A 71139-nucleotide genomic window follows, 5' to 3' on the forward strand; every position below is an offset into this window, starting at 1 on the left:
AACCCTGCAATGGCACCATATAGCCAAAATCCTTCCTGTGTTGTACAGGACACTAAATGATTTGGCCCCACCATTACCTTTCTGATCCCTTCTCTTATCATTCTCAACCCTGACCATTCCACTCTAGCCCACAGTGCCCTTGTTGTTATGCTGCAAACATGTTAGGCATGGCCCCTCTTCAGAGCCTCTGGACCTGCTATTCCCTCTGTCTGGAACACTCTTCTCCCAGAGGCCCACACAATTCCTGTCAGCTTCTGCCCTTCTTTGCTCAATATCACATTGTCAGTGGAGGCCAACACTGATCATCATATTTGTAATTGTAATCAGACTTCTCCTCACTGGCACTCCTAGTCTTCCCACACTGCTCGGCTTTGCTTATCACTTTCCAACATACAATTCAAGCTCTCAATGTATATTTGCATCATCTGTTTTCTCCACAAGAATTCCTTAAGGTTAGATATTTATCAGATTTGTTTATATACATATATCCCAAGTACCTAAAACAGTACCTGACAATTAGTAGTCACCAAATAAATATTTGTTGAATGAATTTAGACTCATAGGTACAGGAAACAAATTGATGACAGGAGGGTGGGTGGGCAACAAAATAGGTGAAAGGGATTAAGAGGGACAGACTTTTAGTTATAAAATAAATGTCATGGAGATATAACGTACAGCATAGGAAATATAGTCAATAATATTGTAATAACTTTGTAAGGTGACAGATGGAAACTAGACTTATCATGGGGATCATTTCATAGTGTATAAAAATATCAGTATACATCTGAAAAAGGATATTGTATGTCAATTATACTTCAATAAAAAATATTTGCTGAGGGGCGCCTGGGTGGCTCAGTCATCGGGTGTCTGCCTTCGGCTCAGGTCATGATCCCGGGATCCCGGGATCGAGCCCCGCATCGGGCTCCCTGCTCTGCAGGAAACTTGCTTCTCCTTCTCCCCCTCTCCCTGCTTATGTTCCCTCTCTCGCTGTGTGTCTCTCTGTCAAATAAATAAATAAAATCTTTAAAAAAATATATTTGTTGAATGAAGGAGTGAATGAATGAAGAGTGAAGACAAGGCTGAGTAAGAAGTCACAAGAGGATTCTTATTTGCAGACTCAATCTATCAGTGAGGCTGGGGAGGATGAGGGGATGAAGAGATATTCCTGATTGTGAGCAGAATTGGTTTTGGTTGGTTGAGGAGAGGTAAAGACTAAAACAATTCACTAACCATGAACCTTAGGTCGTGAGTAGAATTCTTTTTTCCCCCATGAGTAGAATTCTTGATGTCTTATCTTATGTCCTGACCCTTCTTCCATACATTTCTCCTGCAAATAGCACCAGAGAGAACTCACTTCCTTCAAAGATTAAATGATGATAATAATAATTATAGAAGAAGAAGAAGAAATGTTAAAGGATATATACAGATACCCACAAGAAAACAAAGGAGAGGGGTGCCTGGGTGGCTCAGTCGGTTGAGCATCTGACTCTTGCTTTCAGGTCAAGTCATGATCTCATGGGTTGTAAGATTGAGCCCTATGGCAGGCTCCTCAGCGGGAAGTCTGCTTGAAAGTTTCTCTGCCTCTGCCCCTCCCCCTGCTCATGCTTGTGCTCTGTCTCTCTCTCTCTCAAAATAAATAAATAAATCTTAAAAAAAAAAGGAGAAAAATAACAGAAAAAAATGGTAGATGAAGAACTCTCGCCAGAAAAATGTCACCTAGGAGTAGACAAAAATTTGACCATACATATTGCCATGACTTACAACACTCAACAAAGGAAGCTCAAGAACACAAATTAGAGCTCCACAAGATTAAATAAGCTATAATGAGACAACAAAAGGAAACGAAGCGAGTGACATGGGTAAAATGGTGGACTAGAAAGCCCTACCTCAGGAATTTCGCTTCTTACTCAGGAACTCATTTACCCACAGAAACATTGAGAAAACAACAAAAAGCTGTCTGAATAAACATGGTAGGAGCTCTAGAAACCAACAAAAGGTTTTCAGCAACCAAGCAAACACTCAATCAAGAAAAAACCACTTTCTCAATGGTGAGAAAGTTTTGTGGTAAAGGTAAGTACATGACTAAACATAAAATCCATATCATATGATAATATTTCATATTTTATTATATTAAACTTCAACATTTTACACTTTTATAATTGCAATACTGTTGTTTTTTTTAAAGATTTTATTTATTTGACAGAGAGAGACACAGTGAGAAAGGGAACACAAGCAAGGGGAGTTGGAGAGGGAGAGGGAGAAGCAGGCTTCCCACCGAGCAGGGAGCCCGATGCGGGGCTCGATCCCAGGACCCCAGGATCATGACCTGAGCTGAAGGCAGATGCTTAATAACTGAGCCACCCAGGCACCCCTATTGCAATACTGTTTGTAATTCCACTTTTTAGTTGCTGCAGGATTTAAAAGACAAATGCACAAAAATAATTATGTTAGTATGTACAAAACTACATAAATATGTAGTTTGTGACATCAAGACATAAGAACATAAAGAAGAGGGATAGAGTTTTTAGGAGTAGAATTTTTGTGCGTAATTGAGTTAAGTGGTATCAATTCAAATTAGACAGTAATAACTGTAAGAATTTATATGTAATCCCCAGGGTACCACAAAAAAAATCTAGAGAATATACATCAAAGTAAATGAGAAGGATATAAAAGTATGTCATTGCCAAAAAATCAGCTAAACACAAAAGAAGGTAGTAATGGAAGAAATGAAGGACAAAAAAGTTACAAGACCTACAGAAAATGAATAGCAAAATGGCAGAAGTAAGTCCTTCTTTATCAGTAATTACTTTACTTTTTTAAAAGATTTTATTTGGGGGCGCCTGGGTGGCTCAGTTGGTTGGGCGATTGCCTTCGGCTCAGGTCGTGATCCTGGAGTCCCGGGATCGAGTCCCACGTCGGGCTCCCTGCTCAGCGGGGAGTCTGCTTCTCCCTCTGACCCCCCCCATGCGCTCATTCTCTCTCATTCTCTCTCAAATAAATAAATAAATAAAATCTAAAAAAAAGATTTTATTTTTATTTTTATTTATTTTTTAAAAGATTTTATTTATTTATTTTGAGGGAGAGAATGAGAGAGAGAGAGAGCACATGAGAGGGGGGAGGGTCGGAGGGAGAAGCAGACTCCCCACCGCGCAGGGAGCCCGATGCGGGACTCGATCCCGGGACTCCAGGATCATGACCTGAGCCAAAGGCAGTCGCTTAACCAACTGAGCCACCCAGGCGTCCCAAAAGATTTTATTTTTAAGTAATCCCCACACCCAACATGAGGCTCGAGCTTACAACGCCAAGATCAAAAGTCACATGTTCTACCGACTAAGCCAGACAGGTGTCCCCTATCAGTAATTACTTTAAATGAAACAGATTAAACTCTTCAATCAAAAGGCATAGATTGGCAGAATGAATTAAAAAACATGATCAAACTATATGCTGTCTACAACAGACTCACTTTAGATTTAAAGATGCAGAATAATTTGAAAGTGAAATAACGGGAAAAAACATTCCATGCAAACAGCAACCAAAAGAGAGCAGAGGTGCCTACATTAATATCAAACAAGACAGATTTTAAGTAAAAAACTGTTATAAGAGATAAAGAAGCATAAAATATATTGATAAAAAGGTCAGTTCACCAAGAAGATGTAACAGTTATAAACATATGTACAACAAACCTTAGAACATCAAAATATAAGAAGGCAACATTGGCAGAATTGCAGGGAGAAATAGACATTTCTATAATAATAGTAGAAGACTTCCACATACTACTTCCAACAATGATAGACAATCAATAAGGAACTAGAGGACTTTAACAACACCATTAACCAGACATATACAGAACACTCCTCCCAACAGCAGTGTATACATTTTTCTCAACTGATTTCCTGAACATTTTCCAGAAAGACCATATGTTAGGCTAAAAAACAAGTCTTAATGAATTTTAAAGGATTAAAATCAAATTATATTTCTGATCGTGATGGAATGAAGCAAGAAATCAATGACAGAAGGAAAACTGGAAAAGTCACAAATACGTGTAAATTAATCAGCATGCTTTTACACTAAATTCCACACCAGAAACTAATATCACATTGTATGTTAATTAACTGGAATTTAAATAAAAACTTGAAAAAAGAAAAAATAAACAGCATGCTTTTATTTTTTTTAAAGATTTTATTTATTTATTTGAGAGAAACAGAGAGCGCATGAGCAGAGGGGAGGGGCAGGAGAGGAGGGAGAAGCAGACTCCCTGCCCCCCAGGGAGCCTGATGCAGGGCTCCATCCCAGGACCCTGAGATCATGACCTGAGCCAAAGGCAGATGCTTAACTGACTGAACCACCCAAGCACCCAACAGCATGCTTTTAAATAAAAAATGGGTCAAAGGAGAAATCACAAGGGAAATTAGAAAATACCTTGAGACAAATGAAAACAAAGACACAACATACCAAAATGTATGGGATTCAGTGAAAACAGTGCTAAGAGGGAAATTTATAGCAGTAAATGCATACATTGAAAAAGAAGACATATCTCAGATCAATAACCTAACCTTACACTGAAAAGGAGAGCAAACCAAACCCAAATCCAGCAGAAAGAAAGAAATAATAGAGATTAAAGCAGAGATAGAAATGAAATAGAGGATAGAAAAAACAATAGAAAAAAAGCAACAGAAAAAAATCAATAAAACTAAAAGTTAATTCTTCAAAAAGATCAATGAAATAAGCTTTTTTTTATTTTTTAAAAGATTTTATTTTAAGTAATCTCCATACCCAACGTGGGGCTTGCACTTACAACCCTGGGATAAGAATTGCTTGCTCCACCAACTGAGCCAGGCAGGTGGCCCTAGACAAACTTTAAGTTCAATTGACTGGGGAAAAAAAGATATAAAAGACTCAAATCATCAAAATCAGAAATGAAAGTGTGGACATTATTATAAATTTTGTGGAAATAAAAATATGAAAGTTTATATGCCAATGGACAGGATAACCTAGATGAAATGGACAAATTTCTAGAAACAATCTAACAAAACTAAATCATGAAGAAATAGAAAATCCAAATATACCTACATTGTTGAGATTGAATAAGTAACCAAAAACCTCCCAACAAAGTAATGTTCTGGGTCAGATGACTTCACTGGTGAATCCTACCAGCTATTTAAAGAATGAACACCAATCCTTCCCCAATTCTTTAAAAAACTGAAGAAGAGGGAATACTATGCTATGAGACCCTGGTACGAAAAACAGACAAATATGCTATAAGAAAAGAAATTTACACACCAATATCCCTGATGAATTTTGATGGGAAAATTCCCAATAAAATACTAGCAAACTGAGTACAAACGATAACTGGCCCTGCAAATAAAAATTTGGATTTGTTAAAAAAAATACCAGCAAACCAAATTCAGCAGCATATTAAAAAAGATTATCTGTCTTGACCAAGTAAGATTTATTCCTGGAATGCAAGCCTGGGTCAACATACAAAAATCAATCAGTGTAATACATCACATTAACAGAATGAAAGAGAAACCCACATAATCATCTTGGCTGATAAAAAGCATTTGACAAAATTCAACACCTAACTTTTTAAGAAAAAAAACTCCCCACACTTAATAAACTAGGAATGGAAGGATGCTTCTTCAATATGATAAAGGCCATATATGAAAAACCAATAGCTAACATCATCCCCAATGGTGAAAGCCTGAAAGTTTTTCCCCTAAGATCCAGGACAAGGCAAGGATGCCCATTTTTACCACTTCTGCACAACATAGTACTGAAGTCCTAGCCGGGGCAACCAGGCAAGAAAAAGAAAAGGCACCTACATTGGAAAGGAAGAAGTGAAATTATCTCTATTTACAGGTAATACACTTTTATATGCAGACACCCCTGAAGAGTCTATACACAATAAAACAGAGCTAATAAATACAGTAAAGTTGTGGGATGCAAGATCAATGTACACAAATCACCTGTGTTTTTTTAAGGATTTTATTTATTTATTTATTTGTCAGAGAGAGAGAGAGCACAGCAGGGGGAGTGGCAGGCAGAGGGAGAAGTAGGCTCCCCACTGAGCAGGGAACCCCACGTGGGACTCGATCCCAGTACCCTGGGATCATGACCTGAGCTGAAGGCAGACGCTTAATGACTGAGCCAGCCAGGCACCCCTCACCTGCAATTTTTTAAAGATTTATTTATTTTAAAGAGAGAGAGAAAGAAAGAGCACAAGGGAGGGAGAGGGGCAGAGGGAGAGGAAGGCACAGAATCTCAATCAGACTCCCCACTGAGCATGGACCCCCCCCCCCGCGGGGCTTGCTCTCAGGACCCCAAGATCATGACCTGAGCCGAAATCGAGAGTCAGGCGCTTAACAGACTGAGTCACGTCAGCACCCCCAGCTGCATTTCTATACATGAACAATGAACAGTCCATGAAAGGAATTAAGAAAACAATTCTGTTTAAAACAACATCAAAAATAATTAAATACTTAGGAATGAATTTAACAAAGGAGGAGAAAGACTTGTACGCTGGAAACTCAAAATACTACCCCCCAAATTAAAGAAAGATATAAATAAATGGAAAAACATTTCCTGATGAATTGAAAGACTTAGCACTGGACAATATTCCCCTAAGTGATCTACAGACCCTGTGCAATCCCTATCAAAATCCAAGTGGTATTCCTTGCAGAACTAGAAACACCAATCTTAACATTCATATGCAATCTCAAGTGACCCCAAATTGCCAAAGCAATCTTGAAAAATATCAAAGTTGGAGGACTCAGATTTGATTTCAAAACTTATTATAAACCTGCAGTAATCAAAATAGTGTTGTTCTGCCTGGCATAAGGACAGACATACAGACCAATGGGATAGAACAGAGAGCCCAGAAGTAACCCCTCACGTATATGGCCAATAATTTTTAACAAGGGTGTCAAGTTCACACCAAATGATGCTGGAGTATCTTGTAGTGCCAGAGAGTAAGCAAGTATGAGAAAAAAAAAAAAGACCCGTTGGTGGGGATGTGTCAAAGGGTACAGGAGCCTGCTGAAAGAGCTCCCAGTGGCCAAAACGGCCACAATTTGAGCCACAAGATAAAGAAATGCTGTGTTATAAACCAAAGTATAAAATAAGTACGTGTAAGTCCACACTGATATAAATGATTGAATACATTACTAAATGGAAGAGAAGAGACAAATCTCCTACACAGAATTCCAAGTAAATTAAATAGATCCTCCACTGAATTCACAGCGATCAATTTCAGTGCCAGAGGAAAAACAGTGTTGGACTTACTGAAATGAAGTCTATTGATTCCAACACATCACCTTCCTCCGGGATTTTCAAGGGCAGTTTCAACTGTGATTTTTGCTTTACATGCTGAGGGCTGACTTCAGATTTAAACCTGGAGATGATGGGGCCCTGTTAAATTCCCTGCCTGTTAAAGCCCACTACAGGGCCATACACGAGGCAGAGCTCCATGTTTGCTTTTTAAGAAGTCTTAAGGGTGCTTTACAGGCTACCATGTGATGTGATGTTTCCGCACTCATTTGGTGTTGAGATTGGAACATTTACGAAAAGGTCAGATGCTGGTGCCAATGCAGCTGACACCCTCCACCTTCTTCCTAAACAAATCGGCCCCCTCGCTGCCTCCTCTTTCTATCAGAGACCTGCCCCGTATAGCCTTCTCATCCACTGCCTTAGGCGCCCGCCCTCACCCGCTACATTCGCGCCCACCATCTATTCCACTTTAAACCTATGCCTTCCTATTAATATCTCCTACTAGAGTACTGATGATTAATATTCCCTAAAACAGAAGTGACTTGGAAACCCAGCTTTCCCATAATAGCTGCAAAGACCTGGCCCCGATTCAAGCCCACAAAACACAAGCCAAATTACACACTGGGTGGTGAAGGCATTTTTTTTTTTTTTTTCAAATCCTGCCCTTGTATGAGTTAAAGTGGAAGAAGTATTGTGTGACCACATTGTTCAAACATAGGGAGATGATTGTACTCCTCCGATTTGGTTTTCATTTCTTGGTTCTTCCCCAAGCCCCTGATTTCCACCTGTACTTCTTTTTGATATTTCCTTTTCCTTAGAAAAGGCTGGAGGGGAGGGCAGAGGGCAGTATGGGACTTCATCCCCTAGGAGTGCAGAGCCATAGAGGTTTTTAAGAAGGTCAGATTTCTATTTTTGTCTTAGAAATTAAGCTCAGGCTGATGGCAGAGGTGGTGTCTCCCAGTGCTTTTACATAGGAAGAATGATCATGCAAGCAATCAATTTCAAAGGGACTTCAAGGGTTGAAAACAACTCAGCAAGGGTGGGGTATCCTCAAAGCCCACAGGCGTCCAGCACACCTGAGTTTGAGCAGATATGCTTCTGAGGCTTCCTGTTTCAATGTCACCACTGGCCCCGTTTCCAATGCCCAACAGAACCGACACTGAAGGGACAGGAGTTGTGAATGGAGCACTATTGTCCCTCTATGGGGAGAGCAGTGGTTATTCTTGGCACATCTAGGTCAGTCCAAAGTTGAGAGGGGTGGGAGCTCATATGATCTCAGGATACCAGGACACTAGGAGAAAGGCAGAGACATGAGGTTCAGAAGTTCTGGCCCACAGGGCGCCTGGGTGGCTCAGTCGGTTAAGTGACTGCCTTCGGCTCAGGTCATGATCCTGGAGTCCCGGGATCGAGTCCCGCATCGGGCTCCCTGCTCGGCGGGGAGTCTGCTTCTCCCTCCGACCCTCCCCCCTCTCATGCTCTCTCTCTCTCTCTCTCTCTCTCTCTCTGATTCTCTCTCTCAAATAAATAAATAAAATCTTTAAAAAAAAAAAAAAAGAAGTTCTGGCCCACAAAACAAATTGTCTTTAACCAGCCATGTTTCCAAATCTTTGTCCAATCCTGATATACATAAAAAAGGGGTATTTGTATAGCTCAATGGGATCAGCTTGAGGGAGCTTGGATAATTCTAAATGGAGCTTCATGGAAGGGCGCCTGGCTAGCTCTGTTTGTAGAGCATGAGACTCTTAAATGCAACCTCATGGATAATCATTATTTACACTGTCTTTATATATATTCTTAAAAAAAATAAAGATAAAAACAAAAAAATCTATGATACTCTATAATTACGAGAAGAGCAACAAAAACAAAGTGTGGGGGCAGATTTAAATATTGAATCCATGTAAAATTTCCTGGTAACAACTCTGTGATTTTTTTTTAAATGAAAAACTACAGCTTGTTTCTCTGTGTCTTTTTTATACCAAGTTTTATGTTTAAATCTGCACAGAGGAGCACCTGGCTGACTCAGTCCGAAGAAGGTATGACTCTTGATCTCAGGTTCGTGAGTTCAAGCCCCACACTGGGTATAGAGATTACTAAAAAATAAACTTAAGAAAAACAAAAATGAAAAAAATGAAAAATAAAAGGTCTGCACATAAATCCTGATCAAGACTTTTTTTAAAGATTTTTTAAGATTTGTGATTTAAGATTTTTTACTTTATTTGAGAAAGAGAGAGAGCACAAGCAGGGGGAGGGGCAGAGGGAGAGGGAGAAGCAGACTCCATGCTGAGCCAGGAGCCCGATGCAGTGCTGGATCCCAGGACCCTGGGATCATGACCTGGGCCGAAGGCAGACGCTTAACCGACTGAGCCACCCAGGTGCCCCGAGCAGTCGAAATTATATTTAAAGTCTCTAATAGCTATTTTCTTCCATTAACAATGGTAATGTTGACATTTTTTTTTCTGATAATGTGACTGGATTTTGAATCCAAAAGAACTCAGTCACACCATGTATTTGGAAACGATGAAACTCATCTATGATTTGGGCAAGCTTGGTGAGGGGCCTTATTGCTGCCCCTGCTGAGATGTCACCGGAAGGCCCACTGAGCTGCAAACAAAGAGACACTTCCAAAATATGTGAGCAAGGATTCAGGACCACTCCCAGCAGCAGTAGTGACAGGAGCCGTCCCCCTCCCCCCAGGGCCCAGGGGTTCCCATCTTAAGGCTCCCTGGCGGGGATGCTCCAACTTGCATTATCACTACCTGCCTGGCTTTGGTGCAGCCATGATACTAATTCTTTGTCTCAACCAGAAAGCCAAGGAGGTAACAGCCATATCATTGTACCCATAGTACAGAAGAGGAAGCTGAGGCTCCAAAGGTCAGGGATTATCCCCTGAGTGAAGCCAGAATCCCTGCTTCCCACCTCTTTGTTCCTGCAGAGCCTAGCTCACAGAGACTATGTTCTGAGAACAATATTCTGCTGGATGCTACAAGGCTCTCCTATCAAAAGGAGGAATGGAAGACCCCAAACCAGAACTCCAAGGGGCCATATGAATGGGGCATATCTCTCAGAAGTCCATTTTCCAGTGAACATCCCAGGGAGGTGAATGCTATTCTCCCAGAACCTCTGGAGGATTCCTGGGGGTTTTTCTGTTCTCTTCGGGTTCTCTCTCCCTCCCCTCTCCCATCAGTGCCTCGGCTTCTCCTTTCCTCTCCTCCCTCTCTTGCCTAGCTCTCTCCTCCCACTTTTTAAGTCGTGAAAATACAGGACTGGAAGATTCTAGATACACATATTCTCCTTGTATCTATTGACAGAAGATATATGTTCTCTGTTTTAAACTTTAAACCAGGCAAATTTAATCTTTTACGTCTTTGAAAACAAAATTAAAAACCAGTTAGCTTGCTCTGTAACTTTCTGGCTGTGGGCTCTGGGCAAGTTTTATACTGCTCTGTGCCTCAGTTTCCTCACCTGTAAAATGGGGACATGAACAGCACCCATTTTGTAGGTTCATTGTGAAGATGAAATGAGTTGATACATATAAACAGCCTTTTTTCACCTTCTTTTAACAGCTTCAGTGAAATTATTAATATATCATAAAATTTACCCTTTAAAGTACCCAATTCAATGGGTGTTAGCAGAGTCAAGAGTTGTGCACCCATCCCCATGATCTAATTCCAGAACATTTTCGTTACTCCCCAAAAGAAACTCATTTGCCATTACTCCCCATCTCCCAAATCCCCCAGCCGTTGGCAAACAGGGATTTGCCTATTCTGGACACTTTAAATAAATGGAATCCTACAATACCTGATCTTTTGTGCTTCTTTTACTTAGCATACTGTTTTCAAGGTCTCAAGATTCATCCATGTTGTAGCATATATCATATAGCATATTCTTTTTTTTTTGGCATTCTTAAATGAACTTTTTTTTATTAACACATAATGTATTATTTGTTTTAGGGGTACAGGTCTGTGATTCATCAGTCTTACACAATTCACAGCGCTCACCATAGCATGCACCCTCCCCAATGTCTATCACCCAGCCACCCCATCCCTCCCAACCCCCTCCACTCCAGCAACCCTCAGTTTGTTTCCTGGGATTAAGAGTCTCTTATGGTTTGTCTCCCTCTCTGGTTTTGTCTTGTTTCATTTTTCCCTCCTTTCCCCTGTGATCCTCTGTCTTGTTTCTCAAATTCCTCATATCAGTGAGATCATATGATAATTGTCTTTCTCTGATTGACTTATTTCGCTTAACATAATACCCTCTAGTTCCATCCACATTGTTGCAAATGGCTATATCAGTACTTCTTGTCTTTTCTTTTGATGTGTGTATATGTGTTTGTATAATTTATTTTTTCTTCTTGGTGCTTTAAAATTTTTCTCACAATTTCTTTTCTTCTTAACTTTATTGAGGAATAATTTACAAATAAAAATTGTTTATATTTATGGTGTACAATGTGATGATTTGATACATCTACACATTGTGAAATAATGACTGCAATCAAACTCATTAACACATCCATCTCTTCAAATTGTTACCTTTTTGGTGTGTGGTGAGAACACTTAAGATCTACTCCATTAGCAAATTTCAAGTATACAACACAGTATGATTCACTCTAGTCACCATGCCGTACATTAGATCCCCACAACTCATTCGTCTTATAAATGAAATGGTCAACAGATAGATGAAAAGGTGCTCAACATCACTAATTGTCAGGAAAATCAGGAAGACACAAATTATAACCACAAAGAGGTATCACCTCACACCTGTTAGAGAGGCTGTCATCAGAAAGACAAGAAGTAAGAAGAGTTGGTGAGGATGTGGAGTAAAGTAGTAGGAATGTAAACTGGTACAGCCACTATGAAAAACAGTATGCAGATTCCTCAAGAAATTAAAAATAGAACTACCATGTGATTCAGCAATTGCACTTCTGGGTATACATCCAAAGGAAATAAAATCAGGATTTTGAGGAGCTATCTATACTCCCATATTAGTTGCAGCATTAATAGCCAAGATATGGAAACACTGTAAGTGTCCACTGACAGATGAATGGATAAAGAATATCACACACACACACACACACACACACAGGAATATTATTCTGCCATGAAAAAGAAGGAAATCCATTTGCAACAACATGGATGAACCTGGAGGGTATGATGCTAAGTGAAGTAAGCCAGACACAGAAAGACAAATACTGTATGATCTCACTTATATGTGGAACCTAAAAAAGTCAAACTCACAGAAGCGGAGGGTAGAAGAGTGGGAGCTGGGGGTGGAGGAAATAGATCCTGGTAAAGAGATTAAACAGCTTTGAAATGCATGTAGCACATTAATGTGCTAAGTGCCAATATTATGAAGTGACTTTTTTTAACCCTCCCTGTGGGTGGATGGATCTCAATTTTATGCCTTCTACCTTGTAGTAGGAGCCCTGACTGTACGTACCTCTTGGATTATTTCAGGAGCACCTCTTACCGAGATTCTCCAATGGTTAGGCAGGACTTCTCCATTTAGTTGGCATACGTGATGATTTACCATTGAGAAAAAGAGAGTGAGGAATTCAAGACCAATCAGCACCTGGCTCCTGGAGGAGAGTTGCTGGAAGGTTCTGACAGAGAAGTGGGTCTTGAATCTTCTATATTAAGTGATACTGACTCTGGAGCTGGAATCCACACCCACACTTAACTTTGGGGAACAGTTCATTGCTGCTTAGCTTGGGCTGCTATAACAAAAATACCAAAGACTGCATGGCTTAAACAACAGAGATTTGTCAGTTATGGAGGCTGGGAATTCTGAGATCAGGGTGCCAGCCTGGTTGGGTTCCAGTGAGGGCCCTTCCTGGTTTGCAGATAGCTTCTTGCTATGTCCTCACGTGGTGGATAGCAAGCTTTAGTCTCTTGCTCTTCTTATAAGGACACTAATCCCTCCTGGGGGCTCTACCCTCGTGACTTTATTGAAACCTAACTACCTCCCAAAGGCCCCATCTCCTATAACTAGGGGGTTAGGATTTCAACATAAGAGTTTTAGGAGGGGACACAAAAACACAGTCCATAACAAATGCTACTTGTTAACCGTCTCCCTGTCTTTTTTATTGTGATTATTGGATATAGGGGTCTGCAGTCATTCTCTCATTTCAGTCATTTATGTGACAGTAATCACACAAAATACCCTGCCAAGGGTCATAAATATTTAAACAGATAATCCACTTTTTCATTTGACATTGTTAACACATAAAGGATTTTTAAAAGTAGAATAAAACTACATTTAAAGAAGACAAATTGAAAAATTAGTCACAATAGAATGAAAGGCCATCTAACTCTGACAAGTTCTAAGGCCATGTAGCTCTGCTGAAGGCTCACTGACTCAAGAGAAAAATACCTGGAGTCCACCACAAGTAAAAAGCAATCCAATATAGTTTTTTTCCTATTAAAAAAGCACACAAATATACCTTGAATTAAAGTTCTTCTAACTCCACGGTCTGTTAAGGCAGGAATCCAGTTTTCCAATTCAGTGGTACATCCTCCTCTGGCTGAGAAAAATACTGTGGACAAAATGTGATTTGAAAAGAGTATTTAATGTTTTTTATTTTATTACGTTTCTTAAGAGCAATAATCACCTCATGCCATTTACGCTGAAATAACAGAAACTGGAATAGCAAGGCACTACAGAAATGACTGATGGAGAAGCCCTTGGGTGATCCTAACCAAGACCTGGCCCTAATCAACATTGTCCACAGTTGTTTCCAGAGGAAGAAGCTTACTCCCTGTGAATTCCAGTGGGAAAGAATGACTTAATGGGAATACTCTCTTCATTGTCTGCTCTATTAGATACTTTATAGTTTCTGGAAAGCCAAACTTCTTTCTACCATAAGGAAAAGTGAAAATGATGTCTTGCACAATGCCAGACGCATTCTATCATTCATTCATTCATTTATTCATTTTCCTAGTAATGTGGGAATCGGGAATCCTGTCTTATTGGTGCGGGAACTGAAGTTCCAAAGGTATAAAGGTGATCTCTTAAAGATTACACGGGAAACAAGTTGACAAGCGCTTTTCTTATCTGGAGGTAACGAGGGGTCGCTGCTCAGAGTTAGCATGCTCTTTAGCCAGAGGCTTTCGGTTTTAAGAAAAATCACAGCCTGACCGGGCAGCACACAGCATCAAGATGAAAACAGGTGACAGTGTCTACAACATTTAATTATATGAATCTTCAAGCAAGAACTCCATCTTCTGGTGGCACCTGCCCCTCCGAAGGGGCAATGAGGCTGCGTTTGGGGAAGCTGGTATGGAGCAAAGGACCCGGATCACCATCGCGCTCAGAGGGGACAGGTGTGTGTGTGTGTGTGTGAGGGTCGGGAGGAGGGGCAGAAGCACCCTGGTCTCAGGACCGCACCCGCAGCCACGTTTTCCGCGGAGCGAGACGCCGCTCGGCTCTCGATTGCTCGAGCCTGGCGCGGCGGGCGGCGCACCCGGCGGCCGGGGCTCTGCGCTCGAGCGGTCGAGCCTGACCCGCACCCGCAGAGAATCGCTCAGCGACGGCCCCGGGCTCGGGGCGGGTAGGAGGAGGCCGCAGTGGCCGGCGCTGGGATGTCGAGGAGCTCGAAGGCGGTGCTGGGCCTCTCGGTGGTGCTGACGGCGGCCACCGTGGCCGGCGTGCATCTGAAGCAGCGGCAGGACCGGCAGGTCGGTGTCACGTGACCGCCTCTTCCGGGGCTCGCGCGGTGGCGACGGCGACCTTGGGCCTGTTGGTCTCTCTCCGCGTGGTTCTCCGCTGCTCCTCGTCTTTCCTTCTTTCGTAGGCTCCGCGGCGGCGCGGCCCGGCTCCCCCGCGCTCTCGCGACTGCGGCCCGGCAGCCGCCCGCCGGGTCCTGGGCGCCGCAGTCCCCGCGGCCGCGTGCACCGGGAGGCCCCGGGCGACCCCATCCTGGCCGGCGCCTGGGAGCTCCGGCCCTCGGCGCCGCAGCCGCCTGGCTCCCGCTAAGGCCCGTCCGCGGCGTGGTCGGCGGTCCCCTTCCCAAGTCACCGCCAACCTGCAGTGACAACGACCTTTCAGCGTCTCACCTGGGCCGCTGCAAAGTCGAAGCGGGGAAGGGGTTTGCGTGGGGTGCACTCAGCAAGTTGTCGGCCTCTCCCCAACCCCAGGCCCAGGGTTGAGGCTCAATCCTAATGTGTTTCAGTGCTAGTGAGATTTTATCCCAGGATTAAGGAGGCTTCCCCGCATCCACTTTCCGTGTTTGGCCAAGGTAATTTGATAGATGCTTTTTTTTTTTTCTTTTGTCTTTTAAGGAGCAGTTTGCTATGGAAACCAGATTCCAGGAACTAGAGATACCAGCCTCCATATTTTCTTTTTTTCGGTACTTGTATTTCAGGAAATAACCGTGACTTACTGATGGGTAGACATGGCCGTCCGTTCTGTGCCTCTCAGTTCCTATTTTCTTTACTCTAGTTGGCGCATGTTTAATGACCGATCTCTGTGTGTCAGGCACCACACTAGGCACGTTGAGAAACAAAGATAAGGACAGGTGTCCCTGAGTCTGTAACTGATTCACAGCAACGCTGAACTTGAGTGTGAGAACAGGCAACTAGGTCAGCGCGTGTGTTAGGGTTGAGCTTAGTTTGGTAAAGGTGGAAGTAATGAACTGGATGAACTAGTAAACAGTCTTTTCCTGCATTGGGCTGAGCAGTGTGCTTCGTATACAGAGATGAAGCAGATGAGGTCTTTGTCCTTGTTCACAGTCTGTGGAAATCAGAGAAAGGTGTGATGGTGTAAAAATTTTGGGGAGGGGGTATTGGGATGAATCATAACAAGGTGTGAAAGGTTAGAGATTTGGGAATAAAGTATGGCTTCTGAGGGGGGTAGCTTTTGGAGCACAGGCAGGAGAGTTCCTCTTCTAAGAAGTGAAAGGAAACGAGGGTGATCAAAAGAAATTTGAGATGGAGTAGAGGATTTCGCTCTGAGGTCAGTGAAGGCAGGGATTTTCAGAGTATGGGGTAGGATGGGTAAGAACTTGGTTCTGAACTAGCCACACATCTCGTGTTCCTGGGAAGTTTTTTACAACCTAACCTACTCCAGACTTCTTAAATCCGAATCTCTTGGAGATGGGGGATCCGGCTTAGGTATGTTTTAAAAGCTATCCAGGGAATTCTAACATGCAGGCCGGGTTGAATATCACTCTGCTAGAGAGTGGAAGAACAGAAAGATCTAGATATTTGGAAGTTAGGTGAAGAGAAGATTGACCAGAATAACCTGTGTTTATTTTACATCCAGTCATTCACCGCGGACTTTCTTTCTCGCCTGGGAGGGAGTAAAACAAAGATTGACACTGTGGGTGTCTTGGAAGTTTCAAGGAAGCAAGAAATAAAATAATGACTGTGGTTTTCTATCATTTTTGACTGTCTACCACATACCAGGTACTGACGTTCATCCTTACAGGAACCCAGCAAAAAGAGTAGTGCTATAGGGGTAATGGTTAAGAGGTCTTAGAGGTTAGGAAGATAGTTAAGTGGAAGTCACAGGCAATCAGCATATATTGAAACTTGGAGGAAGTTAGCAAATGGTGGCCAGACAGCAAGCTCCTAAGCCATATGCTGAAGTCTGAGAAAGGAAGGGTGGGATCTCAGAGGCAGGTGTGGGAAGAATGATTCCAGCCAATGGTGTGTGCTTTGGGAGGTGGGGTGGGAGTGTGGGTGGGTGTGTCATGGTTTATGGAGCACAGGACCAAACACCTGGAGAGGGAGGAGTCAAATGTCTCTGGAGATGTGGTCGAGGAGCAGTGTTCCAAAAAGTTGGTTTTCGGTTGTATTGTCTCTTCCAGAACTCTTAAAATCCCCAAACTCCTCGGTAAGAGCGAATGTCACTGTAGGTTTGGAGGAGGTCCAGCAAGTAGGTACTTTGTGAGTTTTAAAAATAGACCTGATAATTTAAAACAAAAAAACAACTCCAAGCCTGGGCCCCACCCCCATTAATTCTACCTCACAAGGCCGCTTTTAAAAAAAATTAGAGTATTTTGTGACCTAAAAACTGTAAAATGGTAATTATTAGTAATGACTGGATTTTTGTTTTAAAAAGTCTCACCTTAAGTGCTAGGTCCATGTTCTGGAATTTTCTGCCCATCTTTAGCGCTTGTCAAAGTACCACTGATGGGCCTTTATTTTTTCCTCTGGTAGTAGCAGAGTCTCAGTTATGTAACTGGTTAGTAATTCTGTATAATTTTTACTTCTCTTTACACACTAGAAAAAACCAAGTTCTTTCCTTTCTTGCATCCTGACTTTAAATTTCAGTAACCTTTTTTTTTCTTTCTTTGATGTTTATTATTCAGCGAGGATAATTGCTAACATGAAAGTGGTTCATAGAGTTACTATAGTAAATCTCACCAAGTCTTTTAAAGCATTGAATATCAGTTAAGCTTTTAAAGTTCAACACAGGAGCAGTTTTTTTTCTTTTTAAGTTAACGTTATTTCCCATTAAGTTTCTATACTGAATGTTCAGGAGTTTCTTAAAATAACAGTAAGAAATTATTTTGGTAATAACACTAGTGGAGCACACTACCAAATTAATCTGATGGTTTATTACATTTTACATTTATGCAGAAACTTGAAATAGTAATTGGGTATTTGGAGTCTGAAAGTTTTCAGTGTATTTTAGTAGCACTGTTACTTGGATTGAATGGCACGAGGATGGGAACCACCTGTTCAAGGTGTTACTGAAATCTGTTTCTTACGTTTTTAGAGGCTTCATGATGGAGTGATCAGAGACATTGAGAGACAAAATCGGAAAAAAGAAAACATTCGTCTTTTGGGAGAACAGATTATTTTGACTGAGCAACTTGAAGCAGAAAGAGAGAAGATGTTATTGGCAAAAGGATCTCAAAAAACATGACTTGAAATGGATGTCAAATATTGATGGGACAGTGTCAAGTGGGGGTGTGCGAGTGTGGATGGAGAATAGCTTAGCGAGGTCTTCAACATTTTTTTGGTCACTGTCTTTTCCAGCTTGACCAAAGAAAAGGACAGTGGACCATATATTCTAAATTACTGCTTTAAAAGTCCCTTCTGAGTCAAGAAGCAGGCAGACACTCTTCTGAAGAATTTTGTCTGTGTGGTCCTGGTAGAAGCCCCGGTAAGCTTGGTGTCTAGAGCTTAGGATAGTTAGTGAAAAGCACTTTGGAGCTGTGAGAGGAAGGGATGGATAGTAACATCCACCTGAGTAGTTTGATAAGCCGGCACGATGATGAAGCCACGAGAACGTCTACCTCAGAAGGGCTGGAGGAGGGGGAGGTGGAGGGGGAGACTCTCCTGATCGTGGAATCGGAGGACCAGGCATCAGTGGACTTATCTCATGATCAGAGTGGGGATTCCCTCAACAGTGATGAAGGAGATGTGTCGTGGATGGAGGAGCAGCTGTCCTACTTCTGTGACAAGTGCCAAAAATGGATCCCGGCCAGTAAGGAGCCTCTCAATTCCTTTGATTTGTCAATTCCTGCGTGAAGGTTGTTTTTCTAACCTGTGAACCAAACATGAATGTAAAATGGACCTAAATAAAAAGATAATTATTATATTTATTATTAGTTTAGTTGGTTAATGACAGATTTATATAAAACACACATTTGTATTAATAAAAATTACTGTCAACCTCTCACGTTGTTAAATTAACGTTCTTGATGGCAACCCAATAAAAATCAGAAAATTGGAAATTCTGCGTTATTTAAAGAATTAGCCACATTGTTCTAACAAGATCATGTTACGGATTTGGGGCCAAATAATAGGCCCAGTATAGAATTAAAGTTCAAGTCACTCTGGTAATACTTAACTCCCATGGAAAACTGCCGTAGTATGCTGAAGTAAGTCAGAATTAGCAGGTTAAAAGTATTTTGTGCTCTTTTTCTGGGACCATTCTTGTTTTCTGCTTGCTGGCCTCCTAGATCTGCTGGCAAGAGATACACACACACATGCTCCTGATACCTCACTCAACTTAACCTTTGCATCTGCCAGCTTCCTGGCTCTCAAGGAGCATGCTCTGCCAGCCATCATGAGTTTTAACCAAAACAGGATTTTCCCATTGGGCAGACTAGTAAAGACATATGTACCGGAGGAATTCTTTGTGTAACAGAGTTTGTAACTAGGTCAGAGAAATTTCTGTGTGTGTGTATGTGTATACACATACATACATGTGAAATGGGTCATTTTCTGGTATGTGGAAATGTGTTTAAGATGGATTTAACTATTCAGAATAATAGTTACTATTAATAAATTAACATTTTCATAGGAAACAATCCAGAACTTTCTATGCCTTAGCTAGTGTTTGTTTCTGAGCAGTTTCTGCTTATTGATTCACACACCTGCCTGAAAATCTCAGTGGCATTCCCCTTGTCCTCTCAGGATATATTTTAAACTGTCTTTCGCGATAGGGTCCCTGCTAACTTCAGCTTCTCTCTTCAGTGTCCTGTTGCCACACAACCAGAACTTTGCAGTTAGGGTGAGCTTTTCCTTCACAAACATTTCTTTCTTACCCCAAGGTCTTCTCACATTTTCATTTCCTCTCTGGAATACGTGTCTCTCTAGCCCCCCTGGCCTCCCTGCCAAACACACAGGCACCCCTCTTCACCTGGCCAATTCTAGTCATCCTTCAGGCCCCCTGAAGACCCCACTTTTTCTAGCCCTCCCATCTTCCTCATATGGGTTGGGCTTCCTTTCTCTGTGCCCTCACATTGCCCTATGGCACACACTGCATTCTATTCTAGTGGTTGTCTTGTCTCTCAGAGCATCAGCATCACCTGATTCTGGTGATTCAAGGCAGAGACCCAGACCCCACTTTCAGAGATTGATTCATTCCAGGAGGATGGAGAGCCACTGTGCTGTTGTGATGACCTAGTTCCTCATCTGTGGCCCTCAAAATTTGTAAAATGCCGAGAGCAGACCTGCCTTGGGTACTGTGTATTCCAGTTCCTATACCAGTACCTGGCCTGCAGCAGGAACTCAGATATTTCTTGAAAGAATGTGTCGAGAGACCCATAGGAGTCAGGAATGTCAACAGTTGGAAAATCCAATGACAGCAATAAAAACTTGCTTTTCCAGTATCTTTCTCCTAAAAGTTAGGGAATCACAGATCTCAACAGGTATATGCTATGTTAGAAAAATAAAAATCTTTTCTTCTACCTTCCCCATTCCCATCCTAATGTCATGGGTTGGCTAAAAAAGAGAAAAAACGTGGGAAGCATGGAAAATCTGGTTGATAAACGATAAACGCTGCTGTAGATAAACCTATGATGTGCCTTTTTGCTTTTCTCCTAGGTCAGCTGAGGGAACAGCTCAGTTACCTTAAGGGTGATAATTTTTTTAGGTTCACTTGTTCTGATTGCTCGGAAGATGGAAAGGAGCAGTATGAAAGGCTGAAGCTCACGTGGCAGCAAGTGAGTAAAATCTCTCCCCCTCGAATTCATGAGGTCGCTCCTCCAAAGAATTTATTGGAATGAATATTCAGAGAATGAGGAGCTTACTTCTAGGCTTTTGAGCGGTTTTGAGAGTCACTTTCTATTTCACAAAATCATATTCCAACTATATGGAGAAAGGAGTTCTTTATAAAAATATTCAATGCTAACTTAGTAAATTAGGTTTGAGATTCTTGAAAACCTCAGATACACACAGAATTTCGTTTATATATTATAATACCAAACTCTGATTTTAATGGAATTAAAGTGAGGTTCACATTTTTTCTGGCAGCCATGTTTAGAACAATAAAACCATTTTTAAAAATGTAAAGATGGCCACATTAGAAATAGTTGAAAGGTATAATGTGGCAGAAACCAACAGAAATCCAGCTTTTCTGTATTTGAACACAGACATGCTTGAAAAATTTTTTTCAATGAATACCTATGGCCACCTTTTAACCATCTCTCATACCAGCACCCTAGTCCAAGCCAATTATAGCCTGAACAATAGCTTTTTACTGATCTCCAGCTTGCATTAAATTTTTTTGGTTTTGTTCTTATATTAATATGTCTATAACAGGGTACCAACGATAACAGTAAGTTCTAAAAACGACTGGAGTATACATACTGAGTGCCTCGGACAAACCCGGTGCTGTCATAGGCCTGGAGACTGCTGTGCTGAGTGAGACAGCTGGGGAGCTGGCATTCTAGGCATTTATTTTCGACAATAAGCAGACAAACAAATAAGTTAATTACCCATAGCACTTTTTTTGCTAGGAAATAAGCAGGGTATAGACGAAATGGGTATAGGGTATAGAGTTTAGACGAAATGATCTTAGCCACTGAAGGTATTCCTTATAAACTGCAGTTGCTTTAGCAGCTTAGACTGTTATTTTAATTATCAGTGCTTCCCTAGGAGATGTACTAATGAAATCTGTCAGTGGTGAATTTAGGGAGCCTTTTTTGACTAGCCGAAAATATGCAAGTAGAAAATGAAGGGAAGTTTGTACTGAGGACATAGCCTCATAAATGTAATTGTGATGTTTTTCTCAACATGTCCATGGGATATTGCATCTAGGCAAGGTCAGATTAATATTAATAGATTATTCTGATGCTGGGGCGCCTGGGTGGCTCAGTCGTTAAGCGTCTGCCTTCGGCTCAGGTCATGATTCCACGGTCCTGGGATCGAGCCCCACATCGGGCTCCCTGCTCGGCAGGAAGTCTGCTTCTCCCCCCACTCCCTCTCCCCCTACTTGTGTTCCCTCTCTCACTGTCAAATAAATAAATAAAATCTTTAAAAAAAAAATAGATTATTCTGATGCATATACCCACGGCAGATTTGTGTTTGATCTGCAAGTAGCTTCTGAAAAAGCTGTAAAGTGGAAGAAGTAGCAAGTATGTATAGTTTATTTGCAAGAATACGAGTTTTCTGTGGAGGTTCTTTTGAAAAGAACAACTAGCTTTTGGTTATATTGCTTAGAAGATATAATATTGGTTCAGTTTGCACTTTTAATTAGACTAACATCACTTGAAAATTATGTTTTCACTGCCAGAAGACAGATTGATGGGAGATAATACCCTGGTATGATGAAGTGGCAGATCAGACACTTGGTAGATCTGGTCTTGGTAAACTACTGACCAGTATTTCTAGTTGCACCTAAAAAACCGAGACTCTCAAGAAAGAGCTGAAAGAGAATCAGATGGTTTTGGATAGATTCTATTGATGTCACCAAATAGGTAGGTTTTCTATCCTTTTAAATCTTAAACTTTGTTGATTTTTCCAAGTAATAAGTAGAAATGCTTGTTTGATCACAAAATAGCATTAGTAAAGCAGTCTGGTCTCCTGACCTTTCTTCCATGCCCTTTCTTGTGTCCTCTCCTCCTTAGTGATTTGTGAACCACAGTTGGAAATGCAGGAGAAACTCTATCATGTGTTTGGCAAGGGTAGGTACTTGTTATATTCTCATCCTGGACACTTACTCTTCCATGGCAGGTAAAGAATATACCATGATCTGTACTCATTATTTTTCTAGGTGTTTTCCAGCAGGTGTTTGTAAAGTGCCTACTGTGGCTCAGCCAGCCCTGAGCTCCTCCCTGGGGACACACTGTTACTGATGGGTTTGGGCTGCTAGTGGGAGAGCAGAAAACCCTGCTGGGATTCCTTTTCTTCAGATTACAGATTCCAGGGGAGGAGGAAAACCACATCCTTCATATATTGAGTTTGTAGTTTGTGCAATAAATATTAAGTGATTATAGAAAAAGTTATTTTCAAGTAAATATATGAATTTTTACTTTTTAAAGTCATGAAATATTTCACACATACCAAAAAAAAAAAAATATATATATATTTATATATATATATACACACACACACCAGAAATAAAGTAGCAGACAATGTCTCTACCACTGAGATTAACAGTGAATACATGTGTCCGAGGTACTCTAGGGGTCTGGGAGTAGGCAGAAGCAGTTCATTTCAGTTTCTCCTTAAAGTATTTCTTGAACAGTAACTTTTTTAAATTGTGGTAAAATATATATAACATGAAAGTTTACCATTTCATCCATTTTTAAGCATATAATTCAGCGGCCTTAAGTACACTCACAGTGTTTTGCAACCATTGCCGCTATCCTTCTCCAGAACATTTTTATCTTCCCAAGCTGAAATTCCATATCCATTAAATAGTAAGTCCCCGTGGACAGTTTAACTGTTTTAAGGAAGATGTTTGTTGGCTGATGTGTACCTGCTGCAAAAATGCGTGGAAGAACTTGAAAACTCTGTTGATGGTGGGCTATCTGTAGATTTCACAAGTCTAAGGTGGGGAGAGCTCGGGTAATGGAAGCATTAGAGGTGTCAGCATTATTAGAAGTGTCAGCATTACCAGGCCCTTGGAGTCAGAGGTTTTCCCATGGACCGTCGGGGGTCTCAAGCTGTGAGCACAGGTGCTGGGGAGCCTGAGACGTAGTTTACTAGCCCCCTTACATTTTCAGGATGCGCTTTCTGGAAAGAAGAATCAAGTTAGATTCTTTTCAGGGATTCTCTGTCCCCTTTTCAATTTCAATGGCCCCAAATCAATCACTGTTTCTATTAGGTTGAAAACATAGTTTTGAGGGCGCCTGGGTGGCTCAGTTGGTTAAGCGACTGCCTTCGGCTCAGGTCATGATCCTGGAGTCCCGGGATCGAGTCCCGCATCGGGCTCCCCGCTCAGTGGGGAGTCTGCTTCTCCCTGTGACCCTCTTCCCTCTTGTGCTCTCTATCTCTCATTCTCTCTCTCTCTCTCAAATAAATAAATAAAATTAAAAAAAAAAAACCTTTAAAAAAAAAAAAGAAAACATAGTTTTGAATAGCTGGTATCATTTTGTCCATTTACATGAAGTTACATAATTCAGAATTGCTTATAGATGGAAGAAGAAATGCCTGAAAGCATAGTCATTGAATGTGTCAGAAGTGATTGTTTCTTGATGGTAGATTTAGAGTGATTTTTACCTCCTCCCTTGCTCTTCTATTATTGAAATCTTCTACAGTGAACATGTGTTACTTATATTTCTGGAAAACACTTCCCAATTCGGGGCCATGAATTCATTACCTGTAAACAAGGAAGTTGGACCAGATGAGGAGTTTTCACGTGGAGCTCCGGGGATGTCTTGGAGCCTCTGAGAGTGGGCTGAGCAGCCAGGCCTCTCGGCTCTGGGCCCCTGTCTAATGCTAATGTCATCCAAAGAAAGGTTTACATGTATGAAAATGGCCAAACACTGAGTAGATGGTGACTACATTATTTTCAGCTTTGAAATTCTGAGAGTCTTTTGTTTCTGCTCCGTACAGAGCTTAGAAAAATACATAGGCAGGGGTGACTTTCAAAATATTTAATAAAGATCAGCCCCATCAGTCAGAAAATGTGGGCTGTAGCAGGTACCTGGAGGCCACACGGCCAGAGTTTATCACCTTATCTAGTGCCGCGTTGTGTAAGATGGAGAGATGCAGGGATGGGATTGGGGGTGGGGGTGTACAACAGGTAGATTGCTTAGTTGCTTAGGATGGCAGTTGTTTATCATAATCAGTTCAGCCACATCTCAGCCCTGCATATGCGGCATGTAAGGAACAACTGTACATACTTAGGTGGATTAGTGCTGTTCATCTAATGAAAGCAAAACAGGAAATAAAATTCTCTACTGAGACTGTTCCAAGGTGTTATCCTTTCTTTTACCCCTCTGTTCCCCACCATTCCTGCTCAGATTATAAAACAACGAACATTTCCCCCAGGTTAACATCCCTAGTCATGCTTTTCTCCTAGCGCTTGTTGTGTTTGTGTTCCAGGTTGTCATGCTGGCAATGTACAACTTGTCTCTGGAAGGAAGTGGCCGGCAAGGTTATTTCCGGTGGAAAGAAGATATCTGTGCCTTTATTGAGAAACATTGGACCTTCTTACTAGGGAATAGGTAATGTGATTTTTTGAAAAACTTATACTTCCATGAAGAAGTAAAGAACAAAGTACATGAGGTTTGAGACAGCCTAACGAAGCCCCTTAGGAATTAGTACTTGTGGCAATTACAAAGAATATTTTAATTCCAGAAGATGTTACTTTTTTAAGTTAAAAAACTTATTTACGGAAACCAAATTGGAAGTATATACCATTAAAAGTATAGGTTTCCAGGGACGCCTGGGTGGCTCAGTCGGCTAAGCGTCTGCCTTCGGCCCAGGTCATGATCCCAGGGTCCTGGGATCAAGTGCCGCATTGGGCTCCCTGCTCAACGGGGAGTCTGCTTCTCCCTCTGCCTCTCCTTTCTGCTTGTGCTCTGTGTGTGTGTGTGTCTCTCTCTTAAATAAATAAATAATATCTTTAAAAACAAGTATAGGTTTCCAGACTTTTCTCATCCTACTTTAGAGGAAACTCTTAGTTTCTACTGAGCATGAAGAGATTTGAAGAGATTCTTAGAAAGTTAAAAAATAGAGCATTGGATTGCATGAGGCTGTTTAATAGTTGGATGAGTAACTCTGTCACGTGAGGATATAGGATCATTATGTCCTTTTGAAATCAATATCTTAGATGGTCAGAGGAAGAAAAACAGTGGCAGTGACGGACTGTACGTATTTAAATTGCTCCTCATTAAAAGACTCTTACCGGTTCAGTATTTGTTTTTATTAACTAGCAGGTAGAACCTGTTGATACGTTTTGGTATTATAGCGCTTAGCAAAGTCTAGGCGCGTTAATACACATACAGCTTGTTCATTCATTCCTCTCCATGATAGTGCATTGACTTTACTGCTGAGCATGCCTCCTTGGTGCTCTGCTTTGGCTCGGCAGACCTGCGTGTGCCAGTGCACAGATATTGAGACCATATGTTTTAACTGAAGGTCTCTGCAGATCAACAAGATTTTTATTGCTGTTAGGGATTAGTGAGTTTGCAACTGCATTGGCAAATTGTGTGAGATGCTGATTGTTAGTTGCCGTCTGAAGTCCCGTGTGAAGTTCATAAATCTTGCCTAATTGGGTCAGTGTAGATGTGCCACAGGCTCTGATCACAATCAAAACAGGGAGTTTGTACCTGCCCTCACTCTGAAGGCACTGCAGCCTCTGTTTCCTGGGGCGCTGAGAAGTCAGCTCCGCCAGCATCGCTCGGAGCTCAGGGCGGGCCGCCGACAGGAACGGTGGCTTTCTGAAGGCTCGGCTGTGGGGAGAAAATAGAAGAGATTCAGTACAGTTGTACAAAAGGAGTTATTTTTGTTCTTGAGTTATTTAGTGCTACTAAGAAAAGAATTGACAGTATAACTGGTTCTTTTCTTAAAGAAAGGAAATCTGTTGTCTTAGTTTAATGATTTAGCACTATTTATGGAACTTAATATACCCCATTTATAAGGTGCAAGAAAGGGAAAAAAACTGATAAAATTAGATCTTGGAATGTTTTCCTGATCTCTCAGTGCCATTCTGCTTAGTAGATTGTCTTCTGGAAGAAATTGGATTTAAATTGCCTGTTTTTAAGGATTTTGCCATATTTTAACATAAGTTGTTCAGTTGTTTCATTTGTTCATTTGTATAGCATGTTCTGAGAGGAATCAGCCAAGGCTTTTTTTCTTTTTACTACTTTACTGAAAGGCATTAATTACTCTCCAGTTTCTGTGTAGTTTAACCATTAAACTAGTGGGTTTTGGCCGTGTTACTGTATCACTTGAATTACCATTTACTTATTTAAATCCAGTCACTTTTTTTTAAATAAATACATTCATTTTAAAAAGAAACTTCAAACCACCATGATAAGTAGAAAACCCGTATCATTTGCCATACATAGAATGACACTATAAAAATAGGTGTGCTAAAAATAAAACAGTGCTATTAAATTATAGCTGGATCCCAAGGCCTGTAAAGGCAGTCAGGGCCCTCTGTCTTGATTAAAAAGCGTAGTAGCGTGTGTTGGGGAGAACTTAAAGCAATGAACTTTCTCCTTGATCTCACCAGAAGGAATGAAAGATCATTAAAATTACTCTGTGTGGGGCGCCTGGATGGTTCAGTTGGTTAAGCTTCTGACTCTTGGTTTTGGCTCAGGTCATGATCTCAGTGTCGTGAGATTGAGCCCTGCCTGCTCCGTGCTGGGGGTGGATTCTCTCTCTGCTCCTCCCCTGCCTGCTTGCACCTGCGAGCTCACATGGGCGCTCTCTCTCTGTCTCTCTAAAAAAAATTACTCTGTGATTCCTTGTCACTCAGTTTCCTGCCTCAGTGCTGTCCTTTGCTTTGGGAACTCTGCTGTCAGTATCTGTGATTGGAAAAGCCACCTACCTGAAACCCTTCTCCAGAGGCAGTCACCACATACTGACATATCTCTGTGTCTGAACATACACAGAATCACTATGCCTCAGGGAAGCGGCCTGCAGAGGACATGCACATTTAGAGTTTTTTCATAGCTACTGAAGATTTTAATTCTGTTCTATCCATAGAACATTCTTTAAATTCTTAATGATAATCATTTCTCATTTGCCGTAGAATCTAAGAGTATAGTATACTGTTGAATGAAGTATAAGATTTGAATACATTTTCTTTCAGATGTTTACAGGCTTTGCTTTTATGCCTTTAATGTTTTACTAAAGTTGAAATACGTAAAGGTTTATTCAAGTGACTTTATGTACCTATTGTGAAAACAAGCTTAAACGTATACAAAAACTTTAATTAATTGCTGCAGCTTAATTGCCTTTGTATGTGTGATCATTTAATCTGCTTTTATAATCCTGGCCTTGAATTTTTCTAGGAGGTGTAACTTTTTTTTTAATTCCAGTGTAGTTTAACATAGAGTGTTCTATTAATTTCAGTATATAGGAGGTGTATCTTTGATTAGTGAAGAATACTTTTTTTTGTTTGTTTTTTAAAGATTTTATTTATTTATTTAGACAGAGGGACAGCCAAAGAGGGAACACAAGCAGGGGGAGTGGGAGAGGGAGAAGCAGGCTTCCTGCGGAGCAGGGAGCCAGCCTGATGTGGGGCTCGATCCCAGGACCCTGGGATCACACCCGAGCTGAAGGCAGACGCCCAATGACTGAGCCACCCAGGCGCCCCAGTGAAGAATACTTTGAATACTTTCCTCTGTTACCATATTTCATTGATTTTTACGATGCACACATTTTTAAATTTTCACATCTCTGATAACTGGATACAAGCTGGATATAATCTTATAAGGGATAGTGTGTCATAACTGATGGCTAGTTTTCTTTTTTTGTTGTACATAAAATAGTATATCTTAAAGTCAGTGAATCTTACATTTGATGAAATATGATAAAACACATTCATAGTGTTTATTATATGACAAGGATTCTAGGGGGAGGGCAGAGTAGGAAGCACCAGAAGTCTTTCCCTACCTAGAAAACAGTTGAAATGGCACAATCTGTCTGATGTAACTATTTTGGATCACTGGGTCTATATTGAAGGCTTGCAACTTCCAGGGGGAGGCTTGGAAGGTAAATTGCATTGATTTTGGTGGATTTCAGCTCTTAGCACAGTGACATTTCCCCATTCCACACCTTTCAGCCCTGTGGCAGCCAGCAATGCACTTGTTCCCAAAGCAGCTCATACACAGCTTGTGGGAGTCAGGGTAGACAAAAAGGACCCTGTCCTCCAAATATCAGGAATCTGCTCTGATCACTGATTGCTGCTTCTGATCACAGAAATTAATATGAAGAGGTGGGTTACACCTGCCCTGAATTGTTGTAAACCTTTTTCCCTCTGGCTGCAGTGACTTCAAGGGGACTTAAAAGGCCGGCACTTTCCTCCCCGCCTTCATTTTTCTCTTTGTCCCCTTTTTGGAGCCAGACCTTGAAAACTGAGACAATCAAAAGTAACCACATACACAGAGAAAATTAGAAAGTCACCGTGTATGCCCAGGGGAATGGCCAGAGAAGAACTTAAATTTATACCTCAGGCTGATCTTTGATACAGAGACACCCTACAACAATCAGAAAAACAAAAACCCTTAAACCTCAGGGAAGGAAAATAATCTGATTTCCAGAGTTACTACATTTTTAAATTCAAATATCTAGTTTTCAACAAAAAATTACAAGGAATACAAAGAAACAGGAGAGTATGGCCCATTCAAAGGAAAGCACAATAAACCAACAGAAACTGTCCCTGAAAACGACCTACCAGTAGATCTACCAAAGACATTTATTTGTTTGTTTGTTTATATTTTTTAAATGTATTTATGTTTAAGATTTTACTGATAAATTTGACAGAGAGAGAGAGAGCACAAGCAGGGGGAGCAGCAGGCAGGGGGAGAGGGAGAAGCAGGCTTCCCGCTGCTCAGGGATCAGCCCCGAGCCTGACACGGGGCTCGATCCCAGGACCCCGGAATCATGACTCCAGTGGAAGGCAGATGTTTAACTGACTGAGCCACCCAGGCACCCCCAGACAAAGACTTTTAAGCAACTGTGTTAAAGATGCCCAAAGAAGTGATGTGGAGAAAGTCAAAAAAATGAAGTCTAAACAAAACAGAAATATCAGCAGAGAGATGAAAAACCTAAAAAGAAACCAGAAAAGTTTTGGAGCTGAAAAGTACAGTAGCTGAAATGAAAAATTCCCTGCAGGGATTCAGAAGCAGGTTTGAGCAGGCTGAAGAAAGAGTAAGCGAATCTGAGAGTAGGAGAGTGGGGGTTATACTGTGAGCAGAGCCTGAGGGACCTGGGGAAGGGGCACCAGCAGCTGGACCAACATACCTGCTGTGTGAGAAAGCAAGTGGAACGTGTCTCCCCACCCCACAATATCCTTTGGGCAAGAGTGGGGTTTGGAAAGGTTAGGAAAAGGTGTGAATGTGGGAGAGGTGCTCTGGGACCAAAACACTGGGGCAGAAGCTAAGGTGTCATTGTCCCCTCTCAGAGAGTGCTCATGCCTATTAAAGTTTATATTTGTGGTTTTTGTTTTCTAGCACATCTTTGTCCATAAGAATGCTTTTTTCTTTTTGCCTCCCTAGCAATATTTTCCAACTGTTAAGGCTGGTCTTCTTATGAGAGACTGTGTTTCAGGATTTCTGGTAATTATGTTTTCAAGGTGGAAATACAACAGTTGCCTTTAAAAGCATTTTCAACAGGAATCTGAATAGTTGACGTTTTACGTATCATTTAAAGTTTTTGTTATATACTTCTTTTTTTTTTTTTCAAAGCTGGTTATTCCCCCAGAGTTCAACTCTATTTGTGGAACATACTGTATAGTTTTATTCCACTCTACTATGTACAGGCAAATAGGAGCAGACTGAGAAGTGCATCCAACTCCTGGGGTAAAATGAACTGTTTACCAGGGCTAGTGATTCTCTTGCTTGGTTTCCTGTTTAATTCACATATAAAAGCAACTCAAGTTCACTTCAATTAGCCTGTGAAACTCCATAACATGATGATGATTGTGATAAGTGTTTTATTATGAGCTTTGTTTGAATTATTTCATTTAATCCCCATAGCAACCTTACGAGCTAAGTTCTGTTATCCTGATTTTAAAGAAGAAACTGAGGCAGCCAGAAGGTGGTAGAGCCAGACAGGCTCCAGAGCCTCTCCTTTTTTTTTTTTTTTTTTTTTTAAGATTTATTTGTTTATTTATTTTGAGAGAGAGAGAACACACGTGAGCAGGGAGAGGGGCAGAGGAAGAGGGAGAAAGAGAATCTCAAGCAGACTCCCTGCTGAGCACAGAGCCCACGTGGGGTACAATCTCATGACCCCGAGATCATGACCTGAGCCGAAACCAAGAGTCAGAGGCTCAACTGACTGAGCCACCCAGGTGCCCCCAGAGCCTCTCTCTTGACTATTAGGCTCTGTTCCTTCAAAGATTGGAGGTTCCCTAGCGTATCATAGGCTTTGAGTCCTAGAGTATACAGAATGTATTTTCTACATAATGAGAGAATTGAAAAGCCAATAATTTTTAAATTCTTGGACTGTCCAGGAAAAAGACTTCGACTTGGTGGAGCACAGTAGCAGGTTGCCTCAGCGTGGGAAGCCCGATGTTCTTCCGTTCGGGTGCTCAGGAGTTCGGAGAACCAGGATGGTGGAAGCTTGTTCACAACAAGCCCCCAACAATGAAGCCTGAAGGAGAGAAGCTGTCTGCCTCGACTCTGAAAGTAAAAGGTACTCTTGTGAGAGAGGTACAGGACATGATGACCAGCCTGAAGCCAAGCAAGTGTGAGCTTACGAGACATCCTGCTTGTACCAGGCATAGCCCATCTGCCTCTCTGGAGTGACTCTTTTTGGCAATTTCATTATGACACATTTTGTGTGTGCTATAAATAAACACCATACAAAAAATATTTGATCATTTCCTAATCAAGTGGCCAGTTGTATATGTGCTCCCAAGGTGAGCATTCAAGTTATGAGTTCTGTAAATTTCCTTTGGTATCTGAAAGGTTCTCTAGTTCCAATCTCATTTAGTTTTACACCTTTTTAGTATGGAAATTTTTTAAACATACACCAATATGAATAGAGTAATGTAATGAATCCCTGTGTACCTTTCATCTCGCTTTAGCAGTTAACTGCTAGTAGTCTCATTTTATTTAGACCCCTGGATACTTTCCCCCAACCCTCCACCCATCCCACCCCTTGGATTATTTAGAAGGAAATCTCAGGCATTAACATTTAATTCTTAAACATCTTAGTATGCTGGGCACCTGGGTGGCTCAGTCAGTTAAGCGTCTGCCTTTGGCTCAGGTCATGATCCCAGGGTCCTGGGATTGAGTCCCGCATCGGGCTCCCTGCTCAGCTGGGGGAGCCTGCTTCTCCCTCTGCCCCTCCCCCCACTCGTGGGCTCTCTTGTGAGCGCTCTCTCTCATAAATAAATAAATAAAATCTTAAACAAAAAACATCTCAGTATGTTAATTTTAGGAGATAAGAACTCTTTTGTAGCCTAACTGTGATGCCATTCTCACACTGAAAAAAAAAAATTAACTCCTTACAGTCACACATTGATCTGATTTTTTTTAATCTAAAAAGTTTTAGGGGCGCCTGGGTGGCTCAGTCGTTAAGCATCTGCCTTCGGCTCAGATCATGATCCCAGGGTCCTGGGATCGAGCCCTACATCGGGCTCTCTGCTCTGCAGGAAGCCTGCTTCTCCCTCTCCCTCTCCCTCTCCCTCTGCTTGTGTTCCTTCTCTCGCTGTGTCTCTCTCTGTCAAATAAATAAAGTCTTTAAAAATAAATAAACAAATAAAAAGTTTTAGTGAGCTTTAAAATTTTTAAAATATAATTGAGAAAAAAATCAAATAGTATTGAAAAGTAGAAAGCCTGTCAGTGTCCCTCTCCCCCACACCTACACCTGTGCTTTTTCACTCCCCATAGTAACCACTGCTATCTCTTGTGAATACTTTTGGAAGTTATTTCTGCATATTTAAGCATTTTTATTGAAAAAATAAAGTCATACTATAATACCTGTTCTCTATTCCCTCTTCCCCTTACGAGGATACCTTAGACATCTTTCCATAGCAGTACATGCAGATCTACCTTCTTTTCTTTTTTTCATTGTATCCCATTGAGTGGCCTTAATATGGTGATATATAATAGGCCATTCCCCTGTTGATGGATGTTTTGGTTACTTCTACCTCGTTGTTGTTATATTAAACAATACTACAGTTGTACACATTTGTGTGTAAATTATTTGTGAAAAATTCCTGGAAACAGATTGCTGTATTGAAGGGCATTATTTATTCAGAATTTTAATTGGTGTTGCCAAATTACCCTCCAAAAAGTTGTAATAAAATGTATGCCTTACTAGAAAGGCATGAAAATACCCATTCCCCATATTCTTGCTGAGCATTACCAAACTTTTAATGTTTACCAGTTTCGATAAGGAAAAGATAATACTTAATCATTTAAATTTGTGTTATAATCCCTTTTTTAAGAAAGCTCTAAGTCTTAGTTTAGGGCATTCATTGAATATTTCTCTATTTTGAACATGGTAGCAAGTTCACAATAATAAATTAGCAAAAGAAGCGAAAGCTGAGGTATTTATTTAAAATTTAGGTATTTATTCTTTCCTGGCAGCCTCAAAACCAACTTTAGATCCCATCATTACTGTTGAGGGCCTTCGAAAACGGGCGAGTCGGAATCCTGTGGAATCTGCCATGGAATTAAAAGAGAAAAGGTCTCGTACTCAGGAAGCAAAGGACATTAGGAGAGCCCAGAAGGAAGCGGCTGGTTTTCTTGACAGGAGTACTTCTTCGACTCCGGTGAAGTTCATAAGCCGTGGCCGCAGGCCAGACGTGATTCTAGAAAAAGGAGAAGTGATCGACTTCTCATCCTTGAGCTCCTCTGACCGGACCCCTCTGACCAGCCCATCTCCTTCTCCATCTCTGGATTTCTCCGCCCCTGGGACCCCCGCCTCTCACTCGGCCACACCCAGCTTGCTTTCAGAAGCAGATCTGATTCCAGATGTGATGCCACCACAAGCCTTGTTTCATGGTAAGACTTGCCTTTCTTGCATCTTTGGTTTCATGTGTGGGCCATGATATAATGCATGTGTTTTCACCTCGTGGGCAGTGTGCCCTACATTTCTTCTTTCCTCAGTCCTGATCACACTGTCTTGTGCTCTGCACAGATGATGATGAGATGGAAGGTGATGGGGTCATAGACCCAGGGATGGAGTACGTTCCACCCCCCGCTGGGGCAGCAGCGTCCGGGGCAGTAGTCGGGGGCAGAAAGAAGGTCAGAGCGCCGGAGCAGATAAAGCAGGAGGTAGAGAGTGAGGAGGAGAAGCCCGACAGGATGGACATTGACAGTGAAGACACAGATTCCAACACATCTTTGCAAACCAGGGCTCGAGAGAAGAGGAAGCCTCAGCTGGAGAAGGACAGGAAGCCTAAAGGGCCCAAGTACACCCCTGTGAGCATCTACGAGGAGAAGCTGCTCCTGAAGCGGCTGGAAGCTTGCCCCAGTGCGGTAGCCATGACGCCGGAAGCTCGCAGACTGAAGCGGAAATTGATTGTCAGGCAAGCGAAAAGGGATAGAGGATTACCACTTTTTGACTTGGATCAAGTTGTTAATGCCGCTCTTCTGTTAGTTGATGGGATTTATGGAGCCAAAGAAGGAGGAGTTTCTAGGCTTCCAGCTGGACAAGCCACATACAGAACGACCTGTCAGGACTTCAGAATCCTTGACCGATACCAGGTGAGACTCGGACCGGTAGTGGAGGTGGGGCAGGGAGCACCACGGAGTGGGCAGAGCTGTGCTGGGGCTTAAACTCCTGAGTGATTCTGGGAGAGAGAGAAAACAGTAAGGGAGAAAGATACAAAAATTGCCGGGCTTTATGTTTTGAAACTATTCATTATGAATACCCCTTAATACATCTGGGTTTGTTTGTTGCCTTTTGGGTGTTCAGGACAGAGCCTTGACATTTTCTTTGTCTCTCCTAGTCCCTGGCGGGTACTGAGTTTGCACATGGTTTGTGTCATAGCTCTGAGTGACACTTTTGTGGAGGGCATAGGATATGCCAGACCATGTGCTGAGCAGGCTCTGAGGACACGTAAACATCCGTGTAGGTAGGAGACCACACATAAGAGTAGATGAGTGCATGTCATCGCTGCTCAAGAATATCCAGAGGAATCCAGGTCTGTGAGTGCTCCCAGGAATAATTAATTCCACTCAGAACTTCAAGAATACACCTTTCCACAGCAGGAATGAGAGGTCTTATTTTCCTGAATCTTTGCTAGCTCTTGGTCCTAAGCAGCCTTAACTACTTTTGCTAATATGATGGCTGTGAAGTGAAATCTTATTTTTTATTTATATGTCTTTGTTTACAGGTGAGTTTAAAACATTTTTCATGTTTCCTAATTGTTTCTCTGTTGGTGAATTGCCTATTTGGATTATTTGCACATTTTTCTGTCTTCTTTGGAAACTAGTGGGCTGATACTGCCAGTGTTCTGTTCTTATTCTGTAATGTACCATGTGTGGGGCTTTTTCTTCCATTGTGTTGGCCATGTGGTGTGTGGGCCCTTTCAGTTTGACACTCTCCTGGAATTCTGGAACATCTTCTTCATTTCCTGTCTTCTATTTTCTCTCTTCTGTCTTTTTAGAACACACCTATTATCTGGATATTGTACTGTCTAGACCAAGGGTTGTCGGGCTTTCTGTAAAGGGGCAGACAGTAGATGGTTCTGGCTTTGCAGCCACACAGTCTTAAGTTGCAGCTACTCTACTCTGCTGTTGTGTGAGAGCAAGATATAATGGATGGGCGTGGCTGTGTCCCAATGACACATCATTTACTACAACAGGCCCGGTCTGGCCTGTGGGGTATAGTTTGCCAACAACCCCTACTCTAGATGGATCCCTTAATTTTTTTTTTCCTCCTATTTTCTATCTGTCCCGGGAGGTAGTAACTTGCCGGCCTGCACCCTAGGGGTGAGTAGGGAGGGCCGGGAGCCTATCATTCAGCTGGCAAACTTCCCTGAGGCTCCCTGTTTTCAGTCCCACCCTTGGCTGTGCCACGAGGTCCAATAGTCCAGAATCTCTGCCGAGCTTCTCCGGACAGTCTATCCTTCTGCTCATGGAGGGAAAGATGGTTTTTGGATGTGGGCAGTGGAGGTGTAATTGGAGGCTTTAACCTCTTAAGAGACTCTCAGTCCATAGTCCTCTTGCCCACTCTAAGTATTAGCAGGACCCGTTGCTTTGCTGTCTTTTCCGAGGCTCTGCCTGTAAATCATGCTGCTCCTGGCCTGTCTTCACTGCTGCCTTAGGCTCTGGCTCTCTGGTCTCAGCCGTTTGTCACTTACTCATCCACTTTCATCACAGTCATCTCTCCTCACCTTTTCTTTGTTCTTTTGGGTTTGTCTTTTTAATCCCTATACTTAACTTTTTAAATTGTGAAATGTGCCCTATAACTATAGAAGAATACGTAGAACATGTCAGTATAGTTTATAGATTAATAAAATAAATGCTTCTATATCTGTCTCTTAGGTTAAGAGGCAGGGAGCCTACTTCTCCCTCTCCCTCTGCCTGCCGCTCCCCCTGCTTGTGCTCTCTGTCTCTCTGTGTGTCAAGTAAATAAACAAAATCTTTAAAAAAAGAAAGAAAGAAACAGAACATTACAAGCACAATGGAAATTCTGTATACTGCTTCCTCCCCCCCCACTCCCCCCCCCACCAAAGGGAGCCACTCTGAGTTTTTTTATGTCACTTTTAGTTTTAAAAAAGCTAAGTAGGAGGCACCCGTCTAGCTCTGTAAGGACTTTGCCACTATTCGAGGGAGGCTTCCAGGAGAGGGTAAGCTGAGCAGTCTCTCTGGGTCATTGTTGTAGAGTGAATTGTGCCCCCCCAAAGAATGTATTGATGTTTTCGCCCCTGGTACCTGTGAGTGTGACCTTGTTTGGAAATAGGGCCTTTGCAGATGTAATTAGTTAGGATGAGGTCACACTGGAGCAGGGTGGGCACTTAATCCAATATGACTGGTGTCCTTATAAGAAGAGGAGAAGAGACACAGACAGACCCAGGGAGACTACCATGTGATGGCTGGAGCAGAGCAATGTGTCTATAAGCTAAGGAACACCAAGGATTGCTGGCACCACCAAGAGGTAAGAGAAAACATGGAGTAGATTCTTCTTTAGAATATTCAGAGAGAGCATGGCCTTGCTTGACCCCTTGATTTCTGACTTCTGGCCTCTAGAACTGTGGAAGAATAAGTTTGTTATTTAAGCCACCAGGTTTGTGGGCCATAGATATGGCAGCCCCAGGAAACTCACACAGTCATGTTCTGGCTGCAGCTTCTATGACCCCTTTCTAGAGAAGTCAGTGTTCAAGGTCATTAGGCAGTCCTGGGAAACAAGGCTTACCACAGTCTGAGCATCAGGCAGGGCTGCAGTGTATATTACACAGAGTGGCAGAAATCTGGGCAGGGGCAGCGGGGCCCTCTATTTCCTGCCTCCCAACTGATGTGCTTCAGTGTCCTCTGCTGATCCAGGGAGTGGGCATGGAGGGAGTAGAGGAGTCTGAGAGTACATGGTGATACCCAACTGAGCACTGATGAGATTCTGGGCTACAACTCCCTGGGTTTAATAGATGGTCCAGTATTTACCCAAAAAATACAAATACATGAACTCAGAGGGATATATGTACCCCTGTGTTTATTGCAGCATTACTTACAATAGCCAAACTACAGAAGCAGCCCAGGTGTCCATCAATAGATGAGTGGGTAAAGAAGATGGGTTTTATATATATACATATGTATATACATATACACATATATGTATATAAATACACATACACCACGGAATATTACTCAGCCATAAAAAAGAATGACATCTTGCCATTTGCAACAACATGGATGGAGCTAGAGAGTATAATCCTAAGCAGAATAAGTCAGAGAAAGACAAATACCATATGATTTCACTCACATGGAATTTAAGAAACAAATGAAGGGGAAAAAAAGATAAATCAAGAAACAGACTCTTAATTATAGAGAACAAACTGCTGGTTGCCAGAGGGGAAGGCGGTGGAGGGAAGGGGGAAACAGGGGATGGGAATTAAGGAGGGCACTTCCGATGAAAAAAATAAAATGACAAAACTAAATAAAAGATGATGTGCTGCAGCAGGGACTTAAGATGATGGCCTTGGTGTGCCTGCCCCTCGAGTGACACTTGTCACTCAGTAGTGGTCCAGGGACCTCCCCTCACTAGAGACTTACTCGCCCTTCCTCTGTATTGAATCTTTAGTTTCCTGTGCCTCAGCTTCACCTTTTTGTAGGTTTACCCCCTTGCTTTCATGGAGCGCATTCTTAGTGGCTTCTGGAGGAAAACTGCCTGGGAAATAAAATTAAAGACCTTACATGTCCGAAAGATCTTGAACTTCAGCCAAAATCCCACGCCAGCGTTGGGTAAAGCTGAGAGATACCTGAGCAGTACTGGAGTGGTGCTTTCCCATTCTGAGGGAAAACGAGGCTCAACCTGGATATCTGTCTCCAGACCCATTATCTGGGAGCATCCTTTGATGTGGACCCCCACTGTCTCTTCCTTGGGGTCTTTCCCCTGGGCCAGTCTTCCAGTCTTGGAACCCTGGTTACCTCCTAGGGTCAGGGTGACCCTAGCCTTCAACTTATGGGACTCATACCTCCACGCCATGGGAGCTGCCCTTCCCAGAGAGCCAGTTATACCTTCTCTAGAGATGGGACATCCAGACATCTGTGGGGAGGCAGCCACCTGGCAGGAGGGGGATGAGGGCCTGGGGATCGAACTGCAGTGCACACAGCTTTTACCCGCTCCTTATTCTACTGCCTCATTTTTTCCTAGCTCCAGAGGAGTCTGGTGCTGCCCCTAGGTTTTAGGAGGATGCTGCAGTACAGATTGGCCTGGTTCTCATCTTACCCAAAGCCAGCTTGGAATTTTGGCTTTAAAGCAGTTAGTATTTGTCCATCTGCTTCCCAGATGTTTCTTCCCCTGATCTTTCTATTTTTGTATGCTTCTCTTTTTTATTTATTTTTTTTTTTAGGCTGATTCTATAGTTTTAGTGGGTTTGGGAGGGGATAAAATTGTGTGATTAATCCCCCATCCTAACCTGGAATTTTAGTATCACTTTAATGCAGTTACACAGGGGAGCAGCTATCAGTGCACTTGTTCCATCCATACTCCTTCCTGTTTTCTGATAAATACAGTCATAGCCATAAATGTCCCTATAATACTGCTTTAGCTATGACTTAGGACCTTTGAAATGATGTGAGCTTATTATCAATCAGTACTTAGCAGTTTGTAATTTTTCTCATTATTTCCTCTGTAATCCGACTGAGTGCTTTTTGCTTTTTTTTTTTTTTTGGTTTTTAGATATGTAGGAACTTTTAATGTCTCTTTTAGTAATTGATTTAATTTCTAATCAGATTATGTTGTGGTCAGAAAATAGTGTATATGAAGTTGATTCTTTGCTATAAAGAAAGTTATATGCTCTATTTTTATTCTTTTTGTAGGTCCTAACTTATGACATATATTTCTTTTTCTCTGTTAATTTTTTATTATATGTGCTGCCGAAGTGAGCACTGTTAATTTTTTAGTATTATCATGTGGTCTTTCTTCCAAACAGAATATTTTTGCATGCTCTTATCTTTTTTCTTTTGTACTGTTTATTTAGATAACAGTAAACCTCACTAAATTGTTTACTCTTATTTCCCATCATTTCTTCCTAGATTAATTTTTTATCAGACTACTTCCTTTAACAGTTTTTTATTTTTATTTATTTTTTAAGATTTTATTTATTTATTTGACAGAGCAAGAGACACAGTGAGAGAGGGAACACAAGCAGGGGCATTGGGAGAGGGAGAAGCAGGCTTCCCGCTGAGCAAGGAGCCCGATGCCGGGCTCAATCCCAGGACCCTGGGATCATGACCTGAGCTGAAGGCAGACGCTTAATGACTGAGCCACCCAGGCACCCCAACAGTTTTTTAAAATATGGTCTTTTTGAGATTAATTTTGGATACCTGTATGCCTAAGATTATCTTCATTTCACTCTTGCATTTAAATGATAGCATAGATGGATATAAAATTGTAATTTTATTTTTTCCTTCAACATTTTGAAATTATTTCTCCATTATCATCTTGCATATAGTGTTGCTGCTGAGAGCCTCACTGTTGGTCTTATTCTTGTTTCTTTGTAGGTAGTCTCCTGTTTTATTCTCCCACACCCTGGAAGCTTTCAGAATTTTGTCTTCGTTTCCAATCTTTAATTTTATTTGTGCATTTAAAAGTTTTTTTTTTTTATCTCATTTATCTTGTTTGACAGAGCTTCTCCTTCAGTCATAGGTGTCTTATATGCTGATTTGTTGTCAAAAACCACTAACCTCTGTGCTTCAGAGCCAAGTACAGCACAAAGACAGAGTTTGGGATAAAAAGGAACAATAGCTTATTGCTTTGCCAGGCAGAGGAGGCTGCTGCAGGCTAAGGCCTTCAAAACTGCAAGCCGGTCCCGAGGAGGGGGCTGGGAGTTTTATAGGGAAATACAGGATCTAGCTGGTTTTGACAGGTATTGTGTATGTGCTGCCAACCTCATTGGACATGTCTTCAGGATAGTATCGGGTTCCTGAAACAAAAGGCTAGGAAGGGAAGGGGAATGGTTGTGCAAGAGAGGAACAAGGTGACTTTAAAAATCGAGCTTCAGGGTGCCTGGGTGGCTCAGTCATTAAGCGTCTGCCTTGGGCTCAGGTCATGATCCCAGGGTCCTGGGATCGAGCCCCGCATCAGGCTCCCTGCTCAGCAGGAAGCCTGCTTCTCCCTCTCCCACTCCCCCTGCTTGTGTTCCCTCTCTCGCTGTCTCTCTCTCTCTGTCAAATAAATAAATAAAAATCTTTTAAAAATAAAATAAAATCGAGCTTCACTGAAGCATTAGTGCAACCATTTTGATTTTTGTTCAACTTTATGCTTTTAAGCGGTTTCATCTTGACATTTATCCTGCCTTTGTTCTCTGAGCTTCCCGTATTTGTGGTTTTGGTGTGGTGTCTGATTAATTTGGCAGAATTCTCAGTCATTACTGCTTCAAATATTTCTTCTGTTCCTTTCTTTCTTCTCGTTCTGGTATCCCTATTATGTGTATTTTACACCTTTTGTAGTTGTAACACAGTTTTGGATATTCTGTTCCATTCTGGTTTTTTTAGTCTTTTTTTTCTCTTTGCTTTTCAATTTTGGAAGTTCCTCTTGTCAGGTCAGAGGTTCTTTCTTCAGCCCTACCCAGTCTACTAATGAGCCCACCAAAGGTGGTTCTTCATTTCTGTTACACTGTTTTTGATCCCTAGCATTTCTTCTTGATTCTTGCTTAGCATTTCCATCTCACTGCTTAAATTGCCCATCTGTTCTTGGGTGTTGTCTAAGAGAGCCCTTAACATATTAACCATAGTTGTCTTAAATTCCCAGGCTAATAATTCCGACATCTCTGCCATGTCTGAGTCTGGTTCTGATGCTTGCTCTGTTTCTTCAGACGGTGTCTTTTGCCTTTTAGTATGCCTTGTAATTTGTTTTCGAAAGCCAAATATGATATCCTAGGTAAAAGGAACTGTGGAAAATAGGCCTTTAGTGGTATAGTGGTGAGATGTAGGGTGAGAAGCATTCTGTGGACCTTTGATTAGTTCTCAGTCTTTTAGTGAACATGTGTCCATGGGCTGGTGACTATCACAGTGCTTCTCAGATTTGCCTACCCAGTTAGGTGGTGTGGAATGGCTGGCGGGAGCTGGAGGTGGCTAGTTCCTTTTCCACAAGTTGGTTAGGTTCTGATAAAACCTAATACGTTAGGTTCTGGTATAATAGTTTCTCTTGACGGCAGACCTTGTTAAGAAGAACAATGGACTCCTGACGTATTTTCAAAACAGCTACCTTTTCCCAGTTGGAAGCCTGAAGAGATTTTTCTTTGATCCTTACCGTGAGAACCTGGTAGAGCTCCTGGAGGTAAAAGTCACAAAAATGTGCCCCCCCCCCCACACCCCCTGGAGTTTTTGTCTCCCCTTTGTCCACACTGTGCCTCCATCAATTTGTCAGTTTGTTCCTGGAGGTTTCTACTCTGCGAAGTAATGCTTCTCTGTATCCACCTGTTTGTCTTTACAGTTTGGGGGGAGGAGTAGTTTGCTCTGTGATCACAATTCTCTGATGGATCTACAAAGAGTTGCTGATTTTCAGTTTGTTCAACAATTTACTTGTTAGGGTACAGCGACAGCTTACATTCTCTTTATATGCTGGACAGGAAACTGGAAGTCCTCTCACTTGCTCTTTAATCTGGGAAATTCTTCATCATTGCTTCTTTAAATATATTCCTCTTTTATTTTTTCCCCTCTTTTATGGACTTCTAATATGGGTGTTGACACCATTCATTCTTTCCTTTATCTCTTCCTTTGCCTGTTTGAAGAGATCCTCAATCTGTCCCTAACTCATTCACTGAGTGCTTTATTTCAGTGATTATGTATTTAATATCTAGTAATGAATAAGAGATTCTTCATAACTACACTCATTTCTGTTTCCAAGTTCCTTTATTACCTTGGAACCTATTTATTATGCTTTTTTTTTAAACAGGCTTATTGAGATACAATTCACATACCATACAATTCCCCCATTTAAAGTGTACGATTTGATGGTTTTACTGTTTTCACAGAATTGTATAACCATAATCAATTTTAGAACATTTTCGTCACCCTAAATGGTTTAGTTGTTACTGGCCAACCCCCCACAGCCAGCCCACGTTAATCTACATTCTGCCTCTATGGATTTACCTATTTTGTTGGACATTTCACATAAATAGAATCATATAATATGTGGTCTTTTCTGACTGCATTCTTTCACTTAGCATGTTTTCACCAAGATTCATCCATGTTGTAATATATATTAGCACTTTCATTCCTTTTTATGGCTACATAGTACCCCATTGTATGGATGCATTTTGTTTATCCATACATCAGTTGATGGACATTTGGGTTGTTTCCACTTTTTGACTCTTGTGAATAATGCTGCTTGAACATTGGTGTAGATGTCTCTGTGTGGACATAGGTTTTTATTTCTCTTCAGTATATACCTTGGAGTGGGATTGCTCAGTTAAATGGTAACGTGTTTAACATTTTGAAGAACTGCCAAACTTCTCCACATTAGCTGCACAATCTTACATTTGCACCAGCACTTTATGAAAACCTGACTTTTCCACACATCCTTACCAATATTTGTTGTTATGTCTTTTTGATTAAAGCATCTTAGTGGGTGTCAAGTGGTATCTCATTGTCGTTTTGGTTTGCATTTCCCTGATGACTGTTTATTTGCTTTTTTAAAAATGCTTGACTGTCTGGTAAATTAATTCTGCCTTTTCCAGTACAGTTTGTTTACTTTGTTTTATTTTATACTCTTTGTTGACATATCTTGAGTTTTTTTCCTTGTGAATGAATATTCTCTTGGTGTAACCAGGTGCCTTTGCTGGTGTATACATCTGAGGGAGGGGCAAAAGTCTGGTTCCTAGCTTGTCCTCTTGGCAAATTGAAGTCTCCAGCACTCCAGGTGTCCTGCTGTGACCCCTCCAGCCGATGCTTGCAGGCAGAGTTGATTGGCAGAGATCCACTAGAGCAGAGCTTGCAAGAGGAAGTGTACTGACTAGGAAGTGCCCCCATCCCCATCCATGGTGGAAAGCCTTTCTCTGCCCTAGGCTGCCCTTTGCTGCCTCCCCTGTACCTCGCCACCTTGGATCTCTCCCGAGGTTTCTCATAGCCTTTGTGTTCCATCTTCCCTCTCACTTTTGTGGTGTCTTTCAGAATGGGTTTGGGAAAGGGACCCAGCAGCCCACCTAGTGCTCCATTTTGTTTAGAACTAGAAGTTAGAAGAAACTCATTTAATATTTTCCAAATTTACTCGACTTTGGGATGCTACCCTCCCCCTGCCACCATTTTGTCATTCAGCAGACCTAAGTTGAGTACTTCGTGTGTGCCAAGCACCCCTCTAGTTGGGGATGCTGCAGTGAGGTAGGGCAGAAGGTGCCCGCCTGATGGAGCAGTGCGGTAACAGGACTAACTTACTAAACAGGATCATTTCCTGCAGGGTGGGTGCTGTAGTGGGTGGGAGAGCAGAAGGCAGCAGTACCACTTGGAACAGTGTCCCCCGAGGTAGCACTCGACCCCATCCATCCTCTCCACAAGGAGGAGCCGGGCTGAAGAAGGTTCAGGGCAAAAGGCCCAGGGGCAGGCCCCAAGGCAGCACAGTTTGGTGTGTGAGGCTGGAGCATAGATAGTGGTGGTGGAGGAAGTGGGTGGGAGATGAGGCCCCAGAGATAACAGGTAGATCCTGCAGTCACAGGTAAGGACTTTGAATTGTAAGGGAAGCCACATAGGAGTTTTGACCAAGGGAAGTGAATGTATTTGTTTTTAAAAGAAGCATCTGGCTCTGTGTGGAGAATGGGTGGCAATGATCCAGGCAGACGTTGCGGGTGGGCTAGGTGGAAAGAAGTTAGGGTACTGGATGACATCTGTGGAGTTCCACACAACTCACCTCGAGACATGAACCAGATGGTCCATCATGGGCCAGTGGTTCAGTGATCTGTTGCTGCATTGCACACCACTCCAAAACTTAGAGGCTTAAAGCAGTGTTTAATCTTCTGATTCTGTGGGTTGACTAGGCTCAACTGGGTGGTGGTTCTACCCCATGTGCTGAAGGCTGAGGTCATGCCCGTGGCTGCCTTTAGCAGGGAGCTCAGTCAGGATCGGAATGATCAGGATGGCTTCTCTTCCTCCAGAGCCCATCTCCATGTGGCCTCTAGACATTCTGGGGTCTAGCCTAGACACCATGGCAGCTGGACTGGAAGAGAGAGAGAGTGGGAGCTGCTGGTCCTCTTAAGAACTGGGCTCAAGGTCCCAGAATGTTACTTCTGACACTTTGTCATTGGTCAAGGCCTGTCCCAAGGCCCACCCAGATTCAAGGGGAGGGAATAGACTCTGCCGCTTGACAGGAGGAGCCACACGTCCCCACGGGCGCGGGAGGAAGTGTTGAGGCTATGTTTGGAAACTATATGCCATTGCTCTGAATTTCCCTCTGAAACCTATTTGAAAATCCTGGAAGAATTTCAAAGTCATCCTTTGAAAGTTTTGGTGTCCAGTTGGGGAAAGTAATGAGAGCAAATTATAAAAGAAGGAATTCTTGCTCTTCTTCCAACAAAGTTATTTTCTAGGCTAAAGAGCAAACGGACTCTCCAAAAACAACTCAGGTTTCTAAACTTCATCCAGCCCTTGGCAAACCACTTTATAAATGTGCCTTTTAATCTTCCATCTGGGCTCTATGCTGTAAAACCCTAATTGCACATGTTCTGTTCCTACACGACTGAGGGCCCTGGAGCAGCACTCCCGGAAACAGACATCTCTGTTCGGGCTCCCAGGGTGAAACCTACCTGTTCTGTTTGGACACCCACCTGCAGAACCCAGAGCACCTCCTCGGTCGACCCCTGGGAGGGCCTCTCCGCTCTCGTGATTTGTCATAGGGACAACTGTCTACATCAGTCCTGCTCCTGTCAAATATACCCAGTGGAATAGAGGCCTGTTTTACTAAACCCATACGCAGGGGCAGCAGTAGTCAGCCCCTCCTGCTGTGTGGATAACAGACTCCTGCAGCGTGACCCACGTGTTGAGAGGTGTTACTAGGCAGAATGCAACCTACAGAAGCTGTAAATCCGGTGCTCAGTCCTGCATTCCACTCACTTAAACGACTTAAAATTTTTAAGTAACTTTAAAATGTTTTAAATTATTTCAGTTTTATAAACTGTTACAACCAGCATTGGTTTTTCGTATCTGATTTTATGAGAGGTACCTATGAGGTTTGTATGGAAATTTGAGCGTTCCAAGTAGGTAATACAAAAAGACCTACTTTCCAACACATAAAAATGTCCTACGTACTAATTATCCCTGTGAAATTAAACCAATCCTTTGAGTGACCTAATTCCTACATAACCAGCGTTTCTTTCTCCTAGACTGCCTTGCCATCCAGGAAGGGGTTTCGGCACCAGACCACTAGGTTTCTGTATCGTTTGGTGGGATCGGAAGATCTGGCCGTGGACCAGAGTATTGTCAGCCCTTACACTTCTCGGATCCTGAAGCCTTACATCAGGTACATGGAGGAGAAGAGCTGTGATGTTGAGTGTGTTGTGAGGAAGGGCATTGGTGGCTTCTGCACCATGGTCCCCCACTGGAGTGAGTCCAGACCCTCCCCTGGGAGCAGGCATCAACATGGACTGAGTCTGTGCTCCGTGTCCAGTCTTATCCTTGGCTTGTTTCGACTGTAGTTTTTGGGTTTTTTTTGCAGAAAGGACAGTCCTTTGAAAGAGGCAAGAATAAGTTAACTCTGTTAGATTTCATTATGAGTATTAAACTCATTGTGTTTCTTTTAAGTTTTTTAAATATTTTATTTATTTATTTGAGAAAGAGTGAGCAAGAGAGAGATAGAAAGAGAAAGAAAGCATCAGCGAGGGGAGGGGCAGAGAAGCAGACTCCTCACTGATCAGGGAGCCCGATGCGGGGCTCCATCCCAGGACTCTGGGATCATGACCTGAGCTGAAGGCAGACGCTCAACCGACTGAGCCACTCAGGCACCCTCTTTTAAGTTTTAAAGTTGTATATATTTAGTAATCTGCAAAATGAAAAAAATTGGAGAGACGTCTCAGTTGGGCTTACATCTGGGGATGATGAGTCTTGTTGTCTCCGCAGTGCTGTGGAAGCTGAGCTGACTAGAGAGGCCCCCCGGTGCTGTCTTGAGAAAGTGTGTTGTCTTCTTGACGGTACTTGCTGCAGAGTCATGTGATCCTCCTTGCCCAGCACTGCCATCCACTGGGACTATGAGAGGCAATGTGCGGGCCTGCCCCCGAGGCCCTGGCAGAGCTGCACCCTCCCTCCCTGGGCTCTGTCCTGGGCCAGAGCACGCAGGCTTGAGTCAGGCTGCTGTTTGGTCCCTCACTCTGTTCATGAAGGCTCGCCGCCAGCACAAGTAGGCTTCCTGGCAGGTGCAGAGGGCAGATTTTAAATTTCATACCAGAAAAGTAGCAGGCTTTCAAGTTGTCAAGCTATCTGCCATAGAAAGTAGCACAAGTTAGCTTAAAATTTCAAGCAGAGTAAAGAGTTTATGTGAATCACTTGGCTAGGAATGATATGGAGTATGTTTCTTGATTTGAGTTTGTTTTTTTCTGCGATCCTGGAGGCGTGATTATGAAACAAAGCCACCCAAACTGCAGCTCCTGTCACAGATTCGTTCCCACCTGCACAGGAGTGACCCTCACTGGACGCCGGAAGCCGAGGCACCTCTTGATTACTGCTATGTCCGGCCAAATCACATCCCAACGATCAACTCCATGTGTCAGGAGTTTTTCTGGCCTGGTATGTTCCCCTCCCAGACTAGGCAGATCAGTTTTCTGTGTAGTTCGCTTTAGTGATATTTTTAAATTAGTATATGTCATGTGACTCTAAAACCTTTACTCATGATTTCATTTAGTCTGTCTCTGCTAACATAGAAATAGTAAGATATGAACACATCTTTCTTCCTAAGATCAAGAAGCCAGCAATTAAAGTAATAAACAGTATTTTTGTATCTTTCTCTTCCCTGTCTGTCTCTGCTTCCAGAATAAGATTCATCCTGTTTTGCCTCTACATATGTTTAGGTACCAGGTAGTGTCTACCAGTGATACACTGAGTGGTAGCTTGGGCATGTTGGGACACTTTAATAATTCTGTAATTCTGTTTATTTAGCTATTCCTTGGGGAGAGTGTAAATAAAGCCAAAAGGCATTTTTGAAAAGCCAACTACCCCAATTTGAACTTTTTTTTTTTTTAAAGATTTTATTTATCTATTTGACAGAGACAGCAAGAGAGGGAACACAAGCAGGGGGAGTGGAAGAGGGAGAAGCAGGCTCCCCACCGAGCAGGGAGCCCAATGCGGGGCTCAATCCCAGCACCCTGGGATCACGACCCGAGCCGAAGGCCGACGCCTAATGACTGAGCCACCCAGGCGCCCCCAAATACCCCAATTTGAAAATACGAGTAAACCCGATATGATTTGTCTTTTTACCAGCCTCAATATATTTCTCTCTGTAGACCAAAGCCACCAAGTAAAGAATGAATGCATTTTCATCGCTAAATATAAACACGTTCTTTGTGGATCTGTCTTACTGTGCTGCTTTGAAATGTAAAGGAAATATTACATGTCTTCCAGATGTTAGATAAGATTTCACCGGGAGTAGAGCTGTGTCATCTTTGTTGTCTGATAATCATGGAGTAGTGCACGTGTGGTGGCAGAATTGTGCTCATCTTTTAGGAGTGGTATGGGGGCCAAAAGGAGCATTCTGGGAGCATCTACTACTTCCTGACTTTACTCTGGGTGCCTCCATACCTTATGCATGCAATCATTGTTCGCTTATTCCCTTTACTGTAAAATGTAGCCTTTGTACAAAAGACCTTGTAAACTACACATATGAGGTGAAGAAGACAACAGTATGGGCTCTTGGGGTCTTTGCTCCCACCCTGTGAGGTCTGGGTGTGCAGACGCTGAGGCCCACATCTAGAGGGGTGTCGGCTGACACACATTGTAGAGAAGGCTGAGTTCAAAGCCAGGTATGTCCAGTTCTAGACCTGTGCACCCTTTGCTACCAGCCCTATCCTGCTTCTCTTTTAACGTGTGTACTTAGAAAAGACGGTGTCAGTTTTGATATTTTCTAAAATTCATTTTATTTGTATGATCCGAATGTATGATGTCTATGCTAATATCTTTGTCTTCAGTTTTGTTTTTGGTTTTTTGGGTTTTTTGTTTTTTTTTTTAGCATGCAGGTGTAGTTGTAAGTCCAGACTGAACAGCTTGGTGTTCGTTAATTCCAGAAGGCACAGAGTTTGAATCTCCAATTATCTCTTTTCCTTAGGCATTGACCTGTCTGAGTGCCTGCAGTATCCAGACTTCAGTGTTGTTGTCCTTTATAAAAAAGTCATCATTGCCTTTGGCTTCATGGTTCCCGACGTAAAGTACAATGAAGCTTACATTTCATTTCTGTTTGTCCATCCTGAATGGAGAAGAGCAGGAATTGCAACATTCATGATTTATCATCTGATTCAGGTAAGCTGTCTGTGCTTCCAGCTTGCCTCTGGGCTCCCCTGGAAGACATGGAGGAGGCATGGAGGGATGATGCTGGGCTGAACCTTCCCCGCACGGCCCAACAGAGTGGGTGGTCTCGGAAACCCAGGGAGAAAACACTAGTCACTATCCCTCCTGAGGCTCTTAACACACAGAAATCTTCGCCCCTCTGAAATAAGATCACCGTTCAGGCCCAGGCTTCAAAGAAACCAGTTTGTAAACACGTATAGTAGACAAATGAGAAAATACCAGAAGTGAGAGCCCAGAGCACTCAGAGGACCGACCCCTATTAGTAACTCCTGCTGCTCTTAGCCTGCTGGCATGACTCTGAGGAGCGGAAGCAGAACTGTGGTCTTTGGGGGCTTTTCCATACTGGCGTATAACTGACACAGTGAGTCTAGTGACCATCCGTCACCACACATAGACATCGCTACAAACATTTATTTTCTTGGGATGAGAACTTTTAAGATCTCCTCTCTCAGCAGCTTTCAGATATGCAGTACAGTGTTGTGAGCTCTAGTCTCCGTGCTGTAGGGGACAGCCCCCGGACTGACTTGTTTTATAACCTACAAGTCTGTTTCTTTGGACGCCCCTGCAGCCAGTTCACCGCCCGCCCCCAGCCCTGCCACTGGCAACCGCCAATCTGTTGTCTGTATCTGGGAGTTCAGCTTTCACTGTGTGTTTCTCAGATTCCACATATAAATGAGATCATACAGTACCTGTCTTTGTCTGACTTCTTTCACTGAGCGTAATGCCACCTATGCTGTTGCAAAAGTTTTTAAGTATTTTTAAAACATTTTAGCCAAACTGTATCAACCAGGACTACATATTCTATTATCGCTGATTATTCTTCACTTTATTATTACTGTATGAGCCTTATAAGCTTTTGAGACTTGATTTTAATATTGAATTATAATTCATCCTTTGATATATCTGTACCACTGTTAAAGAAAATATACCGTATATTTATAAACTAACATCAGAAAAACATGTAAGGAATTTCCCCCCAGAATCCTTTTTTTTTTTTTAAGATTTTATTTATTTATTTGACAGAGAGAGACACAGCGAGAGAGAGAACACAGCAGGGGGAGTGGGAGGGGGAGAAGCAGCCTTCCCGCAGAGCAGGGAGCCCGATGCGGGGCTCAATCCCAGGACCCTGGGATCATGACCTGAGCCGAAGGCAGACGCTTAACGACTGAGCCACCCAGGCGCGCCTCCCCCCAGAGTCTTTCTGGTAAACTTTTATCTCAAAACCATTTGGCTGGGGGTGCCTGGGAGGCTCAGTGTGTTAAGTGTCTGCCTTCAGCTCAGGTCATGGTCCCAGAATCCTGGGATCGAGGACTGCATCGGGCTCCCTGCACAGTGGCGAGCCTGCTTCTCCCTCTCCCTCTGTGTGCTCGCTTGCTCTCTCTCTCTCGCTCTCTCTCAAATAAATAAATAAATAAATAAATAAATAAATCTTTAAAAAAAAAAAAAAGAAAAGAAACCATTTGGCATGGAGGATTGTGTGTTACATGGGCAAGATTCTTTTTAAATAGAGGAAGGAGAAGATAAAGTGTCATTTTTCCAATTTTAAAGATTTTATTTGAGAGAGCGGGAACAAGAGAGGGCACAAGTAGGGGAGAAGGGTAGAGGGAGAGACAGAAGCAGGCTCCCTACCGAGCAGGGAGCCCGACACAGGGCTCCATCCCAGGGCCCTGGGATCATGACCTGAACCGAAGGCAGACGCTTAACCTACTGAGCCACCCAGGTGCCCCATTTTTCCAGTTTTTAATGAAACGTGCTCAATACTTCTATTCCAGGAATCTGGAATTGTTTTCTAGAAATTGCTTTCTTCCCTCCCCACTCGGCACTTAACACGAGCTCCCTGCTGTTGTGTTGAGACTCCGAGTTCTTTGTACCACACCCCATCCCCCACCACTCACAGCCATGACCTTACACCCACCCCCACCCCATCATCCTGCCAGGAGCACTGCTGCCTTTCCCTTCAGCGGCACGGCCCACGGGCAGTGCAGGGCCAACACTCCTGTGTGCGCCTCAGAGAAGGCCTGGTGCAGGGTCAGTCCTTACTGAGTGCTCAGCAAGTAGGTGCGGGAGTGTTTATCCTTGTGCATAGGGCCCGGCCCTCAGCCAGACTGTAAGCCCTAGGCCCAGACAGTACTGCTCAGCCGGGCAGTAGTACTCAAAGGTGCCGTGGTTGGACCATGCACAGAACACTAGCGTTACTCCACGAAATTCATTTCATACACTCACAGTAGTGCTGTTGGGCCCAGAACGTGAGTGAAGCAGAGAAAAGAGGAGAGCTGTCTACCTGAGAGGCCTCTTTAATCTAGGCCTGGTGGGGAACCAGGGGTTATAAAATCTCAAGGACCCTGTCAACCTCAGTATTTCGGTGCCTTCCTCATTAGAAAACAAGGTCTTAGTTTATATGACTTTTGGTTTTTTTCATTTGTAGCTAATTAAAGAATCTTAAGAACTTGCCTCGTATTAACGGAATGAAGATTACCTCCCCCCCCCCAACCCCCCCCCCAGGATTAGGGCAGTGCTGAATACAGAAACCACAAGCTAGTTCTGCCAGTTTGGGAGGGATGGCAGGGGGCCTGTGGGATTCCGAAGGTCTGTACCGGGTCTTTAGGTTTCATAACTAAACGAAAGTCCTAATACCTTGTATCCAGCTTCATAACAGCATCTTTTCTAGTAGGTGTAGGAAGGGCATTTTTACAAGTTTGAGTACAAGATAACATCTAGTTTTAAAAAGCAGAACTTCTCATCTTGTTCTCAACTTCTTCAAGATTGTCAGAGTGCCAGGTACTGATATGTGTGATATTTGGAAGTGTAATTGAATTATAAATAAAATAATCCAGTTGACAATAGACTATCCCCCTGGGCCCTTTGCTTCAGAGAGCAAAAACAACCAGCACGCCATCCCTTTCCTCAGTCTCGAACGTTTCCGTGAGCGTGTGGCTCGGCCGCAGAGTGACTGGGGCTCCCAGCTGTTGCTGGGTGTTGGGCGTCCCAGCTGCCAGCTCTGCTGTCCTCGGTTGCCATAACTACCTACCTACACTTCACAGACTTCCCTCACCTACTCATTTCCCTCAGGCTCTTTGATTCTCATCTGGTACTTTTCCACCCTTTTGGCAGACCTGCATGGGCAAGGATGTGACCCTTCACGTCTCAGCAAGCAACCCCGCTATGCTGCTCTACCAGAAGTTTGGATTCAAGACTGAAGAATACGTCTTAGATTTCTATGATAAGTATTACCCCCTGGAGAGTACAGAGTGTAAACACGCATTCTTCCTGAGGCTCCGGCGCTGAGGTGAACGCAGCGCTCCACAGAGACGCGTGAGCTGTTCGATGTGGGTCCTCACGTAGGCCCACGGGCAGGTGCTCCTGGCTCCGTGGGCCTAACCTCAGACCTCTCCCCGGAGGCTAGACAGGCAGTGGGCGGTGGCACTGAGGAGTGAGCAGCCCCTCAGCAAAAGCACTGTCCTGTCCCATCTGCTGAGGCCTCGGCCCCCACCTGGGGACTCCGCTAGACCTGCACCATGCCGCTGTCCTCCCCCCGGCAGCCTGCAGGAGTAAAGGAGTAGCTAAACCGACGTGCTCCGCAGAGAGACTCCGGCCTAACGTAAAGGCCGAGGCAGGGCGGTAGCCGCGGCGATGGAGGTCGTGCCCGCAGGGCTGTAGCCCTTCACGAGTGGGCGGGAGGTGCAGCACACACGGAGGCCAGCACTCTCCCGCCTGGCACCGAGCCGTCATTGAACCCTTGAACCCAGGAGGACTTCTAGGGCACTGAGCTTCTGCCGTCTCTCCCTGACTTTGGCCGCGGTCGAAATAAACAGTGTCTGTGTGCACATGCGTGTCACCTGCTCTGCTGTTAGCATCTCTCCCGCCGGCGGACCGACCCCCCCCGCCACCGTGGCCGTGCACCTGGTTTGGGGTCGCAGGGTCTGCGCGGCTGGCTGGGGCTGTGGGCGGCGGAAGCAGAACCAGCGGGGGACAGAGCCCGTGGTGCCTACAGGACCAGGCTGGTGGGTTTGGGGGGCGTGTTGGAGAGGGACTGTCAGGCGGGGTGATTTGGATCCAGCAGGAACTTCTCCAAAAGTATCAGATGTTCTCAAATAAAAATCTTTCCTTGTGACAATCTATGGCCAGAGCTTCAATCTAACCAAGTTGCTTTCAGACTCTCTTTAATGAAGAGCAGTGGTTCTTAACTTTGTGGGACATGGATCCCTGTGAGATCCAAAGAAAGCTGAATACTCTCTGGAAAACTGTGCGTGCACATTTAAAATCTTGATTCCGAGACCTGTGGCCCTCAGTCCGGAGCCTCTGTTCTAGGCCCGCAGGTAGAGCCAGCCCCGCATCCCTTTGTTCACGGGGAGTGGCACGTCTGCCTGAGGGCCAACCTGGTTCTGTCCTCAGGGAGCAGCCCGGGCTCCGGTCTGCCGCGTGAGGGCCGGGAGCAGCATTTCTTAGCCCCCCTCCTGCCCCTCTTCCTGAGGGTTCTCTACTTTTTAAAGATTTGGGGATTATGACCCCAACAAGTAAAATGGAAGAAGTGACATTTTCCAAACTTGGAAACCAGCTTGTGATCGTTGTACGTGAACATTTGCTGCGAAACGTGGCAGAAGCACCTATCTCCATAACTTCAAAGAGCTGAGGAATTCTGTGATTGCCCTAATTGACTCTTTGTTTTATATTTTTATTTTTATAGTGATCTCTACGCCCCATGTGGGGCTCGAACTTCAACCCTGAGATTAAGAGTCCCATACTCCACTGACGGAGCCAGCCGGGCACCCCACGTTTTTAAATTATGCTGCAACAATCCCCCCCCCACTCAGATTCAGTGATTATCGAGATTGTTGCCACATTTGCTTCATCTGCCCTTTGCTAAATATTTTAAGGTAATCCCAGATATCATATAATTTCATACCTACTTTGGTAGATATTTCTAAAAAATAGGGGTATTTTCTTACATAACCTTAATGCCTATTACCACTCACAAGGTGAACTCATTTTCAGAATTAGCTAGTAGTCAATATGTAGTCACAGTTAGGGATTGCCTCAAAAGTGCCTTTACAGTGATTTGTTTGGGTCAGCGTCCAAGTGGGGGTCCCATAGGTGAATGATGGCCCTGTCTCCACAGTCTGTTCGTGCAGTCCTGCTTCAGCGTCAGGGCTGGGCTACCTCCAGAGATGGGCCCGGTGACCCCAGTATAGCAAGCAGCTGCTAGTTTTGATCTGCCGTTGGCCTTCCCCCAGGCTGACACTACAGAAACCTCTAACCACCCTCCAAAAGTGATACTTACTGATGCATAGGGTGGGGGCTGAGGTGTGCAAGAGCATTCTCAAATTACCATGTTTTGGTGGACTTCCAGTTATAATTTATTTCAAAATTTCAAAATTCCCAAGTAAGGAGGAGGGCTTGTTTTTTGTTTTACAAAAGCGGGTGTGAGTTTTAAAAAGCTGAGGAACCCCATCTTCAGCTGTGTGTCCCTGAGGAGTCTGGGTGGTCCTTGACCTGTAGTTAGGCCTCCCTGCCCCTGGGGAGGTGGCCTGTGGTAGCTGAGTGGGCCTTCAGGGGCCCCATGCAGATAGGAGTGAGACCAGAGTTAACTATGTCCTTATTTACCCAGAGTCTTCCTAGGGAGGTTGAGCTCTTTGCAGCAGGATGTTTGAGGACTAAAACTATAATTTTGAGTTTTCTAAAATGTAGTTAACATACTTTATGCAAAATGCTCATCACCTAAAAGCCACACTTCCTTGGGGCCTTCCCTGGAACTGTCTCCTTCGAGTGAGCTCGGTGTCCCCACTAAACCCTAGGGGGAAGCATCCTGGGTCCACTCCACAGGGGCTGGGTTGCATGGCACACTTTTTGGTTAAAGATGTGCATTTGCTATCTACTAGCAGGAGATTGGGATAAAAAAGTATATCTCAGTACTGGGGATGGCCAGTGGTTGTAAGACTCTTCATTGGTACACACACCTCATACTTGTGCGTTCATTAACATGTGCTGGACTCTGGGAAACATGCTAAATTAACTCAGACAATATCTTACCTCAGCTTGTTCCCTTATAAGAGGGTTGATGATACCTGCCTGGCAGGTTTGCCACAATAGGTACAACAAGGCCCAGAAAATCGCTAATGAAGGACGCTGAACTCAAAGCCAGGCCGTCTGGTGTTAGCCTGCGGCCTTCCCCGCTCGGGCCCCGCCCCAGGATGAGGGGTGGTAGGTGGGAGTCCTCAGACTGGTCAGCGTGTGGTCGGCTCACCACTACCCGCAGTGCCTAGAACTGCCCTGCACAGGCTTAGGGCACCCGCTAAGGCTTGGGTGAGTGAGGAGAAAACAAAATGTCTTACTGTGTGCATCTGGGCCCGGTGCGGGGCAAGATCTCAGTAGTGGCTCTCTCTCTCTCTTTTTTTTTTTTCCACTTCCCAAATCTCACATGCACAGACTCTTTCTGTTTATCACAAATTAAAATTTTCTCACTTCTTGGAGTCTGCATGAGCACAGGCCCCTCCTCTCTGCCTGGATGGATAAAGGCGGCTCCTACCTCTTAGGTACCTCCTAGGTACCTCTTGGAACCTTACAATACTCTACACAGGTTCCACTAGGCTAGGGAAATCCTACCAGAGTAACCAGAGACCGTAACCAGATTTGGATGCAATGAGCTAAAGGAGAAGACTGAAGGTTGCTCAGGTTAAGAGCTGGAAGGGACCCATGGTTGCACTGTCATGGCTGGTATGCTTCAGGCAAGCCCACGGATGTAGAGCGCAGCTCAGCCTCCCCTTCTAGCTTCATTAGATGGTTTCTTACTGTGGGTGATGTTATAGCATGCGTCAGTGTCATGAAGGCCACCGGTCCAAGCATGGTTCCAGTGGAATGCCCTCAGCCCTCGGGGCAGCTGGAGCCCCTAGGTGTTTGTCTCCGGTGTCATGCCACCAGAGGTGTGCTGATAAATGTTTGACCACTGGTGGGGCGAGGGTCAGGGAGACAAGAGCAGTAAGTCAACAACCGATCTGCCGCATTTGCTGATTTCCATGGCGTAAACACTCTCACCATGGCAGATCCAAAGCTACCAATGTGATGTCACTGAACCCAGAATTGCAAAATCATGCACGTAGCACACCATCACACAGCATTGCTGTCATATAGATAGAATGAATGGAAACCACCTCGAGAGCAGAGCTAACCGTCACATGGTAAAATCAGCCAGTGGTGAGTTTTGAGAATTTATTACCTTGATTTTGAACGTGATTCATGTAATTTTAAGTTTATGTAATTCAACATTTAATAATGGCTCACAAGATCCCTGGAAATCTAACCGTCAGCTCCTGCATGCAGCTTGCCCTGGGCTCTCGGAGAGCAGGGCTGGCTGCTCGCCCTACAGTCCTCAGAGGCGCGGACACGTGGCCCTGCGAGTCCAGGTGAGGCCCAAGCTGCCGGGGAGGCTGGGCCGGGGAGGTCAGGGAGGCTCCTGGAGGCCCAAAGAGCCCTCCGTTCCAGCCTTACGTGTTGATCCATCTGTCTGTCCACGGCCACTGTGGCCTCTGAGCTGCTGTACAGAGACCTCTCTGGAGCTTCTCCAGCACTTAAAAAGACTTCGCTAGAAAAGAATTGTTCTGGATTCAAATTCCGTTCAGTTTTCACAATTATCAACATTACATGTGTCCGGGAGAAATACATCACGGGCTGCTAGACTTTCAACTGTTAGAAATTTTTGAATTAAAAAAAAGTTTCAATATCACCTACTTTCATCAACTGCTTTTCTTGTGGGTGACAGTCAAGAACTACAATTAGTGAACACCCGTGGTCAAGAATTGGGTATAATGATTTCAAACCTAATATCTGATATTTTTAAAAAATTATCTTCATGGAAGCCAGACCAACTTTCTCCTGGAAACATTTGAAGAGATTTTTTGGGGGGGAAATGGTATACAATTTCAATCTTCAGTGCCATATTCCTTTATCTTTCTCCTACTGATCTAAAGGTCATTTACTTCACTAAGCCCCCGGCAGACGTGCCCCATGCCTCCCCTGCACCCAGCGGGCCGTGCAGATGTGCTTTGGCTCAGGCGCCAGGACTGGCGGGGAGCAGTGCTGGGCCGCCTCTGCCTTCCCGTCACGACAGGACAACAGTCTCAGACCCCGTCGTGTCCGCCGGCCGCCCGGGGCCAGTGGTCGGCCAGTCACCGGGGCGTGGCAACGGCCGCAGAGGGAATGGTGTGTGTTCCTTGCGGTTTACGGCCTTTAGGAGCTGTATGTTTTTAACCAATCTCTCTAAAAACGGAAGCAACTTGATCAAAGTTACATTACGGAATTTTGAAACTATTAAAATGCGAGGAAAAAAAGTGAATGTAAGGAACAATGGAGAGGCCATTTGCTGATGCCTCCCCACATTGTATTTTCACTTGGGAAACGTGAACAGACTGCATAAAATGTTAGCTTGCGTCAGTGCCCGCGGGATGCTTCCGCGCAGGGGTGCGCGCGGCGGTCTCTACTAACCAGGCGCGGGGCCCCGTGGGAGCAGAGGCTGCCGGGCGCCATGTTTGTCCTCCCCAGCGCCTGCACAGGGCTGGACGCAGGGAGTCTCTCAGTTGCCAAGTCCCCCAAAACCATGACGGCTTCCCTCCAGGAAACGAGTCCTCTGGACTCTTAATCACCTTCCTCCCTTCCCCAGAGAACTAGGGGGGTACTTCCTAGCCTGATCTTGCAAGGACCCCAACAGAGTGGGGATCCTTTAAGGTTTAGGATTTTAGAATTACAGGTATTTTACATTCTACTCTTGAAGTAGATCTGTTTTAATGTTAAAATAACGATTTTTTTAAATTTTGTTTTGTTTTTCACCCAGAGCCTTAGGCCGAGTTGGCAGTCTGCGCAGATGGGCAGTTTGAGGGGGTATGCTTGTGCACCACAGATCTGCAGTATTGTTCTCTTCCTCCGCAGCGGATACTCCAGGGGTTCAAGACAGACCTGCCTTCACTTGGAATGACACCTTAGAATTCATGTCATTTTTTTTTAAGATTTTATTTATTTATTTGACAGAGAGACACAGCGAGAGAGGGAACTAAAGCAGGGGGAGTGGGAGAGGGAGAAGCAGGCTTCCTGCGGAGCAGGGAGCCCGATGTGGGGCTTGATCCCAGGACCCTGGGATCATGACCTGAGCCGAAGGCAGATGAAGGCAGACGCTTAACAACTGAGCCACCCAGGCAACCCTAGAATTCATGTCATTTTGAGAGAGTTTCGAAGTGAAGATGAGCAGCAGTTGAAAAGCAAACAAGCTGCTAGTAGGTTTACATTTGGCCAAAATGTCTAGGACTCTAGTTAAACTGAATATGGGTAAAGGCTAAATTAAATGAGAAAGTCTGTCCAACAACAGGCATCGGGCTCCAGGTAGGATGAAAAGCAAGATCTGTGGGTGACTAGGGCGTCTGGGGCCTGGGCCTTAGGTGGGGGGCTCGTGTCTGAGTAGTTTGTCACTACAGCAACAGCATGGCCTTGCCCCTGCCCCTCTGTGTCCGCAGAGGCGTGAGAAACGGAGGAGGGGCCCTCACTCCGGCCAAAGGCTCCTTGGACCTTGAATGGCGTCCTGTGGTTCGGAGCCACACTATTCACTTCCACAGTCACTCCGTGGCTGGTGCCTCCTTAGGCTTCCGTGCATGCTGACCCTCCTTTGCTGGTCTCCTAGGCCGGAGAGAACGACTGGCGGCGGTGGTTTGCAAAGGCAGGTGTATGTGATGTGAGCGTGTGCATCTGAGTGTTTTTCTGGAGAGGGGCCTGAAGCTTCAAGTGTTCACAGAGGTATGTGAGCCACAAAGAAGTAGCAAGCCCTGTTCGGACTGGAGCCGGCTGGGTGGTTGGGACAGAAGTTCAAAAGAAACGACCCACCAAACGTTTCAAGTGTTTTGTTTTTACTTTTGACATAATTTCAGGCTTGACATAAAGTTGCAAAACAGTACAAATGTTAATATTTTACACACTTGCTCCCCCTCCACAGGCACACACACACACACGTGTGTACATACACTTTTTTTCTGAACCATTTAAAAGTAAGTTGCAGGGGTGTCTGGCTGGCTCAGTCAATAGAACATGTGACTCTGACCCCCACACTGGGTGTAGAGATTCCTTAAAAATGAATTCTCTAGGGGCTCTTGGGTGGCTCAGTCAGTTAAACGTCTGCCTTTGGCTCAGGTCATGATCCCAGGATCCTGGAATCGAGTCCCGCATCAGGCTCCCTGCCCGGCTGGGAGCCTGCTTCTCCCTCTCCTGCTCCCCCTGCTTCTGCTCTGTCTCTCTCTCTCTCTGTCAAATAAATAGATCTTAAAAAATAAAATAAAATCTCTAAAAAAAAAAAGAAGTTGCATATATCATGCCCCTTTTAATAGTACGGTATGCATTTCTAAAAGCAAGAAATGTTCTACCTACCCACAGCACAATGACCCAAATCGGGGAAGTTAATATTGACACTATGCTGTTCCCTAATCTACAGGCTCTAGATGGAGACTAGTCACTTCTGCAGAGCACTGGCTAGTTGATTTGCAGGGTGTCCCCGAGTCCAGGGGCAGCTGCTGTTACCTCCTGTTCAGAGTCCTATGTGGCTTTGGCAGGAACGCCCTGGATGCGATGTTGAGGTCTTCCTAGTGCACAGCTGAGGAAACCCTTGCTGTCAATTAGTCCCATTTCTGGCAAAGTGAACGCTGATCCTTCGGCTCAGGTCATGATCCCAGCATCCTGGGATGGAGTCCTGCATTGGACTCCCTGCTCAGCGGGGAGTCTGCCTCTCCTTCTCCCTCTGCCCCCTCCCCCTGCTCATGCACAAGCGCTCTCTCCCTCTCCTTTCTCTCTCAAATAAATAAATAAAATCTTTTTTAAAAATAAATAAAAAATTTGTGAAAGATCAGGACACCTTACCAAAGAAGATATATGAAGAACAAATACACATATGAAAAGATGTTCCACATCATGACACCAAGGAAATGCAAATTAAAACAACAATGAAATACCAATACACATCTATTAAAAATTAGGCTCAAATCCCGAACACTGCCAACACCCAATGCCGGTGAGGATGTAGAGCAACAAGAACTCTCTCTCACTGCTGGTGGGAATGCAGAATGGTACAGCCACTTTGGAAGACAGTTTGGCAGTTTCTTACAAAACTAAACATGGGTGGTTTTTTTTTTTTAAGATTTTGTTTATTTACTTGACAGCGAGAGAGAGAGAGAGAGAGAGAGAGAGAGCGCGCACAAGCAGGGGGAGTGGCAGGCAGAGGAAGAAGGAGAAGCAGACTCCCCCCTGAGCAAGAAGCTCCATGTGAGACTCGATCCCAGGACCCGGGGATCATGACCTGAGCCAAAGGTAGACACTTAACTGACTGAGCCACCCAGGCGTCCCAAAACTAGACATAGTCTTAACCATATAATCCAGCAGTCATACTCCTTCATATTTACCCACATGAGGTGACAATTTCTATCCACACCAACATTTATTCATAATTGCCAAAACTTGGAAGTAACCAAGATGTCCTTCAGTAGGTAAATGGAGAAAATACTGTGGTACATCCAGACAATGGAATATTTTTCAGCACTAAAAAGACACGAACCATCAAGCAGAAAAGACATGGAGGAAACATAAACACATATTAATAAGTGAAATAAGCCCATCTGTAAAAGCTGGATAGTGTATGAGTCCAACTATAATGACATTCTGGAAAAGATAAAACTGTGGAAACAGTAAATGGATCAGTGGTTTCTGGGGGCTAGTGAGGAAGGGAGGAATTAATAAGCAGAGCACGGAGGATTTTTAGGATAGAGAAAATTCTCTGTATGGTAATATAATGATGGATATAAGTTCATTCTGTATTTGTCCAAACCCATGGAATGCACATCAAAAGTGAACTGTAGATGGGGTGGCTGGGTGATAGACATTGGGGAGGGTATGAGCGCTGTGAATTGTGCAAGACTGTTGAATCACAGATCTGTACTTCTGAAACAAATAACGCAACATTTTTTTTTTAATTTTATTTATTTAATTGACAGAGAGGGAGAGAGAGAGACAGCGAGAGAGGGAACACAAGCAGGGGGAGTGGGAGAGGGAGAAGCAGGCTTCCCGCCGAGCAGGGAGCCCGATGCGGGGCTCGATCCCAGGACCCTGGGATCATGACCTGAGCCGAAGGCAGTCGCTCAACCAACTGAGCCACCCAGGCGCCCCGGCAACATATTTTAAGAAAAAAGAAAAAGAAGAAGATAACAGGAGAGGAAGAATGAAGGGGAGTAAGTCAGAGGGGGAGACGAACCATGAGAGATGATGGACTCTGAAAAACAAATTGAGGGTTCTAGAGGGGAGGAGGGTAGGGGGATGGGTTAGCCTGGTGATGGGTATTAAAGAGGGCACGTTCTGCGTGGAGCACTGGGTGTTATGAATAAACAATGAATCATGGAACACTACATCAAAAACTAATGATGTAATATATGGTGATTAACATAACAATAAAAAATTTTAAAAAAAAGTGAACCGTAATGTAAACTATAGACTTTGGATGATAATGATGTGTCAGTATAGGTCATCCTGTAACAGACATACCACTGTGATGTGGGATGTTGATAATGAGGGAGAGGCTATGTGTATATGGGGGCAGGGTTATATGGAAATCTCTGTACCTTCTGGTTAATTCAAATTCAAAATCCATAAAACATTCAAATCCATTTTAAAAAAGACAAACAATCCAATTTAAAACTGGGCAAATGGGGACGCCTGGGTGGCTCAGTTGGTAAAGCATCTGCCTTCAGCTCAGGTCATGATCCCGGGGTCCTGGGATCAGTGTTGGTCTCCCCGCTCTGCAGGGAGTCTGCTTATCCCTCTCTCTCTCTGGCCCCTCCCCCAGTCTGGGAGAAAAACATTCTTTTTTTTTTAAGATTTTATTTATTTATTTGACAGAGAGAGACACAGCGAGAGAGGGAACTAAAGCAGGGGGAGTGGGAGAGGGAGAAGCAGGCTTCCCGCGGAGCAGGAAGCCCGATGCAGGGCTAGATCCCAGGACCCTAGGATCATGACCTGAGCCGAAGGCAGGCGCTTAACGACTAAGCCACCCAGGTGCCCCTCAAATAAACACATTCTTAAAAAAAAAATGGGCAAATGATTTGAAGAGACAGTTGTCTGAAGAAGATGTACAAATGGCCAATAAGCACATTGAAAAGATGCTCAGCATCATTAGTCATTAGGGAAATTCAAATGATGCTCACTAGTGTGGCTTTAATCAAAGAGACATAATCCGTGTTGGCAAGGCTGTGCAGAAATTGGAGCCCTCATACATTGCTGGTGAGAATGTAAAAATGGTGCAGTCACATTGGAAAACAGTTTGGCAGTTTTTCAAAAATGTTAAACATGAAATTGCCATATGACTCAGCAATCTTCTCCAGAGAAATGAAAACATATGCTCACACAAAGACTTGTACATGAATGTAAATTGCAGCATTATTCGGAATAGCCCCCAAATGGAAACAACTCCAATGTCCATCAGCTGATAAATGGATAAACAAATATGGTATACGCATACAATGAAATACCATCCAACCATAAAAAGGAGCAAAGCACTGATAAATATTCCGACATGGATGAAACAGCCTGCATGAAAGCATTTCAAAACAATATGTTCACTGAAAGAAGCCACACACAAAAGAATACTTATTGCATGATCCATATTTCTAGATGAAATATCCAGAAAAGGCAAATCTATAGAGACAGAAAGATTAGGGGTTACTCAGTGTAGAGATAAGAATGAGAAGTAGCTGTAAATGAGTACAACATTTCTTTTTGAAAATGGTCTAGAATGGGATTCTGGTGGTGGTCACACAACTTTATAAATAGGCTACAAAGTCATTGACTCCTACACTTATAATGGGTCAATGTTACTGTATGTAAATTATAGCACAATAAAGCTGTTAATTTTTTTTTTTTAAGGAGAAGAGAAAGAAGAGGAGGAGCAGAAGGACGAAGAAACCCCAGGTCCCTTTGCTTGCAGTCTGCTCCCCTTGCTGTGTTTTCCACCCAAGAGCAGCATTGCACTCAGTGCGTTGCCCAAACTAAAACCTTGAGCCTCAGTTTACCCCATCCCACTTCCTGCTGGCCAGTCAGGATCACGTTCTGCCATTCAGCTTCTAAATGTCTCTCCACTCTGACCCACCTTACCCTCCCCTCCCCACTTTCCATCACCTTCTCTAGGCATCTCTTGCCCGAGTTGCTGTGTGAGGCTTCTCCATGTCCCACTACTCCTGTCCACCTTCCATCCTGCCGCCAGGTGGTTGGACTTCTTTAAAGAAAACTGGATGTTTTGTATGTAAATTATTATAAACACAATAGAGAACATTGTTTTTTAAAAAAGGAAAAAACAATTTTGCGTTCTACAATTGCCTTCATTTTGGGTAGTCCATTTATTTTTTAAGCACAGTGTAATCATGATACACATGAAGTTTTGCGCCCTGAGAGTATCACTTAATGTTTATATCCTCATCATTTTTTCCAGTTGCTAAATGGTTTTCATGACCAATTTTCAGTGGCTCCATTTTCCTAGGTATTCTTCTGTTGATCCTCATTAAGATGTCTGCTTTTGTCAATAACATTGCAGGGACATATTTGTGCTTAAGGATTTTTGCCATGGATTGGAATTGTTTAACTTCCAGATAGATTCCCAGAAGTGGAACCTTAAGTCAAAGGATGTGAACGTTTTTTGTTTGTTTTAGGATGTGAACATTTTATTGCCACTTTCTCCTCATCAATATGGTTCTTAATGGACTAAGGTGTCAGTCTTGCCCCCAGACTACCAGGATTGGGTATTATCACTCAAAGCACTTTTGTCTAATTTTCAAATAAGCAATAATTTGTCACTTAAATTATTAGTGTGCTTGAACATTTTCTCTTGTTTGTTTCCTAGTAGCATTTCTTTTATAAAGGGCACATGGGTGGCTCAGTCAGTTAAGTGTCTGCCTTCAGCTCAGGTCATGATCCTGGGGTCCTGGAATGGAGCCTCACATCAGGCTCCCTGCTCAGTGGGGAGCCTGCTTCTCCATCTGCTGCTTCCCCTGCTTGTGCTCTCTCTCTCAGATAAATAAATAAAATCTTAAAAAAAAAAATAAACTCTTGGTGGCCTTTGTTAATCTCAAGGCAATAGGGGAATTTGGTGGTTCTCCTTATTTATTTATATCCGTTCTTTCTGCAGTCGAAATAGTGATTTTTCTGAGTCTAACAGGGCTGGTCCCATCTCAGGAATTTGTGGGGAGGGTCCCTTGAAAGTTTCTTTCATCTTAAAGAGGGAAGTGCTGAGAGGAGGGAGGGCAAAAGCAGGGAGGGACCAAAGCAAAACCAAAACAACCCATAGGCAGGTCTTGCAGCATTTTTTCCAGACCCTCAGCTGGTCCTCAACGAACTGCACTACTTCGTTCTGAGTCCAAGGAACAAAGACTGTCAGGAGAAACTGGGCTGCTTAGCCTGATTCCCCTGTCTCTTTGCTCTGGTTAGGCTTTCGAAATCCTGGCCACACCAGAAACCTGGCATCCTTCTCTGGGTTCCTCCAGTCAGCCACGGTGGACTGCTCTTTCTGCCCACCCAAACCAGGCCCTGCTTTGAACCTTGCGGAAATTTCTGTCTTCTGTCCTAATTCTCAGGTCATTTGAATCACAGAGGTATGTGGTGTGGCTGTATAAACCTTCGCAGCTGGCCGACTCAGTGGTACAGCATGAGACTCTTGATCTCAGGGTCCTGAGTTCAAGCCCCACATCAGGTGTGGAGCCTACTTTAAAAAAATTTAAAAATAATAAATTTTTTAAAAAGAGAGCTTGGCCTCTGGACTGTTTGGACTTGACTCCTGCACCTGCCACTTGCTAACTGTACCTCGGTTTCCCTATTTGTTAAAAATGTCATTTGTTGGGGCGCCTGGGTGGCTCAGTCGTTAAGCATCTGCCTTCGGCTCAGGTCATGATCCCAGGGTCCTGGGATCGAGCCCTGCATCGAGCTCCCTGCTCCGCAGGAAGCTTGTTTCTCCCGCTCCCACTCCCCCTACTTGTGTTCCCTCTCTCCCTGTGTCTCTCTCTGTCAAATAAGTGAATAAAATCTTAAAAAAAAAAATGTCATTTGTTGTGGGAAACACCTGTGATACCATGTGGAGTATCTGGCATGCTGTCTGGTAGCTGGTGGGCACGCAATAATGGTGTTTGCCCTCAGGGGAGTGGAGGAAGCCCCGGTTAAAATGGGGCCGGTACTGTATGTACCCCAGCCTTGCCCACACAAACCCCAGGGCCTGGGTCCCCTCCACAGAGCACTTGATGTAGCAGGTCTGGGGCATGGCCAGGGCGCAGGGATTGTTAAAAGCTTCCCAGCTCTGGCAATTCTAATGGATGCTCCAGGTGGAGAACCCCAGGCTGGAGGGACCAACCAAGGATGGAAATCTGCACACCTCCTCTCACACCCTCTGTACCCCCCGATAAAACACCCCTGTGCTTGGCCCAGCCCTTGAAGGGCTCCCAGGTACAAGCTTCCTCATCTCTCTTTCTGAAATGCATGCCTTCTCCAAGCCTGAAGGCTGGTCCATCTGAGCATTTGCTAACCAACCTCCTCTGACAGAAGCCAGAGAAGGACCTGCTTTCTCTTCTTTAGGTAGAAGCTGGCACTGTTCAGTTTCCTCTTGTGCTCACAACTGCCTTTTCTTTAGCCTCATAGTGGTGTTTGTTCTCACCCTCTCTGCCCATGTATAGACAGGAAACCAGACTCACTGTCTTTTGTGCTCCAAAAGTCTAAGCCCTTGCAGCACCTTGGAGGATCCCAGGTGTAAACTAATGTTTGGGGAAAGCAAAGCTTTCTCCCCAAGGTCATCAGAGATTCCCTGGGGCTGAAAGATGAGGTCAGGAGGTGAGGCAGGGGGAAGGCTGCGCAGGTGGATCAGGCAGGATGCGTTAGGCTGCAAGTAAGATAAGCCCCAACTCAAAGTGGGTCAAACCACCACCACCAATTACTGTCATTCTAGCGGAAGTCCAGAGGCAATATGTCCCATGGTCACATAACTTTTTAGCTTATTAACTAGGTGACATTGTGCAAGCAACTTAAACTCAGTTTCCTCATATGTGAAAAAGGACTGTTGTGTGTATAATGACTTAATATAAGTAAAGGTCTGACAACAATCCCTAAATTGTTTTATAACCATTAGCTATTGCATTGATCAGTCATTGCTGTATAACAAATGAAAAAATCTCAGTGGTCTACAGCAATAAGTCTTTCGTTCTTTCTTTGTAAAGATTTTATTTATCATTTGACAGAGAGAGCACAAGCAGGGGGAGTGGCAGGCAGAGGGAGAGGGAGAAGCAGGCTCCCTGCTGAGCAGAGAGACGGATGTGGGACTCAATCCCAGGACCCTGAGATCATGACCTGAGCCAAAGGCAGATGCTTAACTGACTGAGCCACTCAGGTGCCCCTGTAAGTGTTTATTTCTTATGCATCTATGGGTTGTTAGGGGTTGGCTGGGCCGCTGTAGATCTGTGTGTGCAGCTGGGTTAAGCTCAGGTCTGCCCCACACATGTTCCTTCTGGTTCCTGAGGCAACACTGCATCCGGTGCCAGGGGCAAGCTCTTCTCATGACAAAGGCAGAGGCAGAAGACACTGGAAAAACACAAGGCTTTGGTCAGGAACTACTCTGACCCCTTTCCTTTGACCAAAGCAAGTTACATGTCCCAGCCCAAAATTGGCAGGGAAGAAAACTAACCTCTACCCATTCCAGTGGGTGGGTGTATAAAGTCACATGACAGAGGCACCTGGGTGGCTCATTCGGTTAAGGCATCAGATTCTTGGTTTCGGCTCAGGTCATGATCTCAGGGTCATAAGATGGGGCCCCGTGTCTGGCTCTGCACTGGGCGTGGAACCTGCTTAAGATCCTCTCTCTCCCTCTGCCCTTCCCCTTCTTCACACACACTTGATCTCTCTCTCTCTCAAAATAAATAAATAAATAAATAAATAAATAAATAAATAAATAAAGTCACACGGTAAAGGACATGAATTATAAACAGTCTATAAAGGAAACATGAATCTGTAGCTTAGATAGAAGTATTATTCTTTAACATTGTTATATTCAAAATATTTTCTCATTTCCCCATGACTTCCTCTTTGACCCATGGGTTTTTTAGAAGTGGGTCATTTAATTTCCATATCTTGCAGAAAATTTCCATATATCTTTCTGTTATTGATTTCTAGTTTAATTTTCTTGGGATTGGAGAACATGCTTAGTATTAATGTTAAATTTCTGAAGCTGATGACTGCACTGTGGTCCTATTCTTAGGGCCATAAATACACTTTGAAGTACTTACCTAGGGGTGAATTTCCATGACATATGTAACTTACTCTCTAATGGTTTAAGAAAAAACTGTGTGTGTGTGTCTATGTGTGTGTGTAGATCCCAAGCAAGAGAGAGAACGAGAGGGAGAAAGTGAGGGATGGGGGTGGGAACATACATGAATCATTTAGCAAATAAAAAATAAAATGAAAAGAAAGGATAAGCTAATAAGCTTCTCCCACCCACTCCTCCAGGTGTGTGTCCTTCCATACCTTTTCCATACCTTCTCCATACCACACACAAACTTATACTAATATGTATTCACTTAGATGGGATTTTGTTGTTTTATAAAAATGGGATCATTCTCTGTGCATTAATTATTGTGCAGCTTGATTTTCTCCCTTAACAATACATCATAGAGATTCCTGCCAGGTCAAAAGACCTAGGTTTAAACACAGCTACATAATATTCCACAGGTGTATGACTATCATAATTTCTTCGCCCGCCTCCCTAACGATGGATACTCCAGCAGTTACCAGTTTTTTGCCGCTACACACAAGGAAGCAAAAAGCATCCTTGTGCGTATAACCCACTATACAGGTGCCGAGGCTGTGACTCACTTCTGAAACTGGAATTAGAGTCGGCACCACAAGTTCTTCGTGATCTACTTACACTCAAAGCTGTTCAGCAGTGGGAGGAAGGCTGGTCTCCAGGGGCCATCTGCTCTCATCCTGCTGCATGCAGTCCCAGCCTTTTCCAGAGGAGGGCCAGAATATCCGCGAGGAAGTGGGGCACAAAGAGACTGTTGCAACCTGTGTGCTGGCTCGGGGCAGGTGCCCCATATTGGCATGGCAGGTGAGTCCCACAAATTCACACATCCTTTCACAGCTAGTCCATGAGTGCCTGTGGATTATGTAACTGTAAAAAGTTTTGCCTAGACATTGTCAGCAGAGCCCAGGCTTCTGTAGGTGGGGCCACACATGGTCCATGAGTGGTCTGTTGGATGTTCAGGTGGGGTCCACTTCTAGCACAGTTAGTTTGGCAGAGATTGTTGGTTTGGGACTCAAGGCCCCACACCGAGACTAACAGTTAACATTTATGGACTGTTGCCTTGTGCCGGCCGCTGAACTAAACCTTTTTACACAGACCACCCCATTTTATTCTCCCTGCAACTCTGTGAGGTACCAGAGGCATAGAATCCTGTTACATCGCTTTCCTATTGCTGCAATAGTTCTGCATAAGGCCACCCCAGAACACAACCACTTAACCACTTGTCGTTGGCTTGCGATTCTGTGAGTGAAGCATTTCGGTTGGGCAGTCCTCCTGGTTTTGCTTGGGCTCCATCATGTGTCAGCCACAGGTCAGCTAGGAGGCTCAGCTTCTGGGAGTTGGCTGGCTGTGGGTGGCTGCAGCGATGGGGGGGTTTGATCTGGGGGGCACCCCATCCTCCACCAGGCTAGCCTGGTCTTGTTTACATTGTGGGGGCAGGACTGAGAGGGAAGACAAGTGGGGAAGAAGAGGGGGGAAGACAAGGGGTTCCAAGGCTTGTTAGGTCTAGCTCAGAATTGGCACAACATCACTTTTGCCACATTCTGTTGTCCAAAGCAAGTCACAGATTGGAGGGGTGGGAAAACAGGCTCCACCTCTCCGTGGAAAGAGCTGCGAAATCACACTGTGAAGGGCATGGATACAAGGGGGAGTGGAGCCTCGTGGGCATTTTGGTAACTTACCTCACTGGCTTCTGCAGGTCAGAAGAGTGAGGAACCTAGAGGTGTCTTAAAAGCTCACGAAGCCAGCGAGTGGGGGATGTGAACCTAGGCAGTCAGACACCAGTGACCACGTAGTCAACCTCCCTCCCATCTCTCCAAGCCCGTGAGGGCTTCCTGACTGTGAAGACAGCCCTCAAGGATGTCATCCTCTCCAAAAACCCCCAACACAGCAGTCAACCTCAAGAAGAAGAAAATTGGGGCACCTGGGTGGCTCAGCTGTTAAGCATCTACCTTCAGCTCAGGTCATGGTCCCAGGGTCCTGGGATCGAGCCCCATATCAGGCTCCTGCTCAGTGGGAAGCCTGCCTCTCCCTCTCCCTCTCCTCCTGCTTGTGTTCCCTCTCTCGCTGTGTTTCTCTCTGTCAAATAAATAAATAAAATCTTTTAAAAAAAAAGAAAAAAGAAGAAAATCATCTCCAAAGACCCTTAGCTCCTCGAAGGAGAGACAGAAAGTTGGAGGTGACATGCCAGTGGGCTTGTGGATGGGTGACTCCATAGATGGTCAGGGCCCTCAGTGTGCATGTGATTGGATGGCTGGGTGGATGGGTTGTTGTCAAGTACACAATATGGTGGGCTCAGGACCATGCAACCTCATCTCTGCTTGGGTTCTACTAAAGCTGAGGGGCAGGAAATAAAGAAATCAGAGACTCCAGGTGGCCTTTCCTGGAAGCTCCAGCTGAGGGCCTGAGGTTTGAGGTCTACACTGGAATGAGATAGCCTTTGCAATCAAGGAGACATGAGCAACGTGGTCCTCTGAGCTGGAGACAGTGAGTGCAGAGCCTGCTTTCCTTCGGAGGAGCAAGGGCCCGGCCAATTTTTGAAGGTATTCTTTCAATCCCAAGGCTTGGGATAATCATTTTCCAGGTCTTTTTTTTTTTTTAAGATTTATGTATTTATGTATTTATGTATTTATTTATTTATTTATTTTTGAGAGAGAGAGAGAGAGAGAGAGAGCACGTGAGTGAGCAGGGGGAGGGGCAGAGAAAGAGAGAAAAAAATCTCTAGCAGACTCCCCACTGAGCATGAAGCCCAACTCGGGGCTCAACGCATGACCCTGAGATCATGATCTAAGCCAAAATCTAGAGCCAGCTGTTCAACAGACTGAGCCACCTTGGGGCCCCTCCATTTTTCTTTTAAATGTGTATGTTTTACTGAGTCAGTCTGACGATTTTTTTTTAACCTAGGTATACCAGACACCTAGATGAAGAACACTGTGGAAAGTTACTTGTGCCTCTCCTACTTGGCATGGTCCAAGGTCACCTCTTTTCTCACCTTTGTTCCATAGGTGAGTTTGGCTGGTTCCTGGCTGTCATAGAAATGGAATCATCCTGAATCCCATGCTTTCCTATGTTCATACTTGTTAATTTGCAGGGCTGGAGCTCCTTGAGGGTAGGACTAGGTCTTAATCACCACTGGCCCATTCCCTTCCCCCTAGGCTAATGCCGAGCAAGGTGCACAGTGGACGTTCCTTCTGTGAAGGCCAACCTGCCTCTCCACAGCGCATGCTGAAGGGTAAGAACACAGGCTGCCTGCATTCAAATCCTGACATTCACTTACCACTGTGTGACCTTGGACAGTTACCTAACCTCTCTGTATCCAACCAGGGAGACCAATAGCACTTGCCTCATAGGGTTATGGTGATAATTAAGTGCATCAATATTTATAAAGCTCTTCCAAATGTCTGGAACATAATGAGGCTATTTCAGTGTTTGTTAAATGAAAACATGAAAATAAGTCTAAAGGCAAGGCTCTGCTTCTTTTTTCACCACCGTCTCCTGAGTCACAAGTCACCAAACTATGCCTTTGCACCACAAGATTTTGTAAATAAAGTTTTATTGGCATACAGCCACACCCATTGGTTTGCATATTGTTTATGGCTCCTTTCACACCTACAGTGACAGAGTCAAGGGGTTGCAGCAGAGACAATATGGCCCACAAAGCCTAAAACATTTACTATCTCGCCTTTTCCAGAAGAAGTTTACCAATCCTTGCTCTAGGTTTTCTAAATCCTCCACCAACAAGGCCATGCTTTAATGCAAACAAACTGCTTTGACGTTGGGGGTGGGGAATGGTTTCTGAGGATGTGGTGGTGGCACTTTTAAATGCCCTCAGTATTCTCTCTGTGTGAAAGCCCCTTGACTTCCAAGGTTTTCCTTGGCCTTCATCCTGGTCTTCAAGAGCTGAGCCTCTGGGGGCCTTTCGTTTGGGGAGGTGGGGTGAGTTTGAACTTGTAATCTCTCAGAGTAGGAACAGGGGCTGAGAGAGCAGACACGTCCTCTGGGAATGAAAGGCCCACACAGAGAGACAGCTGGCTCCCTCCCCGCCACAAGGGGCACAGTCACAAAACAGTCCTGTTTGAAGTAAGTT

General features: G+C 43.9%; 2 protein-coding genes and 1 long non-coding RNA gene across 5 annotated transcripts; all 3 read left to right on the forward strand.

Moving 5' to 3' along the window:
- The first annotated feature begins 14713 nt into the window (after positions 1-14713).
- PET117 (PET117 cytochrome c oxidase chaperone) lies at positions 14714-18135 on the forward strand. The gene is made up of 2 exons (XM_025876913.2): positions 14714-14939; positions 17986-18135. The coding sequence occupies exons 1-2, from the start codon at positions 14844-14846 to the stop codon at positions 18133-18135; spliced, it is 246 nt and encodes an 81-aa protein (XP_025732698.1). The 5' UTR covers positions 14714-14843.
- On the forward strand, positions 14951-17979 carry LOC141370236 (uncharacterized). Its single transcript, XR_012374121.1, has 3 exons — positions 14951-15499; positions 16525-16667; positions 17072-17979. It is a non-coding gene; the product is annotated as an uncharacterized lncRNA (long non-coding RNA).
- A 305-nt stretch (positions 18136-18440) lies between the features above and the next one.
- Positions 18441-52838, forward strand: KAT14 (lysine acetyltransferase 14). Of its 3 annotated transcripts, XM_025876909.2 has the most exons (11): positions 20547-20665; positions 22237-22420; positions 22571-22627; positions 24996-25117; positions 31081-31262; positions 33167-33583; positions 33720-34288; positions 45559-45695; positions 46779-46954; positions 48486-48676; positions 51836-52838. In XM_025876909.2, the coding sequence occupies exons 3-11, from the start codon at positions 22613-22615 to the stop codon at positions 52007-52009; spliced, it is 1983 nt and encodes a 660-aa protein (XP_025732694.1). In that variant the 5' UTR covers positions 20547-20665; positions 22237-22420; positions 22571-22612; the 3' UTR covers positions 52010-52838. The 3 variants fall into 3 exon arrangements, with proteins under 3 accessions (XP_025732693.1, XP_025732694.1, XP_025732697.1); XM_025876908.2 differs by lacking the exons at positions 22237-22420; positions 22571-22627 and adding an exon at positions 18441-18699; XM_025876912.2 differs by lacking the exon at positions 22571-22627.
- The last annotated feature ends 18301 nt before the right edge of the window (positions 52839-71139 follow it).

The sequence above is a fragment of the Callorhinus ursinus genome, unplaced genomic scaffold (assembly GCF_003265705.2).
Source record: "Callorhinus ursinus isolate GAN/ISIS: 27379988/994484 unplaced genomic scaffold, GSC_fseal_2.0 scaffold29, whole genome shotgun sequence".
Classification (NCBI taxonomy): domain Eukaryota; kingdom Metazoa; phylum Chordata; class Mammalia; order Carnivora; family Otariidae; genus Callorhinus; species Callorhinus ursinus.

What these genes read in the sequence shown, in the direction of transcription:
- PET117 (XM_025876913.2), top strand. Translation starts at nt 14,844, where the DNA reads ATGTCGAGGAGCTCGAAGGCGGTGCTGGGCCTCTCGGTGGTGCTGACG. An exon ending in AGCAGCGGCAGGACCGGCAG is followed by an intron (nt 14,940 to 17,985) that starts GTCGGTGTCACG and finishes TTACGTTTTTAG; the next exon opens with AGGCTTCATGATGGAGTGAT.
- KAT14 (XM_025876908.2), top strand. Translation starts at nt 18,441, where the DNA reads ATGGATAGTAACATCCACCTGAGTAGTTTGATAAGCCGGCACGATGAT. An exon ending in CCAAAAATGGATCCCGGCCA is followed by an intron (nt 18,700 to 20,546) that starts GTAAGGAGCCTC and finishes CTTTTCTCCTAG; the next exon opens with GTCAGCTGAGGGAACAGCTC. An exon ending in TGATTTATCATCTGATTCAG is followed by an intron (nt 48,677 to 51,835) that starts GTAAGCTGTCTG and finishes CCCTTTTGGCAG; the next exon opens with ACCTGCATGGGCAAGGATGT.